This window comes from Dipodomys merriami, unplaced genomic scaffold (assembly GCF_024711535.1).
Source record: "Dipodomys merriami isolate MVZ:Mamm:240054 unplaced genomic scaffold, mDipMer1.0.p SCAF_100, whole genome shotgun sequence".
Classification (NCBI taxonomy): domain Eukaryota; kingdom Metazoa; phylum Chordata; class Mammalia; order Rodentia; family Heteromyidae; genus Dipodomys; species Dipodomys merriami.
In genome coordinates this window covers 1,487,359-1,559,447 of record NW_027202272.1, presented here as the reverse complement: position 1 = coordinate 1,559,447, position 72,089 = coordinate 1,487,359, and the positions used below count along the sequence as shown (strand labels likewise).

The following is a 72,089-nucleotide window of genomic DNA, read 5'->3' as shown; positions in this document are numbered from 1 at the left end:
GGCACTTCAGTGCATAATGACTGAAAATCCACTCTATAGTCACAGCCAAGTTTGGCTCTGGTATGGTAATAACCTGAGTTTGTTTTCAATACAGGTAGTAATGAGACCCAGCCCTGCTCTTAGCCTTAAAATCTAGCAAGTTTCTGCATCCCAGTGGTGACTTGAGGCTGCTCTGAGATAACTTGGTTCTGCAAGCCAAAGGAAAAATGGGCATTTTAAAACTCTAGCCACAAAGAAGTTCAAGGAATTGCAAACAAGAGGAGGGTAGTAAAGAAAGCCTTGGGAAAGGAATTGGGAAAAAATTAGTATCCTCTTTGGATAAAAAAGGATTTGAAAAGTAAGGATTGTCTTAAAACATTAAGTCATTGGAGTAAAGAAGACAAACCTCAGACAGTTTAAGTATGTAGTAAATGGTATGAGTGTGTCTTAATATTGGAGCTTCATGAGTACTGCTGGTATAAAATTAAGTGAACTGATATACAGAGTCAGGACTGGTGGAAAAAAATGTAAGGGCCTTTGGTACTGTTAATTTTGTTACTCACAGTCGGGTCCAGTGTTGTAAACCGGCTAGGGATGTTTGTTAGAAAACGCATTAACACTGTACAGCTGATGATCTTAAAGGCTCAATATCATCTGGTACCCAATGGAGAACATGATGTGTGCCCTTAAGGACCATGATTGGCCCTTAAGGCCTATCAGAAAGGGGGAAATGAGGAGCCTGAGGCCTGAGTGACTCCATCTTGAGCTAGATGTCATCTTCTGAAGTATGAGTTATGCAGCTGACCATGAGCCCGACCAGGGAATGAACAGAAGAAGCAATTCCCTGGCAACTAGGAACATAAACTATCCTTGGGGAAACCGCAGGCAGGCAGGTGCTGGAGGGCATGGTGACCCCCGCAGTCAGGCCACAGGTGATGTTTGTTTAAAAAAGGAACCCTGCAGTTTAGCAAGTGTGTCCTTGAGACTCCCTGTGGTGCAAGCCAACCAGTTTAAAGTACTTCAACCCTCTGATCTAACCAACAACCTGTTTCTGCTTTGTAGTGCGCCAGTCATACTATAGAATTGTATTAAGAGTTTCCCTGCGATGTGTTATAATTTGTTGTAAGATGCTATGATGTATACAAAGTCCCTGCCTTCCCTAAAAATTGTATAAAAAGTACTATAACCCTGGTCTTGGGGCCTCTTAGCGTCATGGGCTGCTGCCATGTATGTGGTGGGACCAAGTTCTAGCTTGCAATAAAGACTCCTTTGCTTTTACATTGTTGATGGTCTCTGGTGGTCTTTTGGGTAAGGATTTCCAAATTCGATTTTACACTGTCTTTCTTCCATCCTGTTTCTGGCTCCCTTATCAAAGATTATGTGCCTGTAGGAGTGGATTCATTTCTGGGTCTTCAATTCTGTTGTATTGATGGAATTCTGTGCTTCTATCGGAAAGAATGGCACTACCCCATTCCTGAGGAATTGGAAAAACTGGAAAAAATGATATTAAGTGAAATAAGCCAGACCCAATTAAATATATACTGCATGATTTTCCTCATTTATAATAACTAGAATATGCCCATAAATCTACAAGTTAATCCAGTAGGTAGTAAAAGACAAATAATTATACTTGGGCATGAATAACTAACAGCAATCTAAGCATTCACATGGTGAAAACAAGGGCAGCTATTCTTAGGAGAGGATCACAATGGCTCAATACCTATGTACATATGACCATATTGCAATGAACTCTAAGAATCAATCATGCATATGAAATACATATATCTGTATATAATTTAATAGATGTCATAAAATAACCGACTTCCCTGTAATCTCAAAGCAAAATTGTAGGTTTAGAAGATAAAATTGAGGAATGTTTTCAAAACAAAAACAAATATATAGAGGAAAAAGTGGGAGAGAAAAGATAAGATGAAAAGTAGAGTAGCTATCTATTGAAGAATTCATAAAAAATTTCCAAAACTATACAAGAGAGCTGGGGTACAGCTCAGTTGTAGGACTAGACTAATATATACAAAGCCATGGGTTCAATCTCCAAGAAGGCATAATAAGGTAATAAATAGTAATAATAAAATAATTACTTGAAATAAATGCTTTCATATTAGAGAGGCCTGATTCTTAAAACAGTATACAAATTACTCTCAATTCTTGTATCCAATGACATAAAACTACAAGAATGAAGAGGAAATAGTTTTCCTTTTCTATCCTTTCCTTTAGTTTTCTGTTTTCTTCTTTTCTTTTTTCCTTTGGCACTACTGGTGCTTGAAGTTGCTAAGGCTCTGACCACTATTTTTCAGATGAGGTATTACTTCTTGGCCAAGCCTCCTTTGAGCAATAATCTCTTACCTATGGCTTCCACAAACATGAGATAACAGGGAAATTACACTATACCTAGCTTTCTGTGTTTTTATAGTTTCTCACTTTTTTTTTGTCAGAACTGGCCCTGGATGTTGGTGTTCTAAAGTTCTGCCTTCTAATTAGCAAGCTTGGACTGAGACTATTTTCCAATGTAAACATTCAATATTGACTTCTATTTTCTAGATATCATTAAATTCTATTGAGCTTAGTATGGATCTTTATGATGTTATAAGAAGAACACAGAGAAATCCCTTGAATATTTTCCCAGTTTCTTTAAATATTTATAGAATGACATCACAAGTAGGACATTAATATTTCACAAGTGCCTTATGCAGACTTCAGTTACTTTAATTATTTTGTGCACATATTAAGTCCAATATAATTTTATCAATTCTATATTAATATATCATATTTACAGATAACGTTTCTTTACCAAAAATGAGTCTTGTCTCATGCTTCCCTTTTATAATTAAACCCACTACTTCTCTTTGTCCCATCCCAAACCTGTTTCATCCTAGCAACCAACACATTTTTTTTTCTCCGACTTCTAGCTCATGCAATAAATAAGCTTTTAGAATTTCCTTCAAATCTCTGGTAGATTATTGTCAGTTGTTGTATGCCTTAATAATGTATTGTATTCCCAGAAGTTGCCTTTGGTTCTGTCATTATAGAATGTAGCACAATTCATTTCCCATTTACCTGAAGAAAGCCTGAACTGACTAGAGGAAATAATGCTGGTATAAACCTATGTGTTTTGGCCTTTGGGTGAATGTTACATTTTATTTCTATGAGACAAAGCCTAAAGAACTCAATTCCTGTGCTATACTGTAGGTTGTTGCATATTTCATATTCTAGGAACCTGTCAAAATGTTTTCAGAAGTGGCTTTCCCATTTGAATTCCTGCCAGCATCCATTTTCTCTGTTTCTTGATAGCATTTAGTACGGACATTGTTGTATTATGTGAAGTAATTCTCATATATGTTTTATAATGTCATTTTAGTTTTAATGTGCATTCATTTGATGACTGATGATGCTTTTCTTGTGCTTATTTTTCACAACATGTATTTTGCTGGTTTCTAATCGATTTTTTTTTTAACATTAGGTTTTGAGCATTTTATGTAGAGTCTACATTTGAGGCATTCTTCAGGTACAGGATTTGCAAATATTTTATCCTTGACTATGGGTACCCTTCATCATCATTACCACCACCATCATCATCATCACTATTAGTATTACTATTATTAATTTTGTACATGTATGTATGGTCCTGGGGATTGAAATCAGGGCCCCTGAGATTTGTTGCATTTTGTTAACAATTTGCCATTTGAGGGGCCGGGAAGGTGGCTCAATGTAGAGCGCTTGCCTTGCATGCATGAGGCCCTGGGTTCTATTCCTCAGCACCACACAAGCAAAAAAGAAAAAAGCCAGAAGTGGCACTGTAGCTCAAGTGGTAGAGTGCTAGCCTTGAGCTGAAGAGCTGAGGGACAGCACCTAGGCCCAGAGTTCAGGCCCCATGACTGGACCCAAAAAATAAAAAATAAAAAAAACAATAAAAAAAACAATTTACCATTTGAGTCATGCCTCACTTTTGGCTTTTTTGCTGATTAAGCAGAGATAAGATTCTCAGGGACTTTATTTTGTGGGCTGCCTTCAAACAGTAATACTCAAATCACAGCCTAGCTGTGATGAGATACATGAGCACCCTGCTCCTAAATTCTATTCACTATTTGTATACGAGACTAAATTATTTTAGACTTTTATTGAGTTTTATTGAGTTATACTATATCAAGTTTTCCTTTTCAATAATTTTAATGCCATATTTAAGTATGCTTAAATTGTCAAGACATCTTCCTTTGCTTTATATTTACATCACTCTTTTGTTTTATATGCCACTTTCAAAACCTGCTTGAAGATAATATTTGAATAAATTGTTATATTTAAGTCAACGTTCACTTTTTAATTCTCCCCAATACTGTCTAATCTATCACCACTTATTAAAGAGAATGTCATTCCACAAGTGTTTGGTTTTAAACTCTTATTAAATATTCCTTGATAATATGTATGTGGCTCTAATCTGGTGCCGTCCAGACCCATTGAGCTTTATAATCTTTCCTCTATAAATATAACAATTTTACACTAACACCACCTTTAATATTAGACAGAGAAATATATTCCAGTTTATTTTCTTTTGTCAATGAGTCAAGAGTGCTGGTCAGGTGTTTCAAGAAATTGTCATAAACTTATAAATAAAATTGTGAAGCTGTGCACTGTCAGCTCATGCTTATAATCCTAGCTGCATAGGAGACTGAGATCTGAGGATTGCGGTTCAAAGCCAGCTGGAACAGGAATGTCTGTGAGACTCTTATCTCCAATTAATCACCAGAAATCCAGAAGTGGCACAGTTGCTCAAGTGGTAGAGCACTCACTTTGAGCTGAAGAGCTGAGGGACAGTACCCAGACCCAGATTTCAAGCCCCAAGAATGACCAAATAAAAGGAGGGGGATGAAGCAGGAGACAATTAAATAACTTTGCTCAAATGTATCCTCCAATCCACAAAAATTATATGTCTGTATTTACTTAGATTTTTGCCTTTATATTCAGCATTTTATAATTTTCAATGATACTGGGTGAACAACACTGAAATACATTTTGACGATGTGTGGAGATAGCACAAAGACATTAACAGAAAACAGTTGAAAAATAAGGGGCAACGGGAATGGAGAAAGACAGAAACAGGTTAATCAGGCCTTTGATCGATATGTGCATGTGCAAAATATTTCAATAAGATTTCTTCGTACAATTAATATGCACCAATTAATAAATATCTTCCAAAGGCATTGGTATTCATGTATGACATAAAGGATAAATACAGATTCTCTGGTGAAATGAAACAAAGATAGACGCGAAAATACATAATTATAGTAATTGTGTAAACGAACTAAGAAATTTGGTCAACATTCTGAGGGCTCATGGTTCATTAGACTAGAAGGCCATTGGTGTCTAAGATAATACTAAAATGTTAGACTTGAGCCTATCTTTAAGACTGCTTAATGCTAAAGTAAAATCAATAAAGGACATGTTTGGCAAATAAAGTAAAATGATCGCTTATGGACAAATGAAAATAATAATATACATATATAGTTATTTGTATATATACACATATAAATATGAAATATGCATAGGTACACATAGTATGTATAGATATACACTTATTTAAAGAGATTTGAATCAGAAATATATTAAGAGCATATTAATGCCAATGAAAAACTTTAACCATCCTGAATATGTTATCCAAAAATCCAAATACATATCTCTGTAATAATATACCAACAACCAAAGAACATATTAAAAGATCATAGCATACCTAGACATTGCATACATATAGAGATTAGTGGAAATAGAAACAACAATAAGATAGCACTGCACAACCACTATGTAGAAATTGGAATCCTTATACATTGTTGCTTAGCACTTACAGTGATATAGTCAGTTTATTAAACATACTGGCAATCTTTAAGATACTACACATCTAGTTGCTCTATTATCCAGCATTTTAAGTCATAGTTTTATATACAAAATAGATTTCAACACATGACCAATGAGACACATGTACAAGAATATAGATAGCAAAACCTTTTACAATAATATATAATAAAATATTGAAATGCCCATTGAGGACATTATATAATTCTATACATGTATACAAAACAATATGGTCTATCTGTCAGAAAAATTTACATGAACTTACTTGGGAAACACTAATATTACATGGGAGAAATGGATAAAATAGACTGCATTTTCTAATTAAATGAGCTTTTTAAAATTGGCACATCTGTAGTGGTAGACTATGAAGTAAGGTTGGTCAAGTGGAGGGTAGGTTGAAATGATGACAGGAAGTGACTACTAATAAATATTGGAGTATTTTGAGGGGGTAGTAATGATAAAATGTTCTAGAACTGAAGGTGATGTTCATAGTCCAACTCTTAACTTTCTATGAATCATTGTACTTTATCGAAGAATTACAGATTGCATTTGCATTAACCTTAGGAAAAATTTTAGAATAGTAGTGGGTGAATCTGAGTGTTAATTTAGCATTTAAAATCACAGAATTCTGTAATGCATAAGTTTAATATGTTGATGAATGAGACTATCAATAAAATACGAATTGTGACATATCCTCTAAGTGACTATATATGACATTGTGAGTCAGTGAATCTTCTACAAAATTATGTAAATTGAGAGATGAGATAGGATTGAGAAGGATGAGAGACAATGATCATTAAGATGCATTGTACTGGGCTAGGAATGTGGCTTGGTGGTAGACTTACTTAGTGGTAGTGAGAAGCCCTGGGTTTGATTCCTCAGTACTACATAAACAAAACAAGCTGGAATTGGTACTGTGACACAAGTTGCAGAGTGCTAGCATGAGGAAAAGAAGCTCAAGGACAGTGCCCATTGTCAAGGCCCTAAGTTCAAGACCCAGGACTGGCAAAAAAAAAAAAAAGAAGCATTGTATTAAGACAGGCACTAGCAGCTCATGCCTGTAATCCTAGATACTCAGGAGGCTGAGGATTGAGGTTTGAAGCCAGCCCAGGCAGGAAAGTCCATGAAATTCTTATCTCCAGTGAAATCTGAGAAAAATCTGAAAGTGCTGCTGTTCCTCCAGTGATAGATTTCTAGTGTTCATCCAAAGGAGCTCAGGGTCAGCTCCCAGGCAAAGAGTTCAAACCTCAGGAAAGAAAAAAGGAAAACAAAATAACTCACTAAACACTATTTATAAACTGCCTGGTCAAACAGCAACCCCCAATCACATACTTAAAGTTTATTAAAAATATGATTAGAATAAAATGCAAGTCATTTTAGGGACCAAACATAGATAGAATACAAAGGTTCTTTACAGGGACAAAGTAAATTTTATATCACGCAGTTTGAGTTGAAATTTGTTCTTCAGTCTTATTAAATCATTTGTGAAATTGACAATAGTGCCAATTACAGATTTATTTCCTTGAGGAAAAGGGTGAATTCTGATGTCTTGTCATAGCAAACCATAGTGGTAAATTTTTTGCCTCTTTTTGAAGTATAACTGATATTTTAAAGTAGATTTGCCCTACTATAATATTAATTTAATCAATCATTTCATTAGGGCAATGTTGGTCAGATTTTTTCCAGTAAATCTTATCCCTTATAATAAATGAGAGCATGCTGTGTCAGTCTCCTATTAATATGACAAAATAGTTTATGAAATCAACTTAAAAGGAGGAAAGATTAATCTTGGCTTCTGATTTTATACATTTCAGTTTATGTTTCTTATCCTCATTGCTTTGGGTTGACACAGTACCCATGTCAGGAACATGTGATGGAGTATGTATATTCGTGGAAGCCAGGAAGAAAAGAAGAGGAGGAATAGGAGTGGGAGAGGGAGAAAGAGGGGTAGAGAGAGAGGGAGAAGGAAAATGAGAAGGAGACAGAGAAGAAAAAGAAGGAAGAATAGGAAAGGACTTGGATCTTAACGTCCTCTGATCACAAGTTCTCAGTGACCAAATCTCTACAGCTGTGCCCACTTGAAAAGGTTCACCACCTCTTTATGGCAACATAGTGAAAACTAATTATTAATCCCAATCCTTTATGATTTCAGAGTTAATTTCTAGAATGGTGGGTAGATATTTCTGTACAATTGTGATAACTTCTGTTCCTAAGTATTTACTTCAATTAATCAGAGGAGCTATTTGGCATGGAGTTGGTTTGGTTATACAATTGCTGGAGAGATGAATGAAATATTTAGACTGCAAATACATTTTATTTAACAGATAAGGAAGCTTCAAGAGATTTCATTTTTGATCTTCAAAAATGACTATTTAATCTAACTCATAATGACTTGAATTTTTCATAATTTTATGGCATTTATATTCAAGTTTTTTTGTCATTTATAGTGAGGTTCATTCTTTCTAGTTGAAGGAAAAATGAATACTATAACTTCTATAGAGAGTAGGTATAATATGAATTTCCTGCCATTCAATAATGTTATATTCAAATATATAGGAATAATTGGATAACTCATAGAATATTTTGCTTTAGTTAGCTCATATTGAGATTGATTCAATTTCTAAAAATCAGTGTTGACATAAAATATATGAAATTCAGTGTTTCTCTGAAATGACTTGGTACACAAATCTCAGAAATACATGACCAGTAACTAAGATTTCTGCATATTCAAAAAAATGTATGAATCTAAATTTTATGTCAAAAAAGTTTAGGGTAAAAAGAATAGAAAATCATGTAGCTGCAATAGATAAAATTTAAAGTTAATGACAAATTGCTTCAGTCAGCCTGATAGATCCTATTGATTTTAGCTTACATGAGAAATTTGATTAATGATCCCTTTGTCGCTTTTGAATAATAGAGTATTCAATTTGTCCAAAGATTCTGTCATTGAAACCTTTAGTGCATATTTTTTCATAAAAATGAAAAGTATTTTTCCACAGTACAGGTTCAGATTTAATAACTAAATAAATATCTAAATGTTAATTTGTTAAATTGACCTCTGGAATTCAAATAATAAGAAATTTATTTTATTCTTAGATATATTATATCTGTGCTGAATATGAGTGTCTCAAGCTTCTAATCCTTGCTATTCTGGAAGCTGGACTTCAAAGCCAGCCTTGGCAAGAAAGTTTGTGAGACACATCTCAATTAATCACACACACACACACACACACACACACACACACACACACACACACACAGAAAGCCAGAAGTGGAGTTGTGGATCAAATGTTAGGGCACTATCCTTGAGTGAATAAAAGTAAAGGATAGGCCTTGAGTTCAAATCACAAGAACAAAACACGCACACACACACACACACACTCTCTCTCTCTCTCTCTCTCTCTCACACACACACACACAGACATGTACAATATTATGTCTAAATTCTTATTTTAGTTTGAAGAAATAAACAATGACATGAAAAGTAATATTTGTTACATATCCTGCATTTTTGTGAAGTGCTTTTTAGTGGTTTTTAGTTTTTTGTTTTAAGATATAGCTTAGGTTATTAAAATTAATATTAATCTATTTAATAGTTATAATTCGTCATAACACATTGGAGTACAACATTTGGTATTTTTTCTATAGTGTTAAGAAGTATTCTGAGTAAAAAAAAGAAATGAAGAATGGAAGAAAAAAGAAAGAAAAAACAAAGAAACAAGAAATAGAAAGAAAGAAGAGAGAAAGAGAGAGGTAGGGATGGAGGGAAGGAGGGAGGAAAGAAAGAAGAAAAGAAGGAAGGAAGGAAGGAAGGGACAAAAACAATTTAATTTATAAAATCTGATATTTAGCAGAACATAAATTTCATGTAAGTTAACTCTTTAGTAAATGCAAGGTTTCAATTGCCACTTCTCTGCATGTTCTCTATGCATGAATGAAACCAACAAATGAGGGATCATAAATAACCACCTGAATCTGTTTGCATCTGTAGTAAATATGTACACAAATCTTTTTCTCATTTTTTATACATCATTAAATAACTATTTGCAAACAATTTACATTTAGTTATAAATATTCTAAAAATTGATGTAACCAAAGGATGTCAATGTATTATATAATGTGAACTCTGGTATTTATAATGCTAATAATATTACATTCTTCATGTTATATTAATTATAACAATTACATTATGTATTTTTTCAGAGAAATTAGCATCCTCTAATTTTGGTGTCTGTGGGAGTCCTAATAGCAGACAGTAATTAAAATCAAAGGAGATCTGTATTTCTGAAAGCAATTAATTCATTGGAGATTGTTCAAATACATCAGAAGGGCCTTAGAAATATTGCACCATGTTTACATGATTAACTATGATGTGATTCAAGAGCCACTAAACAATCGTACTTCACTTTGCCATTACTATAATTATTCCCATTGTTAAGAAGAATCATTCACATAATTTACACGATATAGGTTTGTCCTTAAGTTATTATTTCTTATGAAATAATATCCAAATGATACACTACACTAAGAGTTAAAGCAAAAGTTGCAAAATATATTGGACGATGTAACTACTTCCAGATACACATTTTGAAATTGTATTCTCTGTCTGGTGACATTAAAATCAACTTTTCAGAGATGACCCTGAAATAATGATCCTGATAAAAGAAGCCCAATATAACTACTCTGCCATGTGAACGTTCAGCAAATAAATTATAATGAACCAGAAAGTAGACCCCCCATAAGACAAGGAATTGCTTTGAATAACCATTTTTATAACCAATGTTCAAGCTTCTAGAGTATGGGTAATATACTCCTGATGTTTTTAAGCCACTTACGTTGAAGTATTCTCTTATAGCAGCCCAATTGCTGACAAAAAGCAAAAGAATTTTTATTTAAATTTCAAATTTTCAGAAAAAAAGATTCATAATGTTTTATTATTGGAATTTGATTCTCCAAACCTCCAGGTTAAAAATATTTTTAAATGGGAATTGATTTGAGGTTAAACTCTCTATTCAACAATCATAATTAACTTTTTGAATATTTTAATATCTTTAACTACTTGTACAAAGGAGTTGCTATTCACTGAAACAGTTTATGGATACAGAGCATCTTGATCAATTTCACCCATTTCAACATTCTCATCCATCCCTCCCAATCAAGCCCAGTCTTTACGTATCTCAATATTATGTCATGTATGGAATTACTTGCCATTTAACAAAGCAGTTTATGTGTACAATGCACCTGGAATTGTGTTACCACTTCAACATCTTCACCCCAATTTCACACTACCCCTTGCTTTGTATATTTCAAATCTGGGAAGTATGCAATGGTTTCTTGCCTAACCTTTTCCCCTTCAATTTCCTACCCCTCTCACATTGCCCCCCACTGTCCTCTCTTGCACTACACATTTACTGGCATTTATTTTGTTGGGCTTTGACTTAATCTTTTAAGAGAATGATAATATTTTCACACTACATAGACTCTGACACTTCAGATAATTCATTTGTATCTGTTTGCATACCATCCAGTATGTTTAATAAATGTTTATAAATTTACATTTAGAAGCAGCTGTTATCTACCACAAGTGAGGAAACCTAAGTTTCTCTGGGTGCAGTTAATTTCACTTAACATTATTATTTCTGCGTGTTTCATTTTCCTTAAGAATGGTACAATATTATTGTCTCTGATGGATGAATGGAATTTGAATATTTATGTGTATATATATATGTATACATACATACATACATACTTGTAAATAGTGATCAATAAAAGTATATATGTCTTGTATATATATATATATACATATATATATATACATACATACATATATATGTAGGTTGCTTGATTTCCCTCATTTGTTGTATTAGAATGTGCCTATAATTCTACAAGTAAACACACTTGGATGATAAAAGTGAAAACATTAGACTTGGACATGATAAATTATATGGGATTCTAAAAATTTATACAGTGAGATCAAATGGAGGATGCCCTTTGGAGAGGATCACAAAGGCTCAATAGCTATATCAACATTATCATATAAAATAATGTTCATCAAAATGATCTCCAAGAAATGATAATGAGAGTTTTATTATTTTGCTTTTTCCTTCTGTCTTCTGTTGCTGTTTTTATTTCTGTACCTTTGGTTTTATATGTAAGTTTGGAAAGGGCAAGGGGAAACACAGAAATGGTGGGACAAAGGGTCAACAAATGTAGCAGTGCTACTCAATAGACACTACATTGAAAATGAACTATACAACTTATGGGGGAGGGAGGTTGAAAGGGAAAAACTGGGAGAACATGAGGGAAGAAGTGACACTATTCAAAAGAAAGGTGCTCAATATCTGACTATGTAATTGTAACCCTTCTGTACATCATTTTTACAAATTAAAAATGGACTTCATAAACAGGCCAGAGTAGCTATACAAATATTAGACAAAATAGGCTTTAAATTAAAAGTGGAATGAAAGTAAAAAGAGACAAAGGAGGACATTAAATATTGATAAAGACAACTCTCCATCATGGCGATATTACAATTCTAAATATCAATGCCCTGAATCCTAGAGCTCCCAAATTCATCAGACAAATATTACTTAACCTAAAAATATGCATGCATCCAAACACATTGTTGGTTGCTTGAACACATCATTCTTACCACTGGACAGGCCATCCAGGTAAAACCTTAGCCAAAAAAACTTCAGACCTAAATAACTGCAATGACAAGCTATACCTAATAGATATCTACAGAATATTTCACCTAGCAGCATCGCAATATATATCCCTCTCATCAGCCCATGGAATGTTCTCCAAAATAGGTCATATCTTAGATCACAAGGAAAATCTGTGAAAATTCAAAAGTAAAAATGAAATTACTCCTTGTATCCTGTCAAACCATGATGGGACCAAATTAGGTCTTGACATCAAAAGGTATTAAAGAAAATTCTGAAACTCGCAGAGACTGAATAACACATTGCTAAATCATCAGTGAGTCACTGAAGAGATATGGAGGTCAGTTCCAAGGTTTATGGAATTCAGTGGAAGTGAACACACAAAATACTACCTCCCCTGGGACACGAGGGCACAGAAGAAAATTTATAGCTTTGAGTATGTACAGCAATAAATTAGAACAATCTTGAATCCGCACTAATTATGCACCAATAGGTCTTTTGAAAAACAGGAACAAGCCCAACCAAAAACCTGTAGACAAATTAAAGAAGTAAATAAATCAGCGTCTCAAAAAACATACAAGCAATCATAATTGACTTTTATATACTAGTAGCTCACAATTCACCCAATGAATGTCAATGTAGCTATTTTCAGAGATAGACTCAACCAGCTCAAATCAGTGAACAAAAAAATCTAGAATTCTAACAAGCAACATTCTGTTTGACCTTAAAAAATTCTCTGTTGTTATTATTAAGGTGATTTATAGAGGAATTGCAATTACATGAGTCAAGTAATGAGTACATTGCCTTTTATGAAATGTCTTCAGTTCCCTCATTTGTCCTGTCCCCATCCATGTGTTAAAGAGTTCACTTTTATCAATGTTCAATGAACTCTACTGCTGCAATTTTTCACCCTTTTCCCTAAAGCTCTGTGCCCACCCCCCCACTTTCCTGAAGACGTACAATGAATACACTAGGCATAAGGTAAAGAAGACAGAATCATCACAAACTATAAAGAACAACAAACCAAAACAAAAAAAAAGTCTTCTGTTTCTGTATCTCATAGTTTGAGTATATACAGCATGTTATATAAATATAATTGTTTTTTTATCATTAAGTCAATTCAGGGATTAAGGTGTGATAACTTATAATGTTGCTTTCTATTTAATAATGCTCTTTATTTTAACACTAAAGTTGTAAGTAACACAATTCAAGTCCTAGTGAAATTTGTTTTTTTGTTTTTGTTTTTGTTTTTTTTGGTCGGTCGTGGGGCTTGAACTCTGGGCCTGGGCGCTGTCCCTCAGCTCTTCAGCTCAAGGCAAGCGCTCTTCCATGTGAGCTACAGCACCACTTCCGGTTTTCTAGTGGTTTATTGGAGATAGGAGTCTCTCGGTCTTTCCTGCCCGGGCTGGCTTTGAACGGCGATCCTCAGATCTCAGCCTCCTGAGTAGCTAGGATTACAAGCGTGAGCCACCAGTGCCCGGCGTCCTAGTGAAATTTGAAGGTTCAAATTTAAATTTAAAATTTCAAAATGTCTAATACTTCCACTTTGGCAACCAAAATGAAAAACAGGGATGTTTTATCCTCAAGAATGTAATTATTTCATGTGCAAAAAAATAAAATAAATGTAATATTAATTCAGTGGAAATAATAAATCAAATACTTATGCAATGCATCAATTCCATAGATTATGAGATCTACTGATAAAATTAATAAAACTTGTAAATTTGGTTTTTCGACATAACATCTTGTACATCTCATTGTTGCAATGGGTCCACCTTTATCCCTATTTAAACAATTTATTTTTCCCTTCCCCTCCACAAATTATACCAACGAGGAGATTGGAAGGAATGGGAAGGGGAAACAAAGGAGGAGGCAACAATGCTTGATATGAAATGTAGTCATTACCTTGCCCATGTAATTGTAACCCCTCTGTATGGTATTTTCACAATTTAAAAAATAATAAAGAAAGAAAGAAAAATAAATAAAACCCAGGATTGGCAAAAATTTATTTTAAAAGAAAAAAAATGATTAAAACTCGTATTAAGTAGATTACTTAAGACATGAACCGAGTGATAATTTTCTTTTCTAGGTGAAGTTGATATAGAAATCAAAATCTAAAGATTCCAGAGTTCTGTGTGCTTATACATGTCAATTTATACATATGCTTGACTCACCTCGACATTATATGAAGATAACTGAGAACAGGACTAGAATAAAAAAAATCACTCAAATGTTTAGCTTTATTTTGTGACTAAATATGTATTTTTTATCTCTTTATTTTATTTGAAAAATCTGGTAATTTATTTAAGTCACATCAACAATAATGAGAAATACACAGCTCCTAGCTCCTTAAAAGACAATCAATAAGACAAAAAGAAAACAACAAAGAAAAAAATTGAACCTCATTTTGCATGTAGTCTTTGTATATTGTGGTGATTTGTAACTGTAGATTATGTGACTATCCCATGAATCTGGGCTCAAATCACTAGGGCTACTGGAAGAAAATTTCAAATTCTAGAGCAGCTAACACAGCTGTGCAGTTGCTTGTGGGTTTCACTGCAGTAGTAGCTGGGCCTGAACTGTACAAAGGAAATAATTTTAGTGCTTTGAAGGCAAAAATGTGATGAAAAGCATACTTTTATCTTCTTAGATGAAATAAGAAGACCACACTTTAAAGCTTACTAAATGATCAGCCCTTTAAAGAACAGTGCCATTTTTAAGGAACTCTAGATCATTCAAGTCCTTCATTCCATCCACAAGCATTGTTGCCATTCACAAATCATTGTCAAAGTGAATTTCCAGTTCTTTTTGATATTTCAAATGGTTTAGGAGTAACATAAACAATAATTCAAGTTGTTGAGAAAATTTAATTTAGAATAAGCAAGCAAATCAGATTCAACTCCATAGCATAACCTTTAGGAAAAATGAACTGAGGAATATGGCATGTCCTTTGTAATTTAATATTAGACATTAGGGCAAAATGCCAGAAGCAGACTCTACAAGGAAACCGAAGTCTTTGATAATATATATAAAAGATTACCCAGGGAAAAGTAATTTTACTTACATTTTCTATTGTATGATAACATTTTTGTCTGCTGTAGCGAACGTCTACTCGACCAGTGAGAAAGAACGACCACCACACCAGGAGTCTTCTCAGATCACGCTTTATTGGAGAGCCTTTTAGTTGATGGGAGAGCTTGAGCGCGAGAGAGTGTGCACCCGAAACATAGCCGCTTATATAGGGAAATAGGAACGCGGGTCGGTCTATTGTTGGTCGCCTGCCTTTCACCGTCACCAGGTGTCATGGGATTGGCTGGGGACTCTACCTGGCTCGCGCACGCGCAAAGCTCAGGCGTCCCGCCAAGCACCGTCTAATATGGGGTGGTTACCTCAAAGCTGCAAGGGAGTGGGCGGAGTCTTGCCCCGGCTCCCTACAGTTCCCCCTTCTTTGTTTTTTGGCAACAGGTAAGAGTAGAGGTTGGGCCTCTGTCTAAAACATCAGGACCTTGCACTGGCCTTCGCCTGAGGGGCGCGCCTTCCCCAGTGATGACCAGGCCCGTCCAATGCCTTTTTTGCAGAGGTGGGATCTTGGGCATCAACCCACTTGCAACCCAGCATGCTCTTCTTGAGGAGATGAGAACCATCTCCTCAAGTGCAGTGCACTTGCCTTGCACCCTGTCCCAAATTGCAAATTGCATACCTGTCCCGGTGCAATGGGATCCCCTGATCCCTCGGGGTGCTAAGGCTATGCAGAATGGTAAGGCTTAACTGCCTCTTAGGGCCGACAGCCAAATCTGGGGTGAGGATCCACTCTCCAAAGCGGCTAATGCTTGCAAGATAACAACCTTGTCCCTTCTGGTTTGGGCTCGAAGGTGACAGACCAACCATAGGCAGACCACTCATCCTCCCAAGCAGCAGGCTAAAAACATTCCGACTCCCACCCGCTCTTTGGAAAAGGACACCGCAGAGGCAATCCAGTCAGTAAATTGTAACAGCCCACAGCATCATCGGTTTAGCTATCACAGGGATTGCTATTAGCACTGTTGCTAACAGCAGGAAGATCAGCTGCATCTTCAAGAGGGGGTTCTGCTGCAGTCTCCACCGGCCTGGTCAGTCTCGTTGGCACCCAGTGAGGTACTTCTTGACTCTGTGGAAAAACACAAACAGCTCCCCTGGATCTCGTTATTACCGGATCCGGTCCATACCATTTATTATTAATAACATCCTTCCACATAACCATGTCTTTAGTATCCATGGAGTCTCTTGTCATATGCCGATCTGCGGCAGACTGATCGTTGTCATTTAGAATTAAAAAATTAAGGGTAAAGAGCACAAGAGAAAGTCTTTCCCTGGGGGACGCGGACTCAGCAATTCCCCCTTTTTGCTTTTGAAGCATTTCTTTTATGCTTCGATTAGCTCTTTCCACTATACCTTGTCCTTGAGGATTGTAGGGCAATCCGGTGGTGTGGGCAACCTGCATTTGTGCGCAAAAGGCGCGAAAACCATGGGAAGTATAAGCAGGGCCATTATCCGTCTTAAGTCTAAGGGGCTTTCCCCAAGCTGCCCAAGCTTCTAAACAGTGTATTCTGACGTGAGACACCTTTTCTCCTGCCAGAGGTGTGGCATGAATGACACCAGAAAAGGTGTCCACAGACACATGTAAATATTTCAACTTACCAAATTCCGTCAGATGAGTAACATCCATTTGCCATAGGGCGTTTGGTCTCAACCCCCTGGGGTTTACCCCCACATGGGGAGGATGAAGAAAGGTAACACAAGATTTACAGGCTTTAACAATATCTCTTGCCACATGCCTGGACAAATTATATCTTTTCCTAAGGGTATTAGCAGGTACATGATACAATTTATGAAAGTCTTTTGCCAATTCTACAGGATCAGCAGCAACCAGAGCCACAGCCCGAGTTGCCTGGTCCACCAAATCATTACACTTTGCCATCGGGCCCGGCAGCATAGAGTGGGCGCGAATATGTCCAATATAAAAAGGATGTTTTCTGTTTAAGATAAGGGATTGAATCTGTAACAAAACATTAGAAATTGTACTGGCCTGCTTAACTGAAGCAGCAACTTCAAGAGAAGCAACGGCATTTACAACATATAATGAATCAGAAAATAAATTAAAAGGTTGATCAAATCTTTTAAAAACTTCAAGCACAATTAAACATTCAACAGCCTGTGGGACATTCGGCCGAAAATTAAAGACCACCGGCTGTTTGTGTCCTAGAACAAAAAAGGCACCTTGTCCAGATTTTGATCCATCCGTAAAGATGGTTAGAGCATCAGCCAAGGGCTCCTTTGAAGTGACAACAGGAAAATACACTAAATTTTTGTTAACTATGGCAAGCAGAGGATGCTTAGGATAATGATTATCAATTACATTTGGAAATGAGCAAACAAGAATTGCCCACATATCCATTGTGGCTGCTAAAATTTCAACTTGCTCACGGGTGTATGGAATAATTAATTTATCTGGAATTTTTGCAAAGTGCATTAAACAATACTTTATACCCAAAATTGCCTGTTTAGCCACTAATTCAGGAAAATATTGAACAGTTTTTGCTCCCACAGAATTGCAGTGGAGCCACAATAAGGGGCCATTTTGCCAAAGAACCCCCGTGGGATAATTTTTTGTTTTTAATATACATAAATAAATAGGTAATTTTAAATCAACCCGTGAAAGTTGAGCCCTAGACAAAGCTGCCTCAACCTTTTGTAGGGAATTTAGTGCTAAAGGTGTCAGGGATCTAGAGGAGGTGACTTCAGGGTCGCCCTCCAAAATAGCAAATAAAGGTAACAACTCTGACCGAGGGAGATTAAGAAACCCCCTTATCCAATTAATATCTCCTGCCAATTGCTGAAAATCATTAAGTGTTTTAAGATGACCAGTTCGAATGGAAAGTTTTTGTGGTTTAATCTTAGTAGGAGAAACAATGGTTCCCAGAAATTGAACAACACTAGTCGGCTGAACCTTCTCAGGGGCAATAATCAATCCCTTGTCAGCTAAGGTCTACGTTACCCGCCCAAACACCTTATGAAGAGTCTCTACCGAGGGAGCAGCCAACAAGATATCATCCATATAATGGACAATCCGTACTTTTGGAAATTTTTCCCTAACAGGGGTTAATGCAGCCCCCACGAACAATTGACAAATTGTTGGGCTATTAGCCATCCCTTGGGGGAGAACTTTCCACTGATAGCGAGCATCCGGGGTTTCATGATTAACCGAGGGCAAAGTAAAGGCAAAGCGCTCCCTATCCTTTTCATAAAGAGGTATGGAAAAAAAGCAATCCTTAATGTCTAAAGCTAAAATAGGCCACTCTCTAGGTAACGCAGAGAGCAGTGGAAGTCCCCTTTGGATGGGTCCCATAATTTGCATCTGGGCATTTACTGCTCTAAGGTCATGTAATAATCTCCATTTTCTGGAGGCCTTTTTGATCACAAAAATTGGGGTATTCCAACATGACACTGAAGGCTCAACATGCCCCAGCTGCAGCTGTTCCTGGACAAGAGTTTGAGCCGCTTCCAATTTTTCTCGAGAGAGGGGCCACTCAGGAACCCACACCGCCTTTTGCGTTAACCAAGGTATGGGTACCGCACCTTCAGTGGAAGCTTTGTTTTCAGAGGCCCCTAAGAAAAACCCAAACCCTTCCTGTCCTGTTTAGGAAGTGGCTCTATCGGCTCCTTGCATCCTTGGAGACGCCGACCAAGCCCCAAGGCTGGAACAAATCCTTGCTGTTTCATCATATTCTGACTGGCCTCAGAATAATCATTAGTTAAAGTTAGCTTTAGCTGTTGCTGCACATCTCTTCCCCAAAGATTGACAGGGACGTCTACCACAAATGGCTGCATTTTTCCAACTTGGCCTTCGTCTGTTCTCCAAGTCAATTCTTTTGCACTTAACTGTGGGGCATCGGCATAGCCCAGCCCTTGTAAGGTCTGGGAGGATTTCTGAGTTGGCCATTGCTTTGGCCACTCCCCTCTTTGGATGATGCTTCGATCTGCCCCTGTATCCACCAGTCCCTCAAATCTTCTCCCTTTCACTTGGAGAGTTAGCATGGGTCTTTGGTCTAAAGTTATGGATAGGCATGTAAGGTCGACTCCAGTGGAGCCTAGCCCTTTATCTCCTCTCTCTATCTCCTTAGCAGGGAAGTTGCCATGAAGAGAAGGCAAAAGCAGAAGCTGTGCGATTCTGTCCCTGGGAGAAATGGACACCACTCCATGGGGGACATGGCAGAGGACCTTGATAGTCCCCGTATAGTCAGGGTCAATTACTCCCGGGAAAATTATTAATCCTCTCATTGTGGAGGAGGAGCGTCCTAAAACTATTCCTACAGTGCCTTCATCTAGGGGTCCTGTCATGTCTGTCTCCACAATCTGGACTCCCATCTGCTGTGTTAATACCCGTCCGGAGGTGGCACAGAGGTCCAACCCTGCGGAGCCTGAGGTTGCTCTTTTTGGCTGGGGGGTTGTTGCGGGTGCTGTCCAGGAGCCAGAGTCTGAAATGCCCCATAAACTTTCGGGCCCTGGGGACGAGGGCCCTTTTCTCCGTTTTCTGGATCCTGTTCCGAATTAGTGTTTGGAGTAATTTGGGGGATAAAATGTCCATTGATGTCTCTAACTGACCTGCATTCGTTGACCCAATGCTTTCCCTTTTTACAACGAGGACACACTCCTGGAGTCCTTGGCGGCTTGGGTATGTTTTGTGCAGGACCACCATTTTGTGGGCATTGCTGTCTAAAATGTCCCAACTGACCACACCGGAAACACCCTTTTCCTTTACTATCTTTTGCGGCCCCGGCAGCCGACAAGACAGCAGCTGACAGCCCCGCATTGGTCAGGGGGCCACCTACTTCTCTGCAGGCTTTTAACCAAGCTTCTAGGCTTTGAGTTCTTACTGGGGTAATTGCCCTCTGACATTCCTTGGTGCTTTGTTCAAAAATGATTTGTTGTACAAATGGCATGGCTGTTTCCAGATTTCCTAATACCCGCTCGGCTGTCTCTAGCATACGGGCAACAAAATCAGAAAATGGCTCATTAGGGGCCTGCATGATTTTTGTTAGATTGCCAGCCACCTCTCCCTTGTTTGGAAGGGCTCGCCAGGACCTGTAAAAAACCTCGTTTACCTGGCGGTATACTTCAAAGGGATATCCTGTCTGGTCTACCGAGTAGATTCCCTGCCCGAGAAGCATGTCTACGGTCCAGTCCGGGTGCCCGTCACGGACATTTTGTCTGTATTGGCCTTGAGCCTTGTCTTGAACAATAGACCGGAGATCGAGGAACTGCCCATGATTGAGACAGGTACGGGCTACCTCAAACCAGTCCGTGGGTGTCATGGCATTGACGGTCAGTCTTCGGAGCAGGGCAGTGGTATAATTAGCCGTCACTCCATAAGTCCTGACTGCCTCAACTAAATCTTTTAACTGGGAGTAGGAAACCGGCTCAAAATTTCTTTCATTAGTAATTGGATTTTCAAAAACTGGGAAAGCGGCTGCCAGCCGCGACCAGGTGTTTTCTTTTATAAAGTGACTCTTCCCTGCCGGCGGGCACGGTGGGGGGGGCGACGGGTGAGGGGCAGCTCCGTTTCCTCTTCCTGGCTGCTGCAGTACTCCCACACCTAGGGGGCGCCACCCCCCATATCTGTCTGCCTCGTGCTCCGCCGCAGCCTCTTCTAAGTCTTCACTATCAGCTGGATCGAGCTGCTCTCCCTCCTCCTCTAACATTTCTTCCTCTGTGTCACTCACAAGATTACTATATTCTTGGTCCCGCCCTTCCACATGTAGGGCTGAGAACCGGTTTGCTTTTAAAGAAGGGCATAGGGGTCTCCTTGAGACCCCCTCCCTAAAACCCTTCTCCTTTTGTGAGGGCTGCAGTCCCTCCTGCTTTAATTCTTTAGGATCCTTTTGTCTTTTTTCCCTTTTTCTTTTAGGCCTATTTTCCTCCCCCTTACTGGATGCTGACTCTGATAGACTATCCTGATGTTGCGTTAGTACTTTGCGTCCTTCCTGGATTAAATCAAACCCTCCCTCCTCGAGGCAAGTGCGCACCATCAAAAAGACAAGCCACAAAGGAAGAAGCAATGCAAGCAACCAATAAATATCTAAATCTACAGTGAACAGCATACCGGGGGATATTTACCGACGTCCCCTCTCTGCGTGTTGAGTTCTGGCTCCGGTTCGGCCTCTTGCGCGGGTCCCGTCCCTGGTTCGTTCCCGGGGTCTCGGCACCACTTGTAGCGACCGTCTACTCGACCAGCGAGAAAGAACGACCACCACACCAGGAGTCTTCTCAGATCACGCTTTATTGGAGAGCCTTTTAGTTGATGGGAGAGCTTGAGCGCGAGAGAGCGTGCACCCGAAACATAGCCGCTTATATAGGGAAATAGGAACGCGGGTCGGTCTATTGTTGGTCGCCTGCCTTTCACCGTCACCAGGTGTCATGGGATTGGCTGGGGACTCTACCTGGCTTGCGCACGCGCAAAGCTCAGGCGTCCCGCCAAGCACCGTCTAATATGGGGTGGTTACCTCAAAGCTGCAAGGGAGTGGGCGGAGTCTCGCCCCGGCTCCCTACAGTCTGCTAATGAGAGACTCAAAAATATTTTAATTATGATATGAAAAATGTATTGACATAAATGAATGAAATCAGGGCGTAGATGGTACAGGAGCTGGGTGATTCTTTAATTATTTTCATTATTTTGAATGATCTGGTATTTTTGTATTGTGGAAGTATGAATGTGTCGAGAGCCCTGCAGGGAGTCTATCTGCATGATAGGCTTGACTATCTCACTGGAACATCAGGAGTCTGTTCACAGAATCCGGTCTTTTCATCCTGCCCCATACAAATACCGGTAGCTGCTAACAGCCACCTTTTCACCCCCTAGTAGCTGCTAACGACCACCTTTTCACCCCCCATACAAACACCCGGTAGCTGCTAACAACCACCTTTTCACTGCCCTAAGCAAGGATCCTGCAGCTCCTACGCCCAATGAAAAAGCTTCCTTATTCTAAGCATATAAATACCCCAGTGTGAAAAAATAAAATTTGGCAGCTTGATCAGAATCCTTGTCTTGCTGTCTTTCTTCGTGTCTCTTGTCCCTTCATTCCTTCTCGCTTAGGTTCACTGCCCTCGTTGACATCCTGCGGGTCGGGACATGAATGTATTTTATATCTGTGCAGGAAAGGTTGATTATTAGATAAGTGTCTGATACCCAATGTCAGGAATCTAACCTGAGTCAGAGTGGTAAATATGTGTGTGTGTGTGTGTGTGTGTGTGCCTGCAAGCATGTATTTAGAAGGAAGAATCTTATTTTCCTCAAGGTATATACTTAATTGTATTAGTTATATTACATTAATGACAGCAGATTAAGGTAATTAACATTTTGACACATATGTTTATATTCCTATGATTGCATGAACAAACTAAAAAGTTATTTTTGGTGTATGAGTTTTGTGGAAGGTCAGCTGAAATTATAAACCTTTGGAATCTTGAGAAAGATACCAATGGCAATCATTTCAGTGTAGATCAGTTTTAGACAACACTTGCAAGGATATATAATCATATTTGAAAGTGCAACATTGGTTTATTTTCAAAAGCTACACTATTCTATAACTTTGTAGGAAATTTAAATTATGGAAACATAAAAGTAATGTGATTATTTATTGCATACAGTTTTACACTTTAGTTTTGCCAAATCAAAATACCATTTATTTCTACTGTATAGGAGGAAAACCCTAAATATTACAGTTTAAGCCATATTTCATTTTGGGAAGCCTTGTCTGTATGAATAAGTTTATTTCTTTTGTTTCTGCTTTCCTATTCATAATTCTGTTTCTCATAGTATTATTCTAAGGACAAGTTCTTTATCCCAATTTGGGGCTTGAATATAACTCATGCTCAGTTTGCTAACAGTAGTCAGTCTACCATTTGAACCATGTCTCCAGCCCAGAAATTTTTGAAGTTAATTGGAGATAGAACCTCATGAATTTTCCTACCATTCTGAAAACCATTATCCCCCAAGTCTCATCCTTCTTAATCATTAGGATTATAAATTTGAGTCATGGACCCCAAGAGTCAATGACTTTTCATGTCTTATAGATTTCACATGTTTGCTAGTAATTGTAATAATAAACTACCACAGATTGGGTAGCATTAACACTGTAAATACATTCCCTCTGAGTTGGTGGAACTAAAACTCCAAGATCAGAGTTGGCTCCTTCTGAGTCCTCTTTCCTTGGAATATTCAAGGCCTTCTGCTTCTCTTGGAGGAGAGTTCAACTTAAATGCTACCTTTGAGATTCTCTTTCCCAATGCAGTCACTTTCTAAGGCAATGGGTTTTTGATCTTTAGTGTGATTTCAGTAGAACAGTATCCAACACATAATATATTACTTAATGGATAGGAGAAAATCTCTAATAGGAAATTATTTGGTTTGGGCATGGAAGTTATGCTATATTTTAAAAAAATAACAAAAGAGGCAAAGGTTTTATTAGAGCTTGTAAAATGAGTATGAAGTCTTGACCTCAGACATGCCAAATTCTTACCCTGATACACACTTAAATGCCTAGGAATACTGGATGATTGAACCCAAAATCCTATACTTGTGAAACAGCATCTTTTTTATTGCCATACCAGCAGATTGTAGTTTGGTTGCTTATTTTGAGGTAGTATCACTATGCCTGGGCCTGCTTGGACTGCGGTCCTCCTAACACAAGCAAGACACATTGCACCCAGCAAATGGTTAGAGTTTCTGAAACTTCTTTTTTTTGTCTGGGCTTGCCTGGAACTGCAATACTCTAATCTCTGTTTTCTAAGTAGATAATATTGCAGGTTTGAGCCACTTTATCCAGTAAAACTATACAATTTCAAGATATCTTGATATTGTGTATATTTGTGCTTGACATATATTGCTAACCTTAATTTAATTTTCTCCCTCTTTTGTTTAGTACTCTGAGTTGAAAATATTGACTTTCTTGATATACATGGCTTTGTTTTGGGTGGAATCCCATCACAATCCAAAAAATCTCCCAAAAAGTTTATGTCAAGAATCATGGAAAAAAGGCTTCAGGTTGAAAAAAAAAACACTGATCCTTAACTTATAATTGCAGTATATTTATCATGTTAGTCAATGCTTTCTGAAGTATGAGAAGAGAAGGAAGACAGAAATGTGAAAGGTGTCATCTCTGTAGAATTTCTGTAGTTGTCACTTCATGTTATCTTTCTTCCTTAAGGCTTGCTTTATTAAAACCCTCTGGGGACTGGGAAGGTGGCTAGTGGTAGAGCGCTTGCCTTGCATGCCTGAGGCCCTGGGTTCGATTGCTCAGCACCACATAAGTAAAAAGAAAAAAGCCAGAAGTGGTGCTGTGGTAGAGTGCTAGCCTTGAGCTGAAGAGCGAGAGGGATAGCACCCAGACCCAGAGTTCAGGCCCCACGACTAGACCCAAAAAATAATATAAACTGAATAACAACAACAACAGTAATAATAACAGGAATAACAATAGTAATAACAATAGCAACAACCACAGTAGTAATAATAGTAACAATAACAGCAATGACAGTAACAATAACAACAGTAACAATAACACTAATAACAACAATAGCAATAATAGCAACAATAACAACAACAGTAATAATAGCAATAACAGTAATAATAACAGCAGTAATAATAGTGTTAATAATAGCAACAACAATAATAGTCACAACAAGAGTAATAATAATAACAATAACAACCATAAAAGTAATAATAACAGTAGTAGTAAGAGTAACAATAACAACAACAATAACAGTAATAATAGAAAGAACAATAGAAATAATAGCAACAACAACAATAACAGTAATAACAATAGTAACAATAACAGTAATAATAATAGTAATAACAACAGTAATAATAACAATAGTAAAACAATAACAGTAATAATAGTAATAATATAGTAATAACAATAGTAACAACCACAGTCATAATAATAGTAACAATAACCGTAACAACAGTAACAATAACAGTAATAACAACAGTAATAACAATAGTGATAACAGTGATAGTAACAATAACAACAGTAATAATAACACTAACAAGAGCAATAACAATAGTAACACCAGTAACAATAACAACAATAATAACAGTAAAAACAACAGTAATAACAATACTAATGATAACAGTAACAACTGTAATAACAATAGTTTTAATAATAGTAATAACAATAGCAACTACCCCAGTAGTAATAACAGTAACAATAACAACAATAACAATAATAGTAATATTAATAACAACAGTAACAATAACAGTAATAATAACAGTAACAATAACAGTAATAATAATAGTAATAACAACAGTAAAAACAATAGTAATGACAACAGTAATAATAACAGTTACAATAGTAATAACAATAGTATTAATAATAGTAACAACAGTAACAACAATAGTAATAATCATAACAATAACAGTAACAATAACGGTAACAACAGTAATAATAACAGTAATAATAGAAATAATAGTAATAACAACAGAAATAACAACAGTAATAACAACAGCAATAATAATAGTAACGAATAGTAATAACAGTAATAACAACAGTAACAATAGTAACAACAACAGTAATAACAATAATACTAATAATAGTAACAATAGCAACAATAGTAATAATAGAACTAACAGTGATAATAACAGTAATAACAACAGTATTAATAATAGTATTAATAATAGCAACAACAACAACAGTAACAACAATAGTAATAATAGAATTAATGGTAATAACAACACTAATAATAGTATTAATAATAGTAATAACAATAGTAATAACAGTAACAATAGCAACAACCACAGTAGTAACATTTGTAACAACAACAATCATAATAGAAATAAGAGTAATTATAATAGCAATAACAGTAATAACAATAATAGCAACAGTAACAATAACAATAGTGATAATAGAAATAATAGTAATAACAACAGTAATAATAGTAAATAAAAATAGTAATAACAACAATAACAGAAATAATAGCAAGAACAATAGGAATAATAGTAACAATAACAACAAGAATAGTAATAATAGAAATAACAGTAATAACAACAGTAATAACAATAGCAATAATAATAGTAAGAACAATAGTGACAACAATAGTAACAATAACAGTAACAACAACAATAACAACAGTAATAACAGTAATAAAAACAACAACAATAACAGTAATAGTAACAAGAACAAAAATAGCAATAATAGAAATAACAGTAATATAAATAGCAATGTTAAGAGTAATAATAGCAATAACAATAGCAACGACCACAGTAGTAATAATAGTAACAATAATAATAATATCAATCATACAAATAATAGTAATAACAACAGTAATAACAATAGTAATAATACTACTAATAGTGGTAACAATAACAAGTATAACAATAATAACAGTGATAACAGTAATAATAGTAACAACAATAACAGTAACAATAACAATAGTGACAACAGTAATAGCAACAAGAACAATGGTAATAATGAAATAACAGTAATAACAACAGTAATGATAACACTAATAACAATAGTAATAATAATAGTAACAATAGTATCAAAAACAACAATAGCAATACTAATAACAGCAATAACTATAGCAATGCCAATAACAATAATAGAAGTAATAATAGTAACAATAACAGTAATAATAACAGTAATAAAAATACCAAGAGTAATAATAGTAAAACTGAGAGTAATAATAACAATAATGGCAATAATCATAACAACAATGTAGACATAGGAGTAGGAACTATGTTCATAACCAAAACAATAGGAGTAATAACAATAGTAACAACAATAACAGTAAGAGTAATAAAAATAGTAACAATAGTAACAATAATAACAATAGTAATAATATTAATAACAATAGCAACGACAACAACAGTAACAGTAATAACAATATTAATAACAATAGTAACAACAGCAATAACAGTAACAACAACAACAATAGTAATAATACCAATAAGCATCATAGGAGAAAGAGGAAGAGGAATAGGAAGTCAGGTGCCTGGTCTCCAAGGAAACCACCAGGAAACCAGAAGTGGCACCATCTTGGTGTCTCTATGGCTCCCAGGGGCCCAAGGCCCCACCCCAGGGACAGGAAACTCCATGAGGAAACTCTGAGCTCCACCAGCAAACCGGAAGTGGGGCCATCTTGGTCTCTCGGGCTCAGGGTCACTCAGGGGTCCAGAGAAACCAGGGTGCTGAATTCAAGAACCAAGAGAGCCTGCCCCCTTCCCTACCCCCACCCCCAATAACAAAGAAGAGTGGATGGATGGATGGATGGATTGGGTTGATGGATGGGTTGATGGAGGGATGGATGGATGGGTGGATGGATGGATGGATGGATGGATGGGTGGATGGATGGATGCATGCATGCATGGATGGATGGGTGCATGGATGCATGGATGGATGGGTGGATGGATGCATGGATGGATGGGTGGATGGGTGGATGGATGGATGGATGGGTAGATGGATGGATGGATGGATGGATGGATGAATGGATGGATGGGTGGATGGATGAGTGGATGGATGGGTGGCTGGCTGGGTAGATGGATGGATGGATGGATGGATGGATGGATGGATGGATGGGTGGATGGATGGATGGATGGGTGGATGGGTGGATGGGTGGATGGGTGGATGGATGGGTGGATGGGTGGATGGATGGATGGATGGAAGGATGGATGGGTGGGTGGATGGATGGGTGGATGGATTGACAGACAGATGGATGGATGGATGGGTGGATGGATGGATGGGTGGATGGGTGGATGGATGGGTGGATGGAAGGATGGATGGGTGGGTGGATGGAAGGATGGATGAGAGGGTGGATGGATGGATGGGTGGGTGGACAGATGGATAGATGGATGGGTGTATGGATGCATGGATTTGTGGATGGATGCATGGATGGATGGGTGGATGGGCGGGTGGATGGATGGATGGATGGACGGATGGATGGATGGGTGGATGGATGGGTGGGTGGATGCATGGATGGGTGGATGGATGGGTGGATGGATGGGTGGGTGGGTGGATGGATGGATGTATGGGTGGATGGGTGGGTGGATGGATGGATGGATGCGTGGGCGGATGGAAGGATGGATGGATGGATGGATGGATGGATGGATTGGTGGATGGATGGATGGGTAGATAGAAGGGTGCATGGATGGGTGGATGGATGGATGGATAGATGGATGGATGGATGGATGCATGGATGGATGGATGGGTGGATGGAAGGATGGATGGGTGGGTGGATGGATGGATGGGTGGATGGATGCATGGATGGATGAGTGGATGGATGCATGGATGGGTGGATGGATGGCTGGTTAGACGGATGGGTGGATGGATGGATGGATGGATGGGTGGATGGATGGCTGGATGGGTGGATGGGTGGGTGGATGGGTGGATGGATGGGTGGATGGGTGGATGGATGGATGGATGGAAGGATGGATGGGTGGGTGGATGGATGGATTGACAGACGGATGGATGGATGGATGGGTGGATGGATGCATGGATGGATGGGTGGATGGATGGATGGATGGATGGGTGGATGGGTGGATGGATGGGTGGATGGATGGATGGATGGGTGGGTGGATGCATGCATGGATGGATGGGTGGATGGGTGGATGGATGGATGGGTGGATGGAAGGATGGATGGGAGGGTGTATGGATGGATGGATGAATGGAGAGATGGATGGATGGATTGGTGTATGGATGCATGGATTGGTGGATGGATGCATGGATTGATGGGTGGATGGGTGTGTGGATGGATGGATGGATGGGTGGATGGATGGGTGGATGGATGGGTGGGTGGATGCATGGATGAATGGGTGGATGGGTGGGTGGATGGATGGATGGATGGGTGGATGGATGGGTGGATGGATGGGTGGGTGGATGCCTGGATGGATGGGTGGATGGGTGGGTGGATGGATGAATGGATGCGTGGGCGGATGGAAGGATGGATGGATGGATGGATGGATGGATTGGTGGATGGATGGGTGGTGGATGGATGGATGGATGCGTGGGCAGATGGAAGGATGGATGGATGGATGGATGGATGGATGGATGGATTGGTGGATGGATGGATGTGTAGATAGAAGGGTGCATGGATGGGTGGATGGATGGATGGATGCGTGGGCAGATGGAAGGATGGATGGATGGATGGATGGATGGATGGATTGGTGGATGGATGGATGTGTAGATAGAAGGGTGCATGGATGGGTGGATGGAAGGATGGATGGGTGGGTGGATGGATGGATGGGTGGATGGAGGGCTGGTTAGACGGATGGGTGGATGGGTGGATGGATGTGTGGATGGATGGATGGATGGATGGGTAGATGGGTGGGTGGATGGATGTGTGGGTGGATGGGTGGTTGGGTGGATGGATGGGTGGATGGATGGATGGGTGGGTGAATGGGTGGATGGATGGATGGATGGTTGGGTGGATGGATGGGCGCATGGATGGATGGATGGAATGGTATTATTTTTGTTGTTACTGTTATTGTTCTTGTTACTATTGTTATTACTATTATGGTTATTGCTGTTGTTGGAATTGTAATTGTTAATTCTTATTGTTATTGTTCTTATTGTTTGTTGTTAATGTTATTGTTATTATGACTATTATTACTGTGATTGCTGTTATTACTGCTATTATTATTATTGCTGTTATTGCTCTTACTTTTATGATTACTGTTATGGTTATTATTATTGTTACTATTGTTACTGTCATGGTGATTGATGTTGTCTTTGTTCTTATCACTATTGTTTTGCTGTTATTGTGATTCTTGCTGTAATTGTTATTACTGTTACTGTTATTGTTATTATTGCTATTGTTACTGTTATTGTTACTGTTATCATTATCGATGTTATTGAACTTATTATTGTTATTGTTATAGTTATTGTTATTATGGCTACTATTACTCTGTTTATTGCTATTATTGCTTCTATTGTTATTGTTACTCTTATTAATGTCATTGTTATTGTTATTTGGTTGTTATAATGGCTATTATTGTTATTGTTATTGCTATGATTGCTGTGATTGTTGTTGTTCCCATTGTTACTGTCCTTGTTATGGATGATGTGTTGATGGGTGATTGTTATTGTTATAGATATGATCGCTGTTATTGTTACTCATACTATGATTGTTGTTATTATTGCTATTGTTATTCATGTCATTGTTGTTGTTAATACTGTTATTGCTCTTATTCTCACCTTGACCCAGTTGATTCCCAGCCCTCAGCCCCACCCTGGCCTTGAAGAGCAAGAGACTGAGCTATTCTCAGCACAGCCTGATATTTTAAGACCCAAGGCTGATCACCCACCGTCTGCAGCACCAGAGGACACAAAACCAAATGGAACAAATCCCACAGGCAGAGGGGGAGAGGAGGGGCCTGGGCAGGATATAACAGCCATCCATCCACCCACCCATCCATCCACCCATCCACCCACCCATCCATCCATCCACCCATCCACCCACCCATCCACCCACCCATACATCCACCCATCCACCCACCCATCCATCCAACCATCCACCCATCCATCCACCCATCCATCCAATCATCCACCCATCCATCCACCCACCCGTCCATCCATCCATCCATCCATCCATCCACCCATCCATCCACCCATCCATCCACTCATTAATCCACCCATCCACCCATCCATCCACCCATCCATCCATTCACCCATGCATCCATCCACCCATCCACCCACCCCTCCATCCATCCATCCATCCATCAACCCATCCACCCATCCATCCATTCATCCACCCATCTACCCATCACCCATCCACCGTCCACCCATCCACTCATCCATCCACCCATCCATCCACCCACCCATCCACCCATCCATGTATCCATCCGTCCACCCATCCACCGGTCCACCCATCCACCCATCCATCCACCCATCCATCCATCCACCCACCCATCCACCCATCCATCTATCCATCCGTCCACCCATCCACCGGTCCACCCATCCACCCATCCATCCACCCATCCATCCATCCACCCACCCATCCACCCATCCATCCATCCATCCACCTATCCATCCATCCACCCATCCATCCACCCATCCACCCATCCACCCATCCATCCCCATCCATCCACCCATGCATTTACCCATCCATCCATCCATCCATCCATCCACCCATCCATCCATCCATCCATCCATCCACCCACCCATCCATCCATCCATCCACTCGTGACTCAGTGAGGCACTTCCTGTGTTCATTCCCTTTATTTCCAGAGGTCAGGGAGGCCCTGGGATGGGTCAGGTCTTGGCCTTGTGTCCAGTGTCCTTATGTCTGTCTGTCTGTCCGTCCGCAGGTCAGTTGAAGGCGGGCAGGCTGAAGAGCTCGGGTTGTATGTCACCCAAGGAGGGCAGCAGCAGGGTGGCCCCGGCCGTTGAGTTCGGGGTTGAGCTGGACGCGGGGCACCATGACCACCTGCATCCCCGCTGCCTGGGCGACCGCCATGCCGTGGGGCGTGTCCTCCAGCACCAGGCACTGCAGGGTCAGAGGACGAGAGAGACACGCGGAGTGAGAGGTCGGCCGGGGGGTGGGCCGGGTGCCCAGTGTTGGAGGGAAGGAAGGGGGTAGGAAGGAAGGAAAGAAGGAAGGAGGGAAGGAGGGAAGGAAGGAAGGAGGGAAGGAAGGAAGGATGAAAAGGAAGGATGGAGGGAAGGAACAAGAAGGAAGGAGGGAAGGAAGGAAGGAAGGAGGGAAGGAAAGAAGGATGGAGGGAAAGAAGGAAGGAGGGAGGGAAGGAGGGAAAAAAGAGGGAAGGAGGGAAAGAAGGATGGAAGGAAGGAGGGAAGGAAGGGGAGAAGGAAGGAAGGAGGGAAGGAAGGAGGGAGGGAAGGAAGGAAGGAGGGAGGGAAGGAAGGAGGGAAGGAAGGAGGGAGGGAAAGAAGGAGGGAGGGAAGGAAGGAAGGAGTGAAGGAAGTAGTGAAGGAAGGAAGGAAGGAGGGAATGAAGGAGGGAAGGAAGGAGGGAAGATGACCTTTGAGCCACGGCGTGCCTACTGGCATGTTCTGTGTGTGATTTCGAGGCCTCCCCCACCCAGGGCCTGGTGTGGGCCAGGTGAGCACTGTGCCAAGGAGTCTCCCTCCCTGTTCCCCTGGGGCCGTCTGTCCATCCGTCTCTCCATCCGTCCATCCGTCTGTGTGATTGTGTGTCTGTCCGTGTCTCTCTGTCTGTCTCTGTGTGTCTGTCTGTCCCTATATCTGTCTGTCTGTGTCTCTGTGGTCGGTCTGTCTGGTCTGTTCTGTGTATCTGTCTGTCTGGACTCTTATGTCTGTCTGTCTGTCTCTGTATGTGTGTCTGTCTGTGTCTGGCCAAGTGTCTCTGTGTCTGTCTATCTGTGTGTGTCTGTCTCTGTATCCGTCTGTCTGTCTATATGCCTATTTGTGTGTCTCTGTAGTCTGTCTGTCTGTGTGTCTGTCTGCGTATGTATGCCTATCTCTCTGTCTGTCTATTGGTGTGTGTCTGTCTGTCCGTGTCTCTGTGCTCTGTCTGTCTGTCTGTCTGCGTGGTCTGTGTATCTGTGCGTCTGTCTGTGTCTATCTGTCTGTCTGTGTGTCTATCAGTGTGTCTGTCTGTCTGTGTCTCTGTGGTCTGTCTGGTAGGTCTGTGATCTGTGTGTCTGTCCCGTCTCTTGTGTCTGTCTGTCTGTCTATCTGTCTGGTCTCTGTGTCTGTGTGTCTGTGTGTCTATCTCTCTGTCAGTGTGTCTGTCTGTCTATCGGAGTGTGTCTGTCTGTCCGTGTCTCTGTGGTCTGTCTGTCTGTCTATGAGTCTGTCTCTGTGTCTGTGTGTCTATCTGGTTTGTCTGCCTGTCAGTCTGTGTGTCTATCTGCCTGTCTGTCTGTCTGCATGTCTGTCTGGTTTGTCCATGTGTCTATCTGTGTCTCTGTGTCCGTCTCTGCGTCTATCTGTGTGTTTCTGTGTCTGTCTGTCTGTCTGTCTGGTCTGTGTATCTGTGTATCCGTCCATGTCTGTCTTTCTGTGTGTCTCTCTGTGTGTGGTCCATGCAGTGACCCGAGGCCCGAGGCCTCGGTTTACGTGGTTGACGGGAGGGGGGGGATGAGGAGAGAACCTGCGGGTGCAGGCCAGGAAGATGTCCGGAGAACCTGCGGGCGCAGGCCAGGAATATGTGCGGGGCGGGCTTGCTGGCCTTGACCTCGGGGTCATCACCCAGCACCACGTGGTGAAAGGCACCAAACAGCTCCCGGTGTGTGCTGGTCTTGGCCTGGTAGGCCTCAGTCCCTCAGCTGGTGGCCAGGGCGAAGGGGATGCTGTGCTTCTGTATGTGGAGGATCAACTTCTCTGCACCTGGAGACAGAGAGACAGGAGGAGAAGAACTTAGGTCTTTGGTGGCCTAAGGGGGAAATCCACAAATCCATCCATCCACCCATCCATCCATCCATCTACCCATCCACCCATCCATCCACCCATCCATATATCTATCCATCCATCCATCCATCCATCCATCTACTCATCCATCCACCCACCCACCCATCATCCATCCATCTACCCAGCCAGCCACCCATCCATCCATTCATCCATCCACCCATCCATCCATTCATCCATCATCCATCCACCCACCCATCCACTCATCTATCCATCCATCTATCCATCCATCCATTGACCCATCCATCAACCCATCCATCCACCCATCCACCCACCCATCCATCCATCAATTCATCCATCCACCCATCCATCCACCATCCTTCCATCCATCCATCCACCCATCCATCCATCCATCCATCCATCCATCCATCCATTCATCCATCCATCCATCCATCATCATCATCATCATCATCATCATCATCATCATCATCATCATCATCATCATGGTGACCCAGGAAGGATGTGAACTCCGGGCATCATCATCATCATCATCATGGTGACCCAGGGCGTTTCCCAGGGCGACCGGCCGGGCCACATGCACGCACACGCACGCACACACGTGTATGAGCAGATGACATCTTGTCCCGAGCACTGGGCAGCGAGTCCTAGATAGGGTGGTGGAGACGGCACCGCGTTCTAGAAGGTTCTGAATCCAACGGTCATGGCAGATGGACCGGTGAAGTCTAGGATGTACACACACACAGACAGACAGACAGACAGACAGACAGACAGACACACACACACACACACACACACACACACACACACACACACACACACACACACACACACACACACACACACACACACACACACAACGGCCCGGGGAAAGGAGATGGTTCTAGAAAGTTTGTCCCTTTTCAGAGTTCTTCACCCAGACAGACAGACTGACAGATGGATAGATGGATGGATAGACAGATGGGCGGATGGATGGACAGACAGACAGACTGAGAGATGGATGGACAGATGGGCGGAAGGATGGACAGACAGACAGACTGATACATGGATAGACGGATAGACAAATGGGTGGATGGATGGACAGACAGACAGACTGATAGCTAGCTAGATGGATGGATCGATGGACAGACAGACAGACTGATACCTAGATAGATGGATGGATGGATGGATAGACAGACTGAAAGATGGATAGATGGATAGACAGATGGGCAGATGGATGGACAGACAGACAGACTGATAGATGGGTAGATGGATGGATGGACAGACTGACAGATGGATAGATGGATAGACAGATGGGCAGATGGATGGACAGACAGATAGATGGATAGACAGACAGACTGACAGATGGATAGATGGATAGACAAATGGATGGATGGATGGACAGACAGACAGATGGATAGATGGATAATAGATGGATAGATGGATGGATGGACAGACAGACTGACAGATGGACAGATGGATGGATAGACAGATGGACAGAAGGATGGACAGACAGGCTGGTAGGTGGATAGATAGACAGACGGATGGATAGATGATAGATAGATACACAGATAAGATACATGAATAGATGGATAGATGGATGGATGGTTGGACAGACAGAGAGATGTATAGATAGACACACAGACAGACAGATAGGTGGATAGATATAGTAGATAGATAGACAGACAGACATGTGGATAGACAGATGGATGGATGGATCCATGAATGGACAGACAGACAGAGAGTAGATAGACAGACGCCTGGATAGACAGAGGGATGGATGCATAGATGGACAGACAGACAGATAGACGGATGGGTGGATGGGTGGATAGATGGGTGGATAGAAGGGTGGATGGATGGATGGGGGATGGGTGGGTGGATGGGTGGATGGATGGGTGGGTGGATGGATGTTGATTGAATATGGATGGGATTAACATTTACACACTTCAGTGAGTTGGACCCAAGTCCTCATCTGGATGGAGGACAGACGGAAGGGATTAACATTTGCACAATTGAGTGACGGACCCAACTCCTCTCCATGGAGGAAGGAGGGAAGGGATTAACATTTGCACACTTGAATGAGTTGGACCCACGTCCTGCTGTTGATGGAATATGGAAGGGATTAACATTTGCACAGTTGAGTGACTTGGACCCAAGTGTTCATCTCAATGGAGGATGGATGGATGGGTGGATGGATGGATGGATGGGTGGGTGGTTGGATGAGTGGATGGATGGGAGGGTGGATGGATGGATGGGTGGATGGATGGATGGGTGGATAGATGGGTGGATGGGTGGATGGATGGATGGGTGGATAGATGGGTGGATGGGTGGATGGATGGATGGGTGGATAGATGGGTAGATGGGTGGATGGATGGATGGGTGGGTGGGTGGATGGATGGGTGGATAGATGGATGGGTGGATGGATGGATAGGTGGACGGATGGGTGGATGGATGGGTGGGTGGATCAGAGGGTGGATGGGTGGATGGATGGATGGATGGATGGGTGAATAGATGGGTGGATGGGTGGGTGGATGGATGGATGGAGGATGGATGGGTGGATGGATGTTGATTAAATATGGGTGGGATTAACATTTTCACATTTGAGTGACTTGGAACCAAGTCCTGACCTCAATGGAGTAGGTCAAGCTCTGTCTCTGTCTCTGTCTGTCTGTCTGTCTGTGTCTTCTTCTGTCTGTCTCTGTCTTTGTCTGTCTCCTCTGTCAGTCTGTCTGTTGGTCTGCGTGTCTCTACCTGTCCATGTCTGTGTCTGTCTGCCTTTGTCTCTCTGTCTCTGTCTGTCTCCTCTGTCAGTCTGTCTGTGTCTCGTTCTCTCTTTCTTTGTCTGTCTGTCTGTGTCTGTCAGTCTACTTCTGTCTCTGTCTTTCTGTCTGTCTGTCTCGTCTGTGTCTGCCTGTTGGTCTGCCTGTCCATGTCTGTCTCACTGTCTGTCTCTGTCTCATTCTGTCTTTGTCTGTCTCGGTCTGTCTGTCTGTCATCAGTCTACTTCTGACTTCTGTGTCTGTCTCTTTGTCTCTCTGTCTCTGTCTCCTGTGTCTGTCTGGGTCTCGTTCTGTCTTTCTTTGTCTGCCTGTGTCAGTATCTGTCTGTCTGTGTCTGTCTGTCTGTGTCTCTCTGTCATTCTCTGTCTGTCTTTCGTGTCTGTCTTTCTCTGTGTCTGTCTGTCTTTCTCTATGTCTGTGTCTGTCTCTGCCTATGTCTGTCTGTCCATCTGTCTGTGTCTCTCTCTGTGTCCATCTGTGTGTCTGTCTCTGTCTGTCTTTTTCCCAGTGTCTGTCTGTCTTGTTCTATGTCTGTCCGTCTCTGTTTGTCGGCCTGTGTCTGTCTCTCTCTGTCATTCCCTGTCTGTCTGGCTCTGCCTCTGTCTGTCTGTCTCTCTGTCTGTCATTCTGTGTCTGTCTGTCTATGCCTGCCCATGTCTCTGTCTTCTCTGTGTCTGTCTGTGTCCATCTATCTGTCTGTGTTTCTCTGTGTCCATCTGTGTGTCCGTCTCTGTCCCAGTGTCTGTCTGACTCTGTTTCACTGTCCCTGTGTCTGTCTGTCAGTCTGTCTCTGGGAACCGCGCATGCGCGTTGCAGGGCAGCGCAGCCCAATCCCGCGCATGCGCAGATCCGTACCTCGCAGAGCCCGGGAGCACACGCATGCGTGTTCCTGCTCGGCGGGGGGGGGGCGGGGGGGGGGAGGGACGGGGCGTGGTGGCTCATGCATGCGCGGTGCAGCGCGGAGGACCTCCCCGCCAGGTGGCACGCATGCGCAGTACCAACCAGATCAACCGAGGGAATCCCACGCATGCACGCACCACACGCTCGGCCCGGACGGTACCGGACGACTCAACCAGTGCGCATGCGCAATGCGGACGGAAGCTCGATCCTCCGGGGTCCCCTAGGCACCTCCCGGCGGACTCACGCTGTGCGCATGCGCAACTCGACCCTCCAGGGTCCGCTCTGCGCCGCCGCCCGGCCGATTCAACCTGTGCGCATGCGCCGTGGGTCCACACGCGGGAGGGCAGTGGGAACAAGCAGCCAAGGGACACGCATGCGCCATGGCTCTCCGCTGGGAGCGTTCGGCCCCTCCCCCGCTAACCCTATGTGCATGCGCAGTGGCGCTCCGCCGAGAGCGCGCGCATGCGTGCCCGCGTCTTGGCGCCGGCTGATGACATCGATGCGACGGCGCCGGCGGCCGCGCCCGGAAATGCAGCCGTAGCGGGGCCGCGGAGCGTCGCCGCCGCCGCCGCCATGGCCACCACTAGGCCATCTGGATCCGGAAGCGGAAGCGGAAGCGCGCAGGACCTCCGAGGACGCCGACCCGGGCGGCCCCCGGGTCACCGTCGGTGCGTGGAGGCCTCCGGGACGAGGCTCCTTTAAGAGGCGGGGACGCGGGAGGGCGTGGCTTTCTGATGGGCGTGGCGTCGCGGTGGGCGTGGAGCTGACGGGAGAGTCAGTGGGCGGCGTGGCCTGGAACAGAGGCCATTGGGCCGCTGGGGTTTGGGGGCGTGGCCTGGAAAGACACCATTGGGCGGCTGGACGTAATGCCATTGGTCGGCTGGGCTGGGGGCGTGGCTTGGAAGTAAGGCCATTGGGCCGCTGGGCCTAGGGGGCATGGCCTGGCAGGAACTAGGCTATTGAGGGTCCTGGCTTTGGGGGTATGGCTTGGAAGTAAGGCCATTGGGCGGCTGGTCCTCGGGGGGCGTAGCCTGGCAACAGTGATGCTATTGTGTAGTCTGGCTTTGAGGGCGTGGCCTGGGCGTGCTGCCATTGGATGGCTGGCCTGGGGGGCGTGGCCTGGCAGGAACCAGGCCGTTGGCTGCCCTGGCTTTGGGGACTGAGCACCCAGCACCTCCCCATGGTGACCCAAGGCAGGGACTTAGCACCCACCACCTCCCCATGGTGACTCAGGGACTGAGCACCCAGCACTTCTCCATGGTGACCCAGGGTAGGGACTGAGCACCCAGTACCTCCCCATGGTGACCCAAAATGGGGACTCAGCACCCAGCACCTCCCCATAGTGACTCAGGATGGGGACTGAGCACCCAGCACCTCCCTAAGGTGCCCCAGATCCAGCAGTAAGCACCCAGCACCTCCCCATGGTGACCCAGGATGGGGAATAAGCCCCCAGTACCTGCCCATGGGTGACCCAGGACCAAGACTAAGCACCCAGCACCTCCCCATGGTGACCTAGGGCCAGGACTAAGCACCCAGCACCTCCCCATGGTAACCCAGGATGGGGACTAAGCACCCAGCAACTCCCCATGGTGACCCAGGGCCAGGTCTAAGCACCCAGCACCTCCCCATGGTGACCCAGGGCCAGGACTAAGTACCCAGCACCTCCCCATGATGACCCAGGGGAGGGACTGAGCACCCAGCACCTCCCCATGATGACCCAGGGACTGAGCTACCAGCACCTCCCCATGGTGACCCAAAGTGGGGACTAAGCACCCAGCACCTCCCCATAGTGACTCAGGTTGGGGACTGAGCACCCAGCACCTCTCCATAGTGACTCAGGATGGGGACTGAGCACCTAGCACCTCCCTATGGTGCCCCAGATCCAGGAGTAAGTACCCAGCACTTCCCCATGGTGACCAAGGGCAGGGACTAAGCACCCAGCACCACCCCATGGTGACCCAGGACCAGGACTAAGCACCCATCACCTCCCCATGGTGACCCAGGGCCAGGACTAAGCACCCAGCACTATCCCATGATGACCCAGGGCTGGGACTAAGCACCTAGCACTATCCCAGGGTGACCCGGGGCCAGGACTAAGCACCCAGCACGTCCCCATGGTGACCCAGAGTGGGGACTAAGCACCCAGCACCTTCCCATAGTGACTCACAATATCCCCCAAGCACCCAGCACCATCCCATAATGACCCAAGACAGGAACTAAGCACCCAGCACCTCCCCAGGATGATCCCCAAGCACCCAGCACCACCCATAGTAACCCAGGGCTGGGACTAAGCACCCAACACCTCATCATAGTGACCTAGGATGATTCCCAAGCACCCAGCACCATCCCATGACGACCCAGGGCTGGGACTAAGCAACCAGCACCTCCTCAGAGTAACCCAGGACCAGGACTAAGCACCCAGCACCATCCTATGATGACGCAGGGCTGGGACTAAGCACCCAGCACCTCCCCATGGTGACTCAGGGGAGGTACTGAGAACCTAGCACCATCCCATGATGACCCAGGACAGGGACTAAGCAACCAGCACCTCCTCAGAGTAACCCAGAACTGGAACTAAGCACCCAGCACCACCACCTGGGGAACAAGGACTGAGCCTAAGCATTGAGCACCTCTCCATGGAGACCGAGGATAGGAACTAAGCACCCAGCACCTCCCCATGGTGACCCAGGAACGGGACTTCACACCCAGCACCTCCCTACTATTTACATGAGTCAGGTACCAAGCACCCAGCACCTGCCTATTACTAACTCAGGACAGGTACCAAGCACCCAGCACTTCCCCACAGGGACTCTGGATAATCAGCAAGCACCTAGCACCTCACGTGTGTGTCCTTTCCCTCCCCCTGACCCCATCCCAGGTTCTCCACGTGGCGCGATGACCGCTGGATGTACAGGATGATGGACTACGTGCCTGGTGGCGAACTCCTCAGCTACCTGCGCGCCCGCCAAGATCGTGTGCGCACTGGCCTACCTGCAGGTGAGCGGACCAGCAATGATGGGGGCCGCCCATCCATCCATCCATCCACCCATCCATCCAACCACTCATCCATCCACCCACCTATCTATCCATCCACCTATCCATCCACCCATCCATCCATCCACCCATCCATCCATCCACCCATCCATCCTCCATCCATCCACCCATCCATCCATCCACCCACCCATCCATCCACCCATCGATCCTCCATCCATCCACCCACCCATCCATCCATCCACTCATCCATCCATCCACCCATCCACCCATCCACTCATCCAACCACCCATCCAGCCACCCATCCACCTATCCATCCATCCACCCATCCATCCACTCATCCACCCATTCATCCATCCACCCATCCACCCATCCATCCATCCATCCACCCACCCATCCATCCACCCATCCATCCACCATCCATCCATCCAGAAAGTTCCAGAAAGTTCCCCCAAGGTTCCAGAAGGTCCCAGAAAGCTCCAGGTTTCAGAATAACTCAGCACATTCCCCAGGCAGGCGTTCCCTCCACCCAGACACACCCCAACCCTCCCACCCCCCTTCCTTGGCCCAGGAATAATTTTGGGGGGAAGGGGGGGAGGGAAGGAGGGTATTGATGATATTGGTATTGGTGTTGGTATTGATACTTATCCTCTCATGGTCTATTGATGATAGGTTTTCCCAGGGGATCTGTTTGATCTAAGGACTTGAGACGCTTCCAGGACAACCCATGGAAGGTTCTAGAAAGAAGCCAGGGCTGGGGCTGGTTTCTATTTCCTCCCCCCCCCATTCTCCCCAACATCTGGGACCCAGTTACGTTCATCCCTTGGGATTCTCCTCCATGGGAGAAGTTGAGGATGGATGATGACATCACCCCTTCCCATGATCCTTTGCGGTGACTGGTCCAGGGTCCCTTGACTATTCTTGTTCTTGTTGTTGTTGTTGTTGATTTATTATGATGATTAGCTCATGTGCATGGTTTGTCTTTCCCTTCCCCCCCCCCGCCCCAACCAAGCTTCTAGAAGCTTCTGGAACAAATTGCTGATGGATTTCCTGTGTGTGTGTCAGACTCAACCAGAACCCAGCCAATGGCTTCCTCTTCTCAACGCCTGGAAATCCGCCCAAAACTTCCTGGAAGGGGGGAGGGGGAGGGGGAATTGAGGAAATGAATAATGAATGAATGAATTCCCTCCTTCCTTCCCTCCTTCCAATCCTTCCTTCCCTCCATGCTTTCTTCCTTCCTTCCCTCCTTCCTTCCTTCCTTCCTTCCTTCCTCCTTCCTTCCCTCCAATCCTTCCCTCCTTCCTTCCTTCCTTCCTTCCCTCTATCCTTTCTTCCTTCCTTCCCTCCCTCCCTCCCTCCTTCCTTCCTTCCTTCACTCCTTCCTTCCTTCCTTTCTTCCTTCCTTCTTCCTTCCCTCCAATCCTTCCTTCCTTCCCTCCTTCCTTCCCTCCATCCTTCCTTCCCTCCTTCCTTCATTCTAATCCTTCCCTCCTTCCCTCCTTCCTTCCTTCCCTCCTTCCTTCTCTCCAATCATTCCCTCTTTCCCTTCTTCCTTCCTTCCTTCCTTCATTCTTTCCTTCCTTCCTTCCTTCCTTTCCTCCTTCCTTTCCTGTGTCCAATCCTTCCCTTCTTCCTTCTTTCCTTGTCTCCAATCCTTCCCTCCTCCTCTCCTTCCTTCCTTCCTTCCTTCCCTCCTTCCTTCTCTCCTGTCCTCCTTCCTTCCTTCCTTCCTTCCTTCCTTCCTTCCCTCCCCTCCTTCCTTCTTTCCTTCCTTCCTTCCCTCCTTCCCTCCTTCCTTCCTTCCTTCCCTCCTTCCTTCCCTCCTTCCCTCCTTCCCTCCTTCTTTCCTTTCCTCCTTCCCTCCTTCCTTCCTTCCCTCCAATCCTTCCCTCCTTCCTTCCCTCCTTCCTTCCTCCCTCCTTCCTTCATTCCAATCCTTCCCTCCTTCCTTCCCTTCCTTCCTTCCTTCCTTCCTTCCTTCCTCCCTGGTCCAACCCAGGGCCTAGGAGAAGCACCGAGCTCGGGGCCCACAGCACCCATGCTGGGTGCTAATGGATGAGTCCTTCCTGTGTGCAACGTGGAACAGCAGCTGGGTGGGGGGAGGAGGGGCGCAGGGAAACTGGAAGCCTCTGCTGCTGTGGCTTTTTTTCTCCTGCAGGCCCCGCATGAATCATGGCCTGGAGGAAGCTGGAAACATCTGGAAGGAATTAGCAGGAAATGAGACCAAGATGTGGGAAAAGCCTGCGCCTCCTCCTCCCACTGTGGCTGCTGCTGCTCCACCTCCTCCTCTTCCTCCTCTTCCTTCCTTCCTTCCTCCTCTTCCTTCCTTCCTTCCCTCCTTCCTTCCTTCCTTCCTTCCCTCCTTCCCTCCTTCCTTTCTTCATTCCTTCCCTCCTTCCTTCCTTCCTTCCTTCATTCCCTCCACTCCTTCCTTCCTTCCTTCCTTTGCTCCCTCCACTCCTTCCCTCCTTCCTTCCTTCCCTCCTTCCTTCATTCCCTCCACTTCTTCCCTCCTTCCTTCCTTCCTTCCCTCCTTCTCTCCTTCCTTCCTTCTTATGTCTTTCTGTCTGTCTCTGTGAGTCTCTGTATTTCTGTCTCTGTCTGTCTCTGTGTCTCTTTCTGTTTTGCAGTCTGTTTGTCTGTCACTCTGTCTCTGTCCATTTGTCTCTATGTCTCTGTGTGTCTGTCTCTGTATCTGTCTGTCTGTCTCTGTCTGTCTGTCTCTGCCTCTGTTCATCTGTCTGTCTGGCTAGCTATGTCTGTCTCTGTCTCTTTCTGTCTCTGTCTGTCTGTCTGTCTGTCTCTGACTCCATTTTTCTGTCTGTTTCTGTTTGTGTCTGTTCATCTGTCTCTGTGTGTCTGTGTGTCTGTCTCTGTGTTTCTCTGTATTTTTCTGTGTCTGTCTCTGTCTGTTCGTCTGTCGGTCTCTCTGTGTGTCTGTCTGTCTTCATCTGTCTCTCTGTGTGTCTCAATCTCTATCTGTCTCTGTCCGTTTGTCTCTCTGTCTATGTCTTACTCTGTATTTGTCTCTGTCTGTCTGTCCATCCGTCTGTCTGTCTCTGACTCCTTTTTTCTCTTTTACCGTTTCTCTGTCTGTATGGTTCTGTCTGTACGTCTGTCTGTCCCTGTCTGACTCTGTGTCTCTCTGTGTCTGTCCATTTGTCTGTCTCTCTGTCTGCCTCTGTCTGTCCATTTGTCTGTCCATCTGTCTGTTTCTCTGTCTATTTCTCTGTCTGTCTGTCTGTCTGTCTGTCTGTCTGTCTCTGTTCATCTGTCTCTCTGTGTCTGTCTGTCTGTCTGTCTATCTCTATTTCTGTCTGTCTCTATTTCTCTTTGTCATTTTCTGTCTGTCTGTTTCTCTGTCGGTCTGTTTATCTCTGTGTCTGTCTTTCTGTCTCTATGTCCATTTGTGTCTTTGTCTGTGTCTGTCTGTCTCTGGTTATCTGTCTGTGTCTGTCTGTCTCTCTGTCCATTTGTCTGTCTCTGTCTGTGTCTGTCTGTCTCTCTGTCTCTTTCTGGGTCTGTCTGTCTGTCTCTGACTCCATTTTTCTGTGTTTGTGTCTGTGTCTCTGTCTGTCTGTCCCTGTATCTGTGTGTTTGTCTGTCTCTGTCTTTCTCTATCTGTGTGTCTGTCTTTCTCTGTGTCTGACTGTCTCTGTTCATCTGTCTCTCTGTGTTTCTCTCTCTATATTTGTCTCTGTCTCTTTGTCTGTCTGTCTGTCCCTGTCTGTGTGTCTCTCGGTCTCTATTTGTCTCTTTGTCTATCTCTATGTTCATGTCTGTCTCTGTATGTCTGTCTCTGTTCATCTGTCTCTCTGTGTCTGTCTGTCTGTATCTCTCTGCCTATCACTCTGTGTCTATTTTTCTGTTTCTGTCTGTGTGTCTGTCCGTGTTCATCTACCTCTCTGTGTGTCTGTCTGTCTCTTGTGTTTCTCTGTATTTGTCTCTGTCTCTCTGTGTCCATCTGTCTGTCTATGTCTGTGAGTCTGTCTGTCTGTGTTCATCTGTCTCTCTCTGTCTGTTTGTCTCTGTCTCTGTCCATCTGTCATTCTCTGTGTCCGTCTGTCTCTGTATCTGTTTGTCTCTGTCTATCTGTGTCTGTCTGTCTCTGTATCTGTCTCTCTGTCCATGTCTGCCTCTGTTCATCTCTCTCTCTGTCTCTGTGTCTGTCTGTCTCTCTCTCTGTCTCTGTCTGTCTGTCTCTATATTTATCTGTCTGTATCTCTCTGTGTGTCTCTGTCTGTCTCTATATTTGTCTGTAGCTCTCTGTCTGTCTGTCTGTGTCTGTCTGTCTATTTTTCTCTCTCTGTCTGTGTCTGTCCCTGTTCATCTGCCTCTCTGTGTGTCTGTCTGTCTCTTGTGTTTCTCTGTATTTGTGTCTGTCTCTCCATCTCTCTCTGTCTGTGTGTCTCTCTGTGTCTCTGTCTCTCTCTGTTTATCTGTTTCTGTCTGTGTTTTGTCTCTCTGTCTCTGTCTGTCCATCTGTTATTCTCTCTGTCTCTGTCTCTCTGAGTCTGTCTGTCTGTTCATCTCTCTCTGTGTCTGTCTGTCTGTCTGTCTCTCTGTCTGTCTCTGCCTGTCTGTCTATATTTGTATGTCTGTATCTCTCTGTCTGTCTCTCTGTGTCTGTCTATTTTTCCCTCTCTGTCTCTCTGTGTGTCTGTCCCTGTTTATCTGCCTGTCTGTGTGTCTGTCTGTCTCTGTCTCTCTGTCTCTCTCTGTCTATCTGTGTGTCTGTCTGTGTGTCTGTCTGACTCCATTCCTCTGTCTTTCTGGCTGCGTTTCCTCTCTGTCTGTCTGTCTGTCTATCCCCCCTCCTCCCCCGCCCCCCCACACCCCCTCTTTCTCAGCTCTGTGCCCCCCACCCCACAGGTCCGGCCTTTTCCCCTTCCTCTCCCCTCCTCCTCCTCCTCCTCCTCCTCCTCCTCCTCCTCCTCCTCCTCCTCCTCCTCCTCCTCCTCCTCCTCCTACTCCTCCTCCTCTCTCTTTCCTTCCAGAACTTTCTCTTAGGCCGTTTCTCCCTCCCCCTCCCCAGCATCCCCCCCTTCCCCGCCTGGCCTGGTGGGGGGGATTCAGGGTCTCCCCATCCCCCTCTCCCCGACCCCCACCCCCTCTTTTTCTTCCCTGCTTCCCCTCCCTCCTTTTCCCACTGACACCCCCCCTCAGCCCAGGTTGTGTGGGGCGGAGCTGAGGCTCAGGCCGCAGCGTGGCAGGATGGGGACATCTGGGCCTGGGCGGATAAAAGAGGAGCCCGCAAGCTGTGCTGTGCTGTCTGGAGACACAGGACAGAGAGACAGACAGACAGACAGACAGACAGACCAGGTGAGGGGGCCTGGACGAGGGGTGGAGGGGGGTGAGGGGATCTTGGGGTACAGGGGATCCTGAGAGGGGGGAAAGGGGGAGGTGTAGGGATTTGGGGGTTCTGGGGGTCAAGGAGGAGAGGTTAGGGGTCAGGGAGATGCAGGGGGAAACATGGTCAATCCTGGGGTTCCCAGGACCCCAAAGTTCATTGGGGGGAAAGCACAAGGATTCCTGGGAAGATGGGGTCAAAGGCCCAGAGAGCAAAGGTCCTGGGGTGCAGCCAGCAAAGGAGTTCAAAGGTCAAGGAGGGGGGAGACATAGGTCAGGGGAGGGCGGACACCTGGGACATGGGCAAGATCAGGGAGCCAAGGTCCTGGGGTGCAAAGTTCAGGGGTAAGGGAGTCAGGAAGAGGGGGAATGGGAAGTTCAGGGGTGCAGGGATCAGAGGTCACCAATCTGGGGGGTGAGGGAAGGCATCTGTCACGGGGGTCCTGGGTCCTAGGTTCCCCCAAGTTCAGAGGGGAAAAGCCCAGGGAGCAAAGGTCCTGGGGTGCAGAGTTCAGGGGGTGCAGGGGTCACAGGTCACAGGAATCTGGGGTACCAGGGTCCCAGGGCCCAGAGGTAATGGAAAACCCACCTTAGGGGTGCAGGGTGTCATGGTCCTCCTCTTCCTCCTCCTCTTTCTCCTGTCCTCCTCCTCTTTCTCTTCTTCCTTCTCCTCTTCCTCTCTTCCTCCTCCTCCTCTTCCTCCCCATCCATCCATCCATCTACCCATCCATCCATCTACCTATCCATCCACCCATCCATCCATCCACCCATCCTCCCATCCATCCATCCATCCATCCACCCATCCATCCATCCACCCACCCATCCACCCATCCATCCACCCATCCATCCATCCATCCACCCACCCACCCACCCATCCACCCATCCACCCACCCATCCATCCATCCACCACCCATCCATCCATCCATCCATCTGCCCATCCACCCATCCATCCACCCATCCATCCATCCATCCACCCATCCATCCACCCATCCATCCATCCATCCATTCATCCACCCATCCATCCATCTACCCATCCATCCATCCACCCACCCACCCACCCATCCATCCACCCATTCATCCATCCATGAAGCCACGCCCCCTGTGGCTGGTCCAACCCATTCTCTTCCTCCTCCTTTTCCTCCTCTTTTCCTCCTCCTCCTCCTCCTTTCCTTCCTCCTCATTGTTATTACTATTATTCTCATCATAGTTATTATTATTACTGTTATTGACATTGTTGTTTTTACTATCATGGTTGTTACTGTTATTGTTAATATGATGGTTATGATCATCATTATTGTCATGGTTATTACTATTATGGGTATTGTGGTTATTATTGTTATTGTTGTCATGATGTTTGGGTTATTGTTATGATTGTTATTGTTGTTATTGTTACTATGGTGATGGTTATTATTATGGTTACTGCTATTGTTGTCATGATGGTTATTATTGTTATTGTTGTTGTCATTGTTATTATTATAGTTATTATTGTTGCCATGGTTATTACTATTATGGGTATTATGGTTATTATTGTTATCATTGTTATTATTGTCATTGTTATTGTTATTATAGTTGTTATTGTTGTCATGATTATTATTGTCATTGCTATTGTTATTATAGTTATTATTATTGTCACAATGGTTATTGTTGTTGTTGTTCTTGTTACTGTGGTGGAGACGGTCGTTGGCATATTCTTCGCCAAGCCTTCCTTGTTGCTCAGGAGGCTGAGATCTGGAGGATCGTGGTTCAAAGCCACCTCCACCCCCTCTCCCCACCCCCCCAGGACCAACCGAGAGACCCGGATCTCCAGTGAACCCCCCAACCTGGAAAGGTAGGTGAGGAGCTCCGGCCCCGGGTTCGCGTCCTGGGGAGGGGGGGCTGATGGAGGTGGGAGGAAGAGGAGGAGGAGGAGGAGGAGGACGGTGATGGGTGATAGGAAGCCAGGGGGAAATGGGGTGCTGAGTACTTAGTATTTAGTCCTGGGGAGGGGGGAGGGGGGATGGACAATGACAGAAACAGACAGACAGACAGAAGAGATACACAGACAGATGTAGACAGACAGACAGACAGACACAGACATGACACAGAGAGAGAGAGAGACACAGACAGACAGACCAAGATGTGCAGACAGACAGGGAGAGACAGAGACAGGACAGACAGACACACAGACAGACATACAGACAGACAGAGACACAGAGACTGAGAGAGAGACAGAGACAGAAGAGACAGACAGGCACAGACAGTCAAACTGAGCCAGGACAGATAGAGACACAGAGACAGGAAGAGACAGATCGACACAGGCACAGACAGAGACGGAGACAGACAGACAGAGATGGACGTGAGAGAAACTGGCACAGACAGACACAGAGAGACAGACAGACAGACAAAGAGACAGAAGAGAGACAAGACAGGGAGAGACAGATGCACCGAGACAGATAGACATAGAGACAGACATACAGAGGCACAGAGAGACGGGCAGACAGACACAGACAGACAGAGACAAGTGACAGATGGAGAGAGACAAAAGAGACAGACAGAGACAGGAAGATAGAGACAGACAGACAGACAGACACAGACAGACTAATATGAGACAGACAGATGTAGACATGGAGACAGGGAGAGACCGACAGAGGTAAATGGACAGACACAAGAGACAGACAGATGTGAACAGAGACAGACAGGAAGACACAGAGACAGAACAGACAGACAGAAGAGACACACAGACAGATGTAGACACAGAGACGGACAGAGAGAGACACAGACAGACGAAGATGTGCAGACAGACAGGGAGAGACAGACAGAGACAGGACAGACAGACAGAGACACACAGACAGAGACACAGACAGACAGAGACACAGACAGACAGACAGGGAAAGACAGATGGCAGAAACAGAAGAGACAGACAGGCACAGACAGACAAACTGAGCCAGGACAGATAGACAGAGACACAGAGACAGGAAGAGACAGACAGACACAGGCACAGACAGAGACAGAACAGACAGACAGAGATGGACATGAGAGAAACCGGCACAGACAGACACAGAGAGACAGACAGACAGAAAAGACAGAGAGAAGTGACAGATGGAGAGAGGTAGAAGAGACAGACAGACAGAGACAAGAAACAGACAGACAGCTGTAGACACAGAGACAGGAAGGGAGATGAACAGACATGGAGAGACAGCAGCAGACAGAGATAGACACAAGCACAGAGAAGACAGAGACAAGAGACAGACACAGAGACGGGCACAGACAGAGACAAACAGACAGAGACAGAACAGACTGACAGACAGACAGATGGAGACAGGGAGAGACCGACAGAGGTAGACAGACAGACAGACTGAGACACAGATGTGAACACAGAGACTGACAGGAAGAGACAGAGACAGGACAGACAGACACAAGAGACAGAACAGACACAGACAGACAGACAGAGATAAGAGACAGACAGACTCAGAGACAGACAGAGAGAGACAGATGGACAGACACAGAACAGATAGACACAGGGGCAGACTGACTGACAGAAGAGTCAGACACAGACTGAGACAGACAGACAGACATCAACATACAGACAGACATGAGACAGAGACAGACAGACAGACAGAGACAAGTGACAGATGGAGAGAGGCAGAAGAGACAGAACCAAGAAGACAGAGACAGACAGACAGAGAGACCAATGGACAGATAACAGACAGAGACAGAGAGGCAGACAGACAGAGACAGACAGAGGGAGACATGGAGACAGGGGGAGACCAACAGAGATAGACGGACAGACAGACAGACAGATAGGGAGAGACAGATGGATAGAGACAGACAGACACAGACAGAGACAGAGAGACAGAGACAGAGAAAAGACAGATGGACAGAGACAGGAAGACAGACACAGACAGAACAGACAGACAGACAGAGGCGGATGTGACAGAAACAGGCACAGACGGACAGACAGACACAAGAGACAGACATATGAATACAGAGACATACAGGAAGAGACAGAGATAGAACAGACAGACAGACAACAGAAGAGACAGACAGATGTAGTTACAGAGACGGAAAGACAGACACATGAGACAGAGAGAGACACACAGACAGACGAAGATGTACAGACAGACGGAGACACACAGAACACACACAGACAGAGACACAGAGACAGACAGATGGACAGAGACAGAAGAGACACAGACAGAGAGACACAGACAGACATGAGCCAGAGATACAGACATGACTGACAGACAGACGGAGACAGACAGAATCAGAAGAGACAGACAGGCACAGACAGACAAACTGAGCCAGGACAGATAGACAGACATAGACACAGAGACAGGAAGAGACAGACAGACACAGGTACAGACAGACAGAGAGACAGACAAAGAGAAGAGACAAAAGACAGACAGACAGACACAGATGTACACAAAGAGACATACAGGGAGAGACAGATGCACCGAGACAGACAGACAAAGAGAACAGACAGACACAGGCACAGAGAGACGGACAGAGAGAGAGAGACAAGTGACAGATGGAGAGAGACAGATGAGACAGACAGACAGACAGACAGAGAACACAGACAGATGTAGACACAGAGACAGACAGGAAGAGACAGACATGTAGACACAGAGAGAAGAAACAGACTCAGACAGACAGACAGACAGACAGACAAAGGACACAGATGTAGACACAGAGACAGACAAGAAGAGACAGACAGTCAGAGACAGACATGTAGACACAGAGATAGAGAAGAAACAGACAGACGCAGGCACAAACAGATAGATGGGCAGACACAGAGGAGACAGATGGACAAACAGACACAGATAGAGACAAGTGACAGATGGACAGAGACAAGAGTCACACAGACAGACAGAGACAAAAGACAGACAAGTACAGACAGAAGAGAAAAGAGACAAACAGACACAGACAGGAAGACAGACGGGGACAGACAGACTGAGACAGAAGAAACCGACACAGGCACAGAAAGACAGACTGAGAAGAGACAGACAGACACAGAGAGACAGAGACATGAGAGCCAATGGACAGACAAGAGACAGAAGAGACACAGACAGACAGACATATACACAGAGACAAAGACATGAGACAGACAGACAGATGGAGACAGAGACGGACAGAGGGAACAGACACAGACTGACAGACATGAGACTGATGGACAGACAAGAGACAGACACAGAGATGAGAGACAGAGCCAGACGGAGACACAGACACAGACAGGGAGAGATAGATGGACAGACCGAACAGACAGACAGACAGATGGAGACAGGGAGAGACCGACAGAGGTAGACGGACAGACAGACTGAGACAGACAGGAAGAGACAGAGACAGAATAGACAGACAGACACAAGAGACAGACAGAGACAGAACAAAAACAGACAGAGATAAGAGACAGACAGACAGGGAGACAGACAGACACAGGCAGACACAGAGACAGAGAGACAGATGGAAAGACACAGAACAGATAGACGCAGGGGCAGACAGACCGACAGAGAGAAGAGTCAGATACAGACAGACAGACAGACAGACAGACGTCAACACAGAGACAGACATGAGACAGAGACAGACAGACACAAGTGACAGATGGAGAGAGGCAGAAGAGACAGACAGACGAGCCAGGAAGACAGAAACAGACAGACAGACAGACAGACAGACAGAGGACACAGATGTAGACACAGAGACAGACAGACAGACACAGACTGAGACAGAAGAGACCCAGACAGACAGACAGACAGATGTACACACAGAGACACACAGGAAGAGAAACGGATAGAGACAGACACAGGCATAGACAGACAGACATAGAGACAAGAGACAGATGGACAGAGACAGAAGAGACAAAGAGACAGACAGGCACAGTCACAGACAGACAAACTCAGCCAGGACAGATAGACAGACATAGACACAGAGACAGGAAGAGACGGACGGACACAGGCACAGACAGACAGAGACAGAACAGACAGACAGACAGACAGACAGACAGACAGACAGACAGAGATGGATGTGAGAGAAACTGGCACAGACAGACACAGACAGACAGACAAAGAGAAGAGACAGAAGAGACAGACAGGGACAGAAAGACAGATGTACACACAGAGACAGATAGGGAGAGACAGATGCACAGAGACAGATAGACAAAGACAAGAGACAAACAGACAGACACAGACAAAGACAAGTGACAGATGGAGAGAGACAGACGAGACAGAGAGATGGAGCCAGGAAGACAGAGACAGACAGACAGAGGACACAGACAGATGTAGAGACAGTGACAGGAAGAGACAGACGGACACAGGGACAGACAGACAGAGACAGGGACAGACAGACAGACAGAAGAGACAGACATGTAGACACAGAGACAGAGAAGAAACAGACTCAGACAGACAGACGCAGGCACAGACAGACAGATGGGCAGACAGAGGAGACAGATGGACAGACAGACAGACACAGAGACAGGCAGGAAGGGAGATGGACAGACACGGAGAGACAGACAGACAGAGACAGAGACAGACAGGAAGAGACACAGACAGATGGACAGAGACAGGAAGACAGACAGACAGACAGAACAGACCAACAGAGATAGACACAGGCACAGAGAGACAGACAGACAGAGACAAGAGACAGACGGGGACAGACACTGAGACAGAAGAGACACCAAGACAGATAGACAGAGACAGACGGACAGACAGAAACAAAAGACACACAGAGACAGACTGAGACAGAAGAGATCCAGACAGACAGTTGTACACACACAGACGGACAGGAAGAGAGTCGGACAGAGACAGAGACAAGAGACAGATGGACAGAGACAGACAGACATGAGACTGGTAGACAGACACAGGGAGAGACAGAGATAACAGACAGACAGACGTCAACACAGACAGACAGAGACAAAAGACAGAGACAAACAGAGATGTGGAGACAGACAGACGTCAACACAGACAGTGATGGAACAGACAGACAGACAAGATCGATGGACAGACAAGAGACAGAGATAGAGAAACCCAGACAGACAGACGGAGATGTACAGACAGATGGAGACACAGAGATAGACAGGGAAAGACAAAACAGACAGACAGAGAGACATGAGACCAATGGACAGATAACAGACAGAGACAGAGAGACACAGAGACAGACAGACAGACAGAGACACAGAGACAGGGAGAGACTGACAGAGGTAGATGGACAGAGACAGGCAGATGTCAACACAGACAGAACAGACAGACAGAGATAAGAGACAGAGACAGACACAGAGACAGACAGAGACACAGACAGACAGACACAGACAGACAGACAGACAGGGACACAGACAGACAGATACAGACAGACAGAGATAAGAGACAGAGGGAGACAGACATAAGAGACAGACACAGACAGACAGACACAGGCAGACAGGGAGAGACAGACCAGACAGACAGACATGAGACCAATGGACAGATAACAGACAGAGACAGAGAGGCAGACAGACAGACAGATAAGAGACAGACAGACAGATGTCAACACAGAGACAGACAGACAGGGAGACAGACAGACACAGACAAAGACAGACAGAAAGCTAAAGACAGAGAGATAGACATGGAGAGACAGATGGACAGAGACAGACAGACAGAGCAGGTCTTCCCGGTCTCTTTTTCCTTGTGTCTCTCGACTTCCTGATCATATTCCTGTTGGTTGGTGTTTTCCTTCTTCCTATTCTGTCTCCTCTTTCTCTTCCATCTTCTCTTCCATCTCCTCTTCTTCTTCCATTTCCTCTTCCTCTTCCATCTCCTCTTCCGTCTCCTCTTCCATCTCCTCTTCCATCTCCTCTTCCGTCTCCTCTTCCCTCTTCTCTTCCTCTTCCGTCTCCTCTTCCATCTTCTCTTCTGTCTCCTCTTCCTCTTCCATCTCCTCTTCCTCTTCCGTCTCCTCTTCTGTCTCCTCTTCTGTCTCCTCTTCCATCTCCTCTTCCGTCTCCTCTTCCATCTCCTCTTCCGTCTCCTCTTCCATCTCCTCTTCCGTCTCCTCTTCCATCTCCTCTTCCATCTCCTCTTCCTCTTCCATCTCCTCTTCCTCTCCTCTTCCATCTCCTCTTCCTCTCCTCTTCCTCTTCCATCTCCTCTTCCTCTCCTCTTCCTCTTCCGTCTCCTCTTCGATCTCCTCTTCCTCTTCCATCTCCTCTTCCTCTCCTCTTCATCTTCCGTCTCCTCTTCCATCTCCTCTTCCTCTTCCGTCTCCTCTTCCTCTTCTGTCTCCTCTTCCTCTTCTGTCTCCTCTTCCTCTTCCATCTCCTCTTCCATCTCCTCTTCCGTCTCCTCTTCCGTCTCCTCTTCCATCTGCCCTTCTGTCTCCTCTTCCTCTTCCATCTCCTCTTCCATCTCCTCTTCTGTCTCCTCTTCCTCTTCTGTCTCCTCTTCCATCTCCTCTTCCATCTTCTCTTCCATCTCCTCTTCCGTCTCCTCTTCCATCTCCTCTTCCATCTCCTTTTCCTCTTCCATCTCCTCTTCTGTGTCCTCTTCCATGTCCTCTTCCTCTTCCATCTCCTCTTCTATCTCCTCTCCGGTCTCCTCTTCCATCTCCTCTTCCTCTTCCATCTCCTTTTCCTCTTCCATCTCCTCTTCCTCTTCCATCTCCTTTTCCTCTTCCATCTCCTCTTCCTTCTCCTCTTCCATCTCCTTTTCCATCTCCTCTTCCTTCTCCTCTTCCATCTCCTCTTCCTCTCCCATCTCCTCTTCCATCTCCTCTTCCATCTCTTCCGTCTCCTCTTCCATCTCCTCTTCCTCTCCTGTCTCCTCTTCCATCTCCTCTTCCGTCTCCTCTTCCGTCTCCTTTTCCGTCTCCTCTTCCGTCTCCTCTTCCGTCTCCTCTTCCTCTTCCGTCTCCTCTTCCTTTTCCATCTCCTCTTCTGTCTCCTCTTCTATCTCCTCTTCTGTCTCCTCTTCCATCTCCTCTTCCTCTTCCATCTCCTTTTCCTCTTCCATCTCCTCTTCTGTCTCCTCTTCCATCTCCTCTTCCTCTTCCATCTCCTCTTTCATCTCCTCTTCCTCTTCCATCTCCTCTTCCTCTTCCCCTTCCTCTTCCTCGTGTCCATGTCCTTCTTCCTCTTCCTGTTCTTCTGATACATCTCCTTCCTCTTCCCATTCTCCTTCCTCTTCCTCCCTGTTGTCTCCCTGACCCCCACAGGTTGCCTCACATCCTTGAACCTCCATCCCCGGGCCTCCAACTTCCAGCCTCCATCCCTGGGCCTCCAGCCCCTTGGACCTCCATCTCCAGCCTCCACTCCTGGCCTCCATCCCCAGCCTCCACCCCATTTGGCCTACTTTCCTCTATCCACAGGGCCTCCATCCCTAGCCTCCACCCTCCTGGGCCTCCTTCCCTGGGCCTCCAACTTCCAGTCTCCATCCCCAGCCTCCACCCCATTAGGCCTCCATCCCTGGGCCTCCATCCCCAGCCTCCAATACCTCTGGGCCTCCTTCTCTGGCCTCCAACTTCCAGTCTCCATCCTCAGCCTCTACCTCTGGCCTCCACCTTCCTGGACCTCCATCCCCAGCCTCCATACCTGGCCTCTAACCCCGAGGCCCCCATCCCTGGACCTCCACTTCCCTTAGGCCTCCATCCCTGGGCCTCCAGCCCCTGGGCCTCCAACTTCCAGTCTCCTTCCTCAGCCTCCACCCCTATCCTCCACCCTGTTGGACCTCCATCCCCAGCCTCCACCCTGGCCTCTAATCCCTAGGCCTCCTTCCCTGGGCCTCCAAATTCCAGCCTCCATTTCCCTGGGCCTGCACCCCTGGGCCTCCATCCCCAGCCTCCCCCCCTCCATCCCAGCCCCAGGATGGGGGGCCCCCGCCCCTGGGCCTCGCTGCTGTTGCTGCTGCTCCTGTGTGGCCCCCACCCAGCCCCCGCCACCCGCTGCCCCAGGACCTGCGCCTGCTACGTCCCCACCGAGCTCCACTGCACCTTCCGCAGCCTCAGGGCTGTGCCCCACGTGCTGGACCCCAAGATAGAGCGCGTGAACCTGGGGTGAGGCCTGGGGTGGGGGAAGGGGGGAAGGAAGGGAAGGAAGAGGAAGGAAGGAAGGAAGGAAGGAAGGAAGGAAGGAAGGAAGGAAAGAAGGAGGGAAGGAGGGAAGGAGGGAAAGAAGGAAGGAGAGAAGGAGGGAAGGAAGGAAGATGGAGGGAAGGAAGGGAGGATAGAAGAAAGGAAGGAAGGAGGGAAGGAAAGAAGGAGGGAGGGAAGGAAGGAGGGAGGGAAGGAAGGAGGGAGGGAGGGAAGGAAGGAAGGAAGGAGGGAAGGATGGAAGGAAGGAAGGAGGGAGAGAAGGAAGGAAGGAAGGAAGGAGGGAAGGAGGGAAGGAAAGAAGGAAGGAAGGAAGGAGGGAAGGAGGGAGGGAAGGAAGGAAGGAGGGAGGGAAGGAAGGAAGGAAGCGAGGGAGGAAAGGAAGGAAAGAAGGAAGGAAGGAAGATGATGATGAGTAATGATTCATTATTATTGACCCTGACCCGGAAACAAAAGTCCTGCCCTCCCAGCGCTGGTTTTCAGTCTGGTTTCCTGATTTCCTCTTCCTGTCCTCTCATCTGTTGAATTAGGTTCAACCACATCCGGGTCCTGACGCACGCTTCCTTCTCTGGTCTCGCGAGACTTCAGCTGCTGCTGCTGCACGGAAACGAGATCTTGGACATCACCGAGGGCGCCCTGAGCGACCTGGATGCACTGCAGGTGCGCAGGGAGCGGGCGGAATTGGAAGGAAGTGGAAGGAAGTTTGGCAGGAAGTGGGGCAGAAATACGCAGTGAAGTGGGACAAAGTAGGGGAGGAAGTGGGGCGGAAGTTTGAGGAAATAGATACGGAAGTGGGAGGAAGTAGGGCTGGAAGTGGGAAGGAAGTTGGAGGAAGAAGTATGTGGGAAAAGAGTAGGGAGGAAGGAGGGGGGAAATGTGGAGGAAGACAGGCAGAAATGGGGATCAAATAGCAAAGGAAGTGGGGAGGAAGTAGGGAATCAATGGAGGAAGTAGAGACAGACATGGAAGGAAGTCAAGGCAGAAGGGAGGCGGAAGTGGGGCAGAAGTGAGACGAAAATGGATAAGGACCTGGGAAGAAGTAGGGCCGGAAGTGTAGCCGGATGTTGAGTGGAAATAGGGAAGGAAGTGGAGCAGAAGTAGGTCGGAAGTAGTGAGGATATGGATCTGGAAGTGGAAGTAGGGCCGGAAGTGGAGTGGAAATCGGGAAGTAGGGAGGAAGTGTGAGGAAGTAGGGACGAAAATAAGCCGGAAGTGGGGAGGAAGTTTGAGGAACTAGGGGTGGAAGTGGGGCGGAAGTGGTTAGGATAGGGTTCCGGAAGTGAGAAGTGGGGTGGAAATAGGGAAGGAAGTGGGGAGGAAGCAGGACGAAGTAGGGGCGGAAGTAAGGCGGAAGTGGGGCGGAAGTGGTGAGGATATGGATCCGGAAGTGGAGTGAAAATAGGGAAGGAAGTGGGGAGGAAGTGGGGGCGGAAGTGACCCAGAAGTGGGGAATGATATATAGCCAGAAGAGGGGAAGAAAGTGGAAATAGGACCATGGGTAGGACCGGAAGTGGGGCAGAAATAAGGAAGGAAATGGATAGGAAGTGGGAGGAAGTCGGGGCTGAAGTGAGGCGGAAGTGAGCCAGAAGTGGGGCAGAAGTGGTGAGGATATGGATCCAGAAGTGACAGGAAGTAGGGCCGTAACTGTGGCCGGAAGTGCGGAGGAACTTGGAGGAAGTAGAGGCGGAAGTCAGCCGGAAGTGGGGAGGAAGTGACCCGGAACTGGGGCAGAAGTGAGTCGGAAGTAGGGAGGAAGTGAGACTGGGGCAGAAGTGGGAATGGAAGAAGTGAGGATATGTACTCGGAAGTGGGAGGAAGTAGAGGCAGAATTCGGCAGAAGCCGGATGTGGAGCAGAAATGTGACAGGAAGTGGTACGGAAATAGGGCAGAAGTGAGACTGGAAGGGGGTGAAAGAGATCGGAAGTGGGGCGGAAGTGACCCCGAAGTGGCCCTTCGGATCCCAGAAACGCCCGCTTTGACCCGTGCAGGTGCTGAAGCTGAGCTACAACCAGCTTGGGGCACTGCACACAGGCTCCCTGCGGGGCCTGCGGCGCCTGTCCCAGCTGTACCTGGACCACAACCGGCTGGGGTCGGTGCACCCATGGGCACTGCTGGGGCTGGCATCGTTGTGGCTGCTGCGTCTGGATGGGAACCGGCTGGCGGCGCTGGCGCCCGAGACACTGGCCACGCTGCGTGTGCGCGGGGTCCCAGCCTGCATGCTGGGCGTGCTGCACCTGGCCGGGAACCGCCTGGCAGCACTGCCTGCCGGCACCCTGGCCCGCGCACCCGCGCTGCACGCGCTGCATCTGCAGGGTAACCCCTGGGCCTGCGGCTGCCACGCGCTCTGGATGGAGGGCCTGCAGGGGCGGGGCCGAGGTGAGCAGAGGGGGCGTGGTCAAGCGCAGACCAATGAGAGGGTGGGGCGGGGCTGAGGCAATGCAGAGAAGGAGCGTGACCAAGATACAGCCAGTGAAAAAGGACGGGGTCGTGGCTGGGCGTAAGTGAGTAGCCGAGCTCCCGAAGTCACGTGGGGCAGAGGCGTGGCCGAGGTGCCCAGGGGAGTGTGGCCGAGCTCCAGCCAGTAAAAAACGGCAGCAGTGTGGCTGGGCGTGGCTGGGCATTAGTGAGGAGCTGCAGGGGGCGTGGCCAAGGTCTAGCCACTACGGCGGGGCGGGGACGTTGCTGAGGCTCCACAGGGAGGGTGTGGCCCAGCTTCAGCCACTCAGGCAGGGCGAGGGTGTGGCTATGACTCCACGGGGGCGTGGCCGAGGTCCAGCCAGTCAGGTGAGATGAGGACGTGGCTGAGGTGACACGGGGGCATGGCTGAGCTCCAGCCAGTCAGGCAGGGCAGGGGTGTGGCTGAGGCTCGGCAGGGGTTGTGGCCAATCTCCAGCCAGTCAGGAATGGCGGGGGCGTGGCTGAGAACCCCCAGGAAGGGCGTGGCTGAGTTCCAGCCAGTCAGGCGCGGCGGGAGCGTGGCCGAGGCTTCCCAGGGGGGCGTGTCCCATGTCAGCCCCGCCCCTCTCCCGTCCCCCCCTGCAGGCGTGCTGCGCTGTGGGAAGGAACAGGCGTGCTCGACCTGCGCCAGCCCCGCTGACCGCCGCAGCCTGGACCTGCGTCGCCTGCCGACACGCATGCGCTGTCGGTCGCCGCGAATCCTCACTGACCCGGCGGATGGCGAGGAGCCGCCAGAAGCAGAAGTGGAGGCAGAGGAAGAGGAAGTGGAGGACGGGGAGGATGTGGGCGATGTGCAGCTGAGGCTGACAGACGCCTGTGGCCGCACCGCCCACCTTGCCTGCCGCCTGCGGCGCGCGCCCGTCGTGCGCGACCTCCACGTGCGGCCCGGCCTCGCCCCCGACACCCCTGCGCACGTGCGCCTGACGCTCAGTGCCGCCCTCGTCTGCTATGCCGACCCTGCCCACCTCGCACATGCCCGCCGCCTGCTGGGAGGCGATGATGACACTGATGAAATCGCGCTGATGCTGCGCTGGGACCCGGAGGCGCTGGGCCACGCCCACACGGATGGGGACCTGGGAGATGGATCCGGGGAAGGCCACGCCCAAACCTCGGGCGGAGACCCTGATGGGGATGAGCTGTATCAGGAAAGGGACTCGGATGTAGGCCACGCCCACCGTCAGGGCAGAGACCCAGATGTGGACCATATGTATCAGGCCACAGACTCGGATGTAGGCCATGCCCACCATCGAACCAGGAACCCTGATATAGGCCACGTCCACCAGGGAGCCAGAGACCCTGATGTAGGCCCTGCCCACGCTCAGGACAGAGACCCGGTTGTAGGCCACACCCATCTGCAGGACAAATACCCGGATGTAGGCTATATGTATCAAGCCCGAGACCCGGATGTAGGGCCCTCCCGCCAGCAGGACAGACACCCGGATGTAGGCCATGAGTATGATCAGGACATAGGCCCCGCCCACCCTCAGGACAGAGACCCGGATGTCAATGACCCAGAAGAGGGCCCTGTTCACCCTGAGGACAGAGACCCAGATGTAGGCCCCGAGTATGACCAGGATGGAGGCCACGCCCACTCTGAGGCTAGAGACCCAGATGTCCGTGACATGGATGAGGGCCCTGCCCACCCTGAGGACAGAGACCCTGATGTCAATGACCCGGATGAGGGCCCCGCCCACTCTAAGGACAGAGACCCGGATGTAGGCCCCGGGTATGACCAGGATGGAGGCCACGCCCACCCTGAGGCCAGTTTCCCGGATGTCCATGACCCCGATGTGGGCAAGGCCTACCCCTGGTTCGCGGCCCTGGTGCGTCGTCATCGTCGCCGATGTCACTTCCGGGCGTGGTGGCCCGGCTGTGGGCGCGGCCTGCCTGGCTTCTGCAGCCCGAGCTGACGCTGCACTGGGCCGGGCTGCGCGGGCCACACATACATCTGACGTGGACGGCGTGCGTGCATGGCCCCGAGGACCCAGAGGACGCGCCCTGGGTGACCCTCGACCCCCGTGATGACCCCGATGACGTGGTGACCCCGGGGCAGACTCTGCGGCTGCACTGTGCGGCGCAGGGCTCGGAAACGCCACGCGTGGCCTGGACGCGGCCCGACGGCTCCGTCCTGCGGGGCGATGAGGACGGCGGCCATGACGGGGGGACAACGCTGGAGATCCACGAGGTGCGCCAGGCCGACGCTGGCTGGTACCGCTGCGAGGCCCGAGTGGGGCGCCACGGGGAAACCGAGGCACGGCACGTGGCCTACGGCGGGGACGGAGCCACGGGGTCCGGGGCCTACGCGGAGGAGGAAGCCATGGAATCTGAGGCCTATGGTGTGAATGAAGCCATAGCATCCAAGGCCTACGCTGAGGAGAAAGCCACGAGATCTGAGGCCTACGCTGAGGAAAAAGCCACAAGATCCGAGGCCTACCCTGAGGAGAAAGCCACAGGATCCCAATCCTATGCTGAGGAGAAAGACATCAAATCTGAGGCCTATGACATGAATGAAGCCATAGAATCTGAGGCCTACACTGAGAATGAAGCCATAGGATCTGAGGCCTACACTGAGAAAGCCAAAGGATCCAGTGCCTATGGCTCAGATGAAGCCATGAGATTCAAGGCCTACTGAGGAAAAAGCCACAAAATCTGAGATCTATGGTGATGAAAAAGCCATACAGTCCGAGGCCTATGCTGTGAATGAAGCCATAGAATCTGAGGCCTATGGTGCAAATGAAGCCATAGAATCCGAGGCTTTCGCTGAGGAAAAAGCCATAGGATCTGAGGCCTACACTGAGGAGAAAGCCACAGGCCCCGCAGCCCCGTCTGCAGCCCCAGGCCCCGTGGCCTTTGATGCCTCTGAACAGGCCCCGCGGCCTACACCAGCCTTGAAGCCACAGCCCCCATGGCCTCCGCCCCTTCTGAAGCCACAGCCCCCGCGGCCTACGCCCCATCTGCAGCCCCGGGCCCTGTGGCCTACGGTGGCTTTGAGGCCGCCATGGCAGGCCCGGCGCAGCGCGTTTTTGTGGTGGCGTCGCGGGCGCCAGTGGCCACAGCTCTGGCGCTGCCTGTGGGCGCTGCACTGCGGCTGGGCTGCTGGGCGGAGGCGGAGCCGGCGGCGCGCGTGGGCTGGCTGCTGCCGGGCAGGCGCTGGGCCTGGGCGGGGACGGAGCTGGGGACGGACGGCGTCGGGGTCGGGGCAGACGGGACACTGACACTGCCCATGCTGGGTCCGCAGCACACTGGGCGCTATGTGTGCGTGGCCGCCAACACGCTGGGGATGGCGCGCTGGGAGGCCGACGTCGGCGTGGGCGGGGCGGCGGGGGGCAAGATGGCGGAAGCCAAGATGGCAGAATCAAAGTTGGAAGAATCCAAGATGACAGAAAGCAAGATGGCCAAAAACAAGATGGCAGAATCAAAGATGAAAGGCAACAAGATGGCGGAAAACAAGATGGGGGGAATTAAGATGGCGGATTCCAAGATGGTGGACACCAAGATGGCGGAATCCAAAATGGAGGGGAGCAAGATGACCGAAAACATGACAGAATCTAACATGCCTGACGCCAACATGGCGGATTCCAAGATGGCCAAAAACAAGATGGGGGACGCCAAGATGGTGGAATCAAACATGGAGAGAAACAAGATGGAGGAATCCAAGATGGAGGGAACCAAGATGGTCGAAAACATGGTGGAATCCAACATGGCCGACACCAACATGGCGGATTCCAAGATGGTGGATGCCAAGATGGCGGAATCCAAAATGGAGGGAAACAAGATCAGGGAAAGCAACATGGCGGAATCCAAGATGGAAGGAATCAAGATGGCAGAAAACAAGATGGAAGGAATAAAGATGGCCGAAAACAAGGTGGTGGAATCAAAGATGGAGGGAACCAACATGGCGGAATCCCAGATGGAGGAATCCAAGATGGAGGGAATTAAGGTGGCGGATTCCAAGATGGTGGAGGCCAAGATGGCGGATTCAAAAATGGCGGATTCCAAGATGGCAGGTGCCGCTGCGGAGGCGGCCGTGGGGGCATCGCGTGGCGCTGATGTCATTGTTGACGCGCCGAGCTCGGGCCCGGGCACCGGGGAAGCGCGGCTGTGGCGTCGGCGTCCTGCGGGCGGCCCCGGGCGCGGGCAGCAGCGGCGTCTGCCGGCTCCGCCTCCCCTTCCCGCCCCGCGCGCCGCCCCCGCCGGCCGCGGGTTCGAGCCCGCCTTGCCGCACCGCCCACGCCCGCCAGTGGCTGCCGAGCACATCCGGCCGAGCACTGGGCGCGCATCCTGGCACGCGTGCGGGGCCGTGGCACGGGAGACTTCCGGGCCCCGCCCACCCTGCTTCCGGTCTCCATGGAGACCTCCCTGCTTCTGGCATCCACACTTCTGGTTTCCACACTTCCGGTTTCAACGCAAATATCCCCACTTCCGGTCTCTGTGTCTTCCGCCGACCCACTTCCGGTCTCCACTTGGACCTCACCACTTCCGGTCTCCACACTGCCGGTTTCCACTCAAACATCACCACTTCCTGTCTTCACTACTTCCGCCTACCCACTTCTGCTCTCCCCGCGGACCTCCCCACTTCCAGTCTCCACTCGGACCCCCGCACTTCCTGCTTCCACACTTCCAGTTTCCACTCAAAAATTCCTACTTCCGGTCTCCACTCGGACCACCCCACTTCCTGTTTCCCCACTTCTGGTTTCCACTCGGAAATCCCCACTTCCGGCCTCCACTATTTCGGCCTACCCACTTCCGTTTTTGACTGAGAGATCCCCACTTCCAGCTTCCACACCTCCGGTTTCCCCACGGACCTCCCCACTTCCGGTCTCGTCATACCACCCCACTTCCGGTTACCACTCGGAGATCCCTACTTCCGACTTCCATACTTCCGGTCTCCCCATGGACCTCTGCACTTCCGGTTTTGACACGGACATTCCCACTTCCGGCCTCCACCCCTCGAGCATCCGCTGCTCCGACCTCTGCACTTCCATCCTCCTCACTTCCGGCCTCCTTACTTCCGGCCCCTAGGAGGTCTGGCGGCGGCCGCAGGCAGGGGAGACAGCACAAAGCCCACCACACCCGGCCGGGCCCCACGGCGAACACCCGTGACCCCGTGGTCACGACCCTGCACAGCCGTGCCCGGGATGCCCTCCCTTCCCGTCCTGCGGCTTTCCCCGACGGTGACCCCGGGACCTTTGACCCCCGACCCCCGGCCCCGCCCGCCGTGACCCGGCCCCGTGGCACCTGGAACGAGCTGGACACAGGTGAGCCTCAGTTTACCCATCTGTTTCCTGCAGGCTCTTGGCGTGGGGGTGTTGGACTGAGGGGAGCCAGATAAGAGGTGGAGGTTAGAGGTCACAGGGAGGATACAAGACAGTCAGAGGTCACGGGGAGGTTAGGGGTCATGGGGGTTCAGAGGTCACAGGGAAGTCAGGGGTCACAGTCGGGTCAGCGGTTGCAGAGAGGTCAGAGGTCATGGAGAGGTCACGGGGAGTTGAGAGGCCATGGGCAGGTGAGAAGTGGAAGGGAGGTCAAAGGTTATGGGGAACTCAGGGGTCATGGAGAGGTCACGGGGAGGTCTCGGGAGGGTCACTGGGAGGTCAGAGGTCATGGGGAAGCTAGGAGTCACAGGAGGTCAGAGGTCACAGAGTAGTCAGAGGTCACAGGGAGGTCAGGGGTCACTGGGAGGGCAGAGGGCATGGACAGGTCAGAGGGCATGGGGAGGGGTGGGGCGAAGTCCTTTACTCTGTCTGTTGTCTGTGTTCCTGGCCGTGTGGGGCACAGGATGACTGGGGAGACAAACACACACGCACGGACAGACAGGCAGGCAGACATAGAGCAGACAGATAGATAGAGGGACGGATGGATAGACAGACAGACAGATAGGTGGATAGACGGATGAATGGACGGATAGACAGAGCCATAGAGAGACAGACAAACAGATGGACAGAAGGACGGATAGACAGGTAGACAGACAGTAGACAGACAAATGGACAGATAGACAGACAGATAGACTGATAGATAGATAGATAAACAAATGGACGGATAGACAGAGCCATAGACAGACAGAGAGATACATGGACAGATGGATGGAGAGACAGACAGACATGGAAACATACATGGTTGGATGGATGGATAGATAGGTAGACAGACAGCTGGGTGGATAGATAGACAGACCAATGGACAGATAGACAGACAGAGCCATAGACAAAGAGATAGATGGACAGATGGATGGGTAGACAGACAGACAGACTGATGGATATATAGACAGGTGGGTAGACAGACACCAGACAGACGGATGGATACAGAGACAGGTGGACAGATGGACGGACAGAAGGACGGATAGACAGGTAGACAGTAGATAGATAGAAGGACAGATGGACAGATAGGTAGACAGACAGATAAACCAATGGACAGATAGACAGAGCCATAGAGAGACAGACAGACAGACAGAGAGATACATGGACTGATGGATGGATAAACAGACAGATAGACTTATGGACGGATAGACAGAGCCATAGACAGACAGACACCAGAGACATGGACAGATAGATAGAAAGAGACAGACAGACACACCGACCAATGGAAGGATGGACAGACAGAGCCATAGAGAGACAGATAGACAGAGAGATACATGGACAGATGGATGGATAGACAGACAGACAGATAGAAACATACATGGTTGGATGGATGGATAGGTAGACAGACAGACAGACAGACAGACAGACAGACAGACAGACAGACAGACAGATAGATAGATAGATAGATAGACAGACAGACCAATGGACGGATAGACAGAGCCATAGAAACAGACAGAATGGACAGAGAGATGAACAGATGGATAGATGGACCAATGGACAGATAGACAGACAGAGGCATACACAGTCAGAGAGACAGATGGACAGATGGATGGAAAGACAGGCGGGTGGATGGATGGATGGATTGAAAGAGATAACATGGACTGGTGGGTGGGTAGACAGACGGACGGACTGATGGATGTATAGACAGATAGGTAGACAGACACCAGACAGACAGGCAGACAGATAGAGAGACAGGTGGACAGACAGATGGACAGATAGCTAGATGGATGGACCAGTGGAAAATAGACAGAATCATAGATAGACAGACAGAGCAATGGACAGATAGACAAACAGAGCCATAGACAGAGAGAGAGAGAGAGAGAGAGAGAGAGAGAGAGAGAGAGAGAGAGAGAGAGAGGGACAGAAGGAAGGATACACAGGTAGGTAGACAGACAGTAGATAGATGGATGGACAGATGAATGGACAGATATACATCGGTGGACGGAGCGACACAGACACATGGACAGATAGATGGATGGAATGATGGATGGATAGACAGATGGACAGACAGAGAGACAGAGGGACAGACAGATGGACAGAGGGACAGAGAGACAGAGGGACAGACAGATGAACAGAGAAACGGACGGACAGACAGATGGACAGACGGACGGACAAGTAGACAGACGAACAGACAGACTGACAGAGACAGACAGACAGAAGGACAGACAGACAGACATAGACAGACAGACAGATGGATAGACAGACGGACAGAGAGATGGACAGCTGGATGGACAGACAGACAGAGGGACAGAGCACTGTCTACGAACAGCACAGGGGCCCTTATCCAACGCCCTGTCCCTCTGTCCCTCCCTCCGTCCGTCTGTCCATCCCCAGGCGTGGAGCTGACCCCAGCGGCGCCCGACATGCATGGGATAGACACGAGTGGATCTGACGCTGGCATGATGGACACGCGTGGAAATGTCACGCGTGGATCTGAAACTCACACGATGGTCATGTGTGGAAAGGACAGGCGTGGACCTCACAGAAGCAAACTGTACACGCATAGGCCTGCCACTGACTTGATGATCACGTGTGAAAATGTCACACGTGACATGGACACGATCAGATCCCTTCCACACTCACTGGACATGCGTGAAACGCACATAACTGCATCTGACATGAGTGAAATGTCACACGTGTAAATGTCACACGTGTAAATGTGTCATGCGTGAAAGGGACACGATCATGTCTGTTATTCATAGGCCTAACACCAGTGGAAATGTCACGCGTGGATCTGACTCTCAGATGATGGTCACACGTGGAAATGTCACGCGTGAAAGGGACACGATCAGACCCCTTCTGCGTGGACCTGACACTCTTAGAATGCACATACGTGGATCAGACACGCGTGAAAATGTCACGCTTGGATATGACAGGCGTGGAATGGACACGATCAGGTCCATTATTCATAGACCTGACACGCGTGAAAATGTCACGCATGAAAATGTCACGCATGGAATGGACGCGATCAGGTCCCTTCTGCATGGCCCTGATACTCTTGGACCACACATGCATGGATCTGACACGCGTGTAAATGTCACGCATGAATCTGACACTCACACAATGGTCATACGTGGAAATATCACTCGTGAAAGGGACACGATCACATCCCTTCCACACTCACCTGATACACATGAAGCTCACATGCATGGCGCTGACACACGTGGAAATGTCATGCACACCTCCCCCGCTCCCCCTATGCTGCGTGAGGCGCCCACGGAGTTTGTGTCCGCCCACGCGGGCCTCACCCTGCACCTGCCCTGCACAGCCCAGGCCTCCACACTCACCTGATACACATGAAGCTCACATGCATGGCGCTGACACACGTGGAAATGTCATGCACACCTCCCCCGCTCCCCCTATGCTGCGTGAGGCGCCCACGGAGTTTGTGTCCGCCCACGCGGGCCTCACCCTGCACCTGCCCTGCACAGCCCAGGCCTGGCCCCCTGCGGCCCTACACTGGCGTCTGCCTGACGGGACCCACGCGAGACCCGTGCATGCGCACACGCACCCTCGACTCAGCGACATCTACGTCCTCCCCAATGGCACGCTGGTGCTGCGCCGCCTGCAGGCCCCGCGCCATGCAGGTGAGTACGAGTGCGTGGCCGCCAACACGCTGAGTAGTGCGAAACGCACTGTGCACGTCGAAGTCACGCCTGCGCACGCGCGTCTCCCCCCAGCGTCCGACCCCGAGGCCCGCTCGCCACGTGCGTGCCCCACGGCGCTGACCTCACGCTGCACTGCCACGCGTGCAGGGACCCCACCCCACGCGTGTTCTGGAGGCTGCCAGATGGGCGCCTGGTGGATGCTGGGAGCAGGTGAGTGTGGGAAGTGGGGGGCATCCATCTGTCCACCCGTGCATCTACCCATCCACACATCCATCCATCCACTCATCCATCCACCCATCCACCCACCCATCGATCCATCCATCCACCCACCCATCCATCCATCCACCCATCCAGCCATTCATCCATCTACCCATCCATCCACCCACCCATCCACCCTTCCATCCATCCATCCACCCACCCATCCATCCATCCACCCATCCCTCCATCCATCCATCCATCCACCCATCCACTCATTCATCCATCCACCCATCCATCCATCCATCCCTCCATCCACCCATCCATCCACTCATCCATCCACCCACCCATCCATCCACCCATCCATCTACCCATCCATCCACCCATCCATCTACCCATCCATCCACCCATCCATCCATCCACCCATCCATCCACTCATCCATCCACCCATCCATCCACTCATCCATCCACCCATCCATCTATCCACCCATAGTTGGGATAAAGATGATACCCCTTGATAGATAGTTAATTGATAGAGGATGGATTAGACAGATGACATAGACACAGTAGACCATAGATAACAAATCCATTATTGATTAAATATTGATAGAGATGAGGTGGGGATGGTAGATCTATTAGCAGTGAATAGGTAATTGATAGGTCCTGGCTTGCCAGATCGCAAGGTAGAACCCTAGTGATTGATCATTGATAGATGATCGATCAGGGATCGATACAAGATGAGTATTGGATGCATATGTCACATGTGAGAATAACTAACATTGGCTTCAAATTTGTCTTCCCTTCCTTATGGTCTTACCTCCTATTACTTTCTTCCCTCCTTCCTTCCCTCCTTCCCTCCTTCCCTCCTTCCTTCCTTCCCTCCCTCCTTTCTTCCTTCCCTTCTTCCCTCCTTCCCTTCTTCCTTCCTTCCTCCGATCCTTCCTCCCTTCCTTCCCTCCAATCATTCCTTTCTTCCCCTCCAATCCTTCCTTCCTTCCCTCCAATCCTTCCTTCCTTCCATCCTTCCTTCCCTACATTCCCTCCTTCCTTCCAACCTCCCTTCCCTACATTCCCTCCTTCCTTCCCTCCAATCCTTCCTTCCTTCCCTCCAATCCTTCCTTCCCTCCCTCCAATCCTTCCCTCCAATCCTTCCTTCCTTCCCTCCAATCCTTCCTTTCTTCCCTCCAATCCTTCCTTCCTTCCCTCCAATCCTTCCTTCCTTCATTCCCTCCAATCCTTCCTTCCTTCCCTCCAATCCTTCCATCTTTCCTTCCGTCCAATCCTTCCTTCCTTCCCTCCAATCCTTCCTTCCTTCCCTCCGATCCTTCCATCCTTCCTACCCTCCAATCCTTCCTTCCAATCCTTCCCTCAAATCCTTCCTTCCCTCCTTCCTTCCCTACATTCTCTCCTTCCTTCCTTCCTTCCATTCCTTCCTTCACCCTTCCCTCCTTCCTTCCTTCCTTCCTTCCTTCCTTCCTTCCTTCCTGCCCTCCCTCCGTCTCCGCTCCCCAGCTCTGACATCCGGGTCCGCGCCTTTCCCAACGGCACGCTCTCCGTGCATCCGGTGATGTCACGCGACGCGGGGGAGTACGTGTGCGTGGTGCGCAACGCGGCGGGCGACGCGCATGCACGGCTGCGCGTGGAGTTGGCAGCTGGGCCAGGCGCCTCCTATCTGCAACCCCGGCTTCCCGTGACACCCGTGACACCCGTGACCCAGGACGCCGACCCCAGGGAGGACTGCACTGCCCACCACCGCCTCCACGTCCCATCCGGTGTCCTGGGAGACCCCGATGTTCGGGTCGCGAGGCATGATGGGAGTGTGGGGATCTGGGACCTGGGGCCTAGGTTAGACCTCGGATGTGTGACCACGGGTGGGGGGGCGGGGCCTGGGGCGGGTTCTTCCTCTTCCTCTCAGTCACTTCCTTCTTCCTCTTCCTCTTCATTTCCTGTTTCCTCTTCCTTTCCTTCTTCCTCTTCCTCTCAATCACTTCCTTCTTCTTCCTCTTCCTCTCAACATCATTCAACTTCTTCTTCCTCTTCTATTCCCTCTTCCTCTTCCTTTCCTGTTTCCTCTTCCTTTCCTTCTTCCTCTCCATCTCTTCCTTCTTCTTCCTCTCACCATCCTTCATCTTCTTCCTCTTCCTCTGCTTCTTTTCCTTCTTCCTCTTCCTCTCATCCCTTCCTGTTCTCTTCCTCTCAATCTCTTCCTTCTTCCTTTCCTTCCTCTTCCTCTTCTCAGTCTCTTCCTTCTTCCTTTCCTTCCTCTTCCAAGTCTCTTCCATCTTCCTCTTCTTCACATTCTTTTCCTGCTTCCTCTTCTTTTCCTTCTTCCTCTTCTCCATCTCTTCCTGCTTCCTCTCATGTTTCCCCTTCTTCCTCTTCCTTTCCTTCTTCCTCTTCCTCTCAGTCTCTTCCTTCTTCCTCTTCATTTCCTGTTTCCTCTTCATTTCCTGTTTCCTCTTCCTCTTCACTTCCTGGTTCCTATTCACTTCCTGGTTCCCCTTCGCTTCCTGCTTCACTTCTGGCTTCCCCTTCATTTCCTGCTTCACTTCCTGCTTCCTCTTCGTCTCCCACTTCCACTTCTGCCCCGCTACCCCCCCCGAGCTCTCCGTCCCCTACGGCACCCCCGTGACCCTCACGTGCCCCGTGACCCAGGGGTCGCGCACAGTGACCTGGCTGACGCCGGCCTCACAGCCCGTGGCCTTCACTTCCGGCCAGGAGGACGCTCACTTCCAGGTGCTACCAGACGGGCGTGCCGACGCAGGCATGTACACGTGCGTGGCAGGGCGGGGCCGGCGCGCCACCGTGCGCCTACACGTGCAGCTGCGGGCGCCACGCATCCGGGTCACGCCTGATGTCCATGACAACGTGAACGACGACATCCGCGTCTCCGCCGTGGTGCATCTGCGCGTGCGCTGCCAGGCGGATGGCTTCCCCGAGCCCCGCCTGCTGTGGGAACTTCCGGGCGGACTGGTACTTCCAGTCCCGTATCGCAGTCGCATGGGGGGAGGGATCAGCGTGGATGCGCGCGGGGCGTTGGAAATCCCGGATGTGCGTGCGCTGTGCAGCAGTGGCAGCGACGCCGTGGCATGCGAGGCGCGCAACCCGGCGGGCGAAGCCCGGATATGGGTGTGGCTGCCACCATGGTGGGCGCGGGCTCTACCTCCAGCGGCTTCGGCTCTGCCCTCTGTGGTATTGACTCCGCCCCCTGGCGCGCCAGTTCCGCCCCATCACATGCCTGCCCTGCCATCTTGGGTGCTGGCTCCACCCCCTGGTGCACTGGCTCCGCCCTCTGAGGCAGCTCCGCCCCCTGGGCCGCCTGCCCTGCCATATTGCGTGCTGACTGCGCCCTCTGAGGCGTTGACTCCGCCCACTGGCGCACCAGCTCCGCCCCATCACGCGCCTGCCCCGCTATCTTAATCAAATGTTGTTTAGATGATATTTTAAAACAGTTTCTCAGGTGCTGGGAAGGTGGCTCAGTGGTAGAGTGCTTGCCTTGCATGCATCAGCCCCAGGGTTTGATTCCTCAGCACCACATAAGCAAAACAACATGGAAGTGGTGCAGTGGTTCAAGTGGTAGCGCTAGCCTTGAGCTGAGGGACAGCACCCAGGCCCCAGAGTTCATGCCTCATGACCAACAAAATCAAAATAAAGAACAAAACACAGTCTATCACTGTTTTGGCCTCAACTCTGTAATACCACTGCTTCAGCCTAGGGATAAAATTTTAGGTGTAAGCCAGGCACTGGTGGCTCACGCCTGTAATCCTAGCTACTCAGGAGGCTGAGATCTGAGGATCGCGGTTCAAAGCCAGCCCAGGCAGGAGAGACGGTAAGACTCCTATCTCCAATAAAACCACCAGAAAACTGGAAGTGGCGCTGTAGCTCAAGTGGTAGAGTGCTTGCCTTGAGTTGAAGAGCTGAGGGACAGCGCCCAGCCCCAAAGTTCAAGCCCCATGACTGACCAAAAAAAAAAAAAAATTTAGGTGTGGACATTTATCAACACTTCTGACTCAGACTCTATTTGATAATTTTTTAAATAAATACTTTGTTCTTAATTTTCCTCTTTGTAAATTAATATGCACCTATAAAAATTGGTTTGGCCATCCAAGTAACCTTCTCAAAGTACCTCCTAATGATGATTTACAAATAGTTTTACTAGGGCTGGGAAGGTGGCTCAGCGGTAGAGCGCTTGCCTTGCATGCATAAGGGCCTGGGTTCAATTCCTCAGCACCCCATAAGCAAAAAGAAAAAAGCCGGAAGTGGCGCTGTGGCTCAAATGGTAAAGCGCTAGCCTTGAGTTGAAGAGCTGAGGGACAGCGCCCAGGCCCCACGACCAAACCCCTCCAAAAAAGTTGTACTATATTTCAACAAGTAAAACAATGCTACAAATAAACAAAACAATAATTAAATGTTAATAATTAATAAAATAAAAAGCAAATATTATGACTGTTTTCCCTATTTGAAGTGTACTACATATTAGATTTTATTATTTGCTCAAATTCTGTACATTTAACACTGACTGAGGTTGTGATGTTCAACAAGAGTTTTATAGAATATGAGTAGTCTTTAAAGCTACCCA

General features: G+C 47.5%; 1 long non-coding RNA gene across 1 annotated transcript; it reads right to left on the bottom strand.

The window, feature by feature from the left end:
* Positions 1-31,741: 31,741 nt before the first annotated feature.
* Positions 31,742-37,835, bottom strand: LOC138806803 (uncharacterized). Its single transcript, XR_011365987.1, has 3 exons — positions 37,781-37,835; positions 33,606-33,841; positions 31,742-32,015 (listed from the first exon to the last, which is right to left on the bottom strand). It is a non-coding gene; the product is annotated as an uncharacterized lncRNA (long non-coding RNA).
* Positions 37,836-72,089: the final 34,254 nt, after the last annotated feature.